General features: G+C 40.0%; 3 protein-coding genes across 4 annotated transcripts; 2 read left to right on the plus strand and 1 right to left on the minus strand.

The window, feature by feature from the left end:
- Nucleotides 1-7,103: 7,103 nt before the first annotated feature.
- Nucleotides 7,104-12,415, plus strand: LOC311088763 (uncharacterized protein). 2 transcript variants are annotated; one of them, XM_084123044.1, is made up of 5 exons: nt 7,104-7,177; nt 7,265-9,351; nt 10,937-11,083; nt 11,170-11,221; nt 12,061-12,415. In XM_084123044.1, the coding sequence occupies exons 2-4, from the start codon at nt 7,842-7,844 to the stop codon at nt 11,217-11,219; spliced, it is 1,707 nt and encodes a 568-aa protein (XP_083979170.1). In that variant the 5' UTR covers nt 7,104-7,177; nt 7,265-7,841; the 3' UTR covers nt 11,220-11,221; nt 12,061-12,415. The 2 variants fall into 2 exon arrangements, with proteins under 2 accessions (XP_083979170.1, XP_083979171.1); XM_084123045.1 differs by lacking the exon at nt 7,104-7,177 and having other exon boundaries at nt 7,181-9,351.
- A 36,549-nt stretch (nt 12,416-48,964) lies between these two features.
- On the plus strand, nt 48,965-55,155 carry LOC311088737 (uncharacterized protein). Its single transcript, XM_084123014.1, has 2 exons — nt 48,965-49,164; nt 53,623-55,155. Exon 2 carries the CDS (start codon nt 53,634-53,636, stop codon nt 54,660-54,662), a length of 1,029 nt encoding a protein of 342 aa, XP_083979140.1. The 5' UTR covers nt 48,965-49,164; nt 53,623-53,633; the 3' UTR covers nt 54,663-55,155.
- A 13,243-nt stretch (nt 55,156-68,398) lies between these two features.
- Nucleotides 68,399-71,482, minus strand: LOC311088764 (uncharacterized protein). The gene is made up of 2 exons (XM_084123046.1): nt 70,416-71,482; nt 68,399-69,686 (listed from the first exon to the last, which is right to left on the minus strand). Exons 1-2 carry the CDS (start codon nt 70,416-70,418, stop codon nt 68,871-68,873), a joined length of 819 nt encoding a protein of 272 aa, XP_083979172.1. The 5' UTR covers nt 70,419-71,482; the 3' UTR covers nt 68,399-68,870.
- Nucleotides 71,483-72,089: the final 607 nt, after the last annotated feature.

Raw genomic sequence — 72,089 nt, forward strand, 5'->3', positions numbered from 1 at the left:
TCTTCTAGAAATTAGTATGTGGAAAGCAACTGAATTGAGACAATTTTTACTTTACACTGGTCCTGTTGTCCTACTTAAAAATATACCCAATACAATGTATAGAAACTTTCTACTTTTGTCTGTATCAATAAGAATTCTTCTTAGCCCTGATTTGTGCACTGAAAACTGTGACTATGCTGAAGATATTTTGAAGATTTTTGTACAAGATTTTGGCATTATTTATGGCCTTGAATTTGTTGGATACAACATACATTCTTTGATACACATTGCCCAAGATGCACGGAACTTTGGTCCTTTGGATAGCGTTTCCTGTTTCCCATTCGAAACATATTTAGGTAAACTTAAAAAGATTGTACGGAGGCCTCAAAATCCTGTGCAGCAAATTGTCAGGCGCATCCATGAAAAGCAAAGAGTGACAAAACAGAAGAAAATAAAAATTTCCTCTCCTCTCAAACAGCTCCATTTCTCCGGACCAGTGGCTGTTGAACTTGGAACATGCCAGCAGTACAGGCAGTACAATGATGGACAGACATTCATTTCTTGCTGTAAAGGCGATAACTGTTTTTCCTTAGGGGGAAGAATTCTCATTGTGAGAAATATTTTGCTTTCTTCTTCTAAAACTGTCAAAGTTCTCTGCCACTTTTTTAAAAACTATGAATCTTTTTTCAGCTACCCAATTGACTCGGCATGCCTTGGAATTCACTTCGTTTCAAACCTATCCAAAGACTTGCATGTGGTGTCGGTTGAGGAATTAAAAAGAAAAATAGTGCTCTTGCCATATAAATCTGGGTTTGTGGCATTCCCACAGCTGCATTAGCCTCTTTTGCATTTTTCCAGCATGCTACCATTTGCGGTTGTGGATTTTTTGGATGGTGGAGGTGTGGCAATATTACCCTGCAAGTGGTTTACTGGACCAGAGGAAGATACATGTTACTGGCCACCAGGACGACTCAACATAAGCAAGGCAGTAAAAGATGAAATTCCTCCGAACCCTACTTGGCCCCAGTTCAAAGTGCGCGTCCTGGGAAAAGCAGGTAATGTGGCTTTTTTTAATGGTGACTAGTAATAATAATATGCATGTATCTAATAACATAAGTAAGGTGTGCTTCTGAAATAGTAGTTAATAATATTTATTGGTAAATGTCTATCACCTACAGAAAACTATGCCCACGCCACAGAAAAACTTTTAAAGGCCGAGGCGACCTCAGACTTACAGACGGAGTCAGATTCTGGAAGGCGGATGGGAAAAGGGAAGCGCAAAAGAAAGTAAGACTATATTTATTGCATACATAGATTTTAAAAGTAACAATTATTCTTGAAAAGTGTTCGTTCTTTTAAGCCGTTTAAGTACCACAAGACAAATAAAGAATGCCTTGTCAATGTGACACACACATGAACCGTGTGCACTAAAAGACTCCTGTCCATTTGTCAAATATTACTATAAGAGATGTCTTAAAGGGATAGTTCACCCAAAAATGAAAATTGTGCCATCATATACTCACCCTCATGTTGTTTCAAACCTGTATGAATTTCTTTCTTCTGCTGAACACAAAAGAAATCTATTTTGAAGAATGTCGGTAATCAGACAGTTGATGGACCCCATCGACTTCCATAGTATTGCTTTTCCCTACTATGGAAATCGATGGGGTCCATCAACTGTCTGATTACCGACATTCTTCAAAATATATTTCTTTTGTGTTCAGCAGAAGAAAGAAATTCATACAGGTTTGAAACAACATGAGGGTGAGTATATGATGGCACAATTTTCATTTTTGGGTGAACTATCCCTTTAAGTTAAATAACGTTAAATGACTGTAAAGAGTTGTGAGGAAATGAGATGTGTCAGATCTGCATCATGTGCGGCAGATCTTAAAGTGACAGCAGCCTAGTAATGAAGTTGCTGTGATGTCTGTCATTAATGTTAATATAAAAAACAAAGGTAACAGAAAATGTTAGCTTTAATAAGGATTAATCTAAATTTAATTGATAAATTATGCAGTTAAGACTGTAAAGTGTTTATTCTATTTATCTATATTTCCTATTAGACAGGAAGGCTAGGCTACAGGTAAATATGACATTTATTATAATGGGTTTTTATGTGAAGATTATTTTAAGTTGTTTTAAATTTAGTAGAAAGTAGAAATTGATATTTTACAATTACACTGTAATGTTGAATGTCCATAATTAATATTAATAATAATTATTCATTATCCTACCTTGCACATATACAGCTCTAATTTGAAATTGTGTGCATTTCTAGGCCAGTGTGTCTGTCAAGCTCTGATGAGGAACTCGGTGGTGATCATCCATCCAGTGTGCCTTTACCTCCACCAGTTCCAGAGAACCTCCAACCGCAGGCTCCCCACTCACTCATGACCCGTCCATTTATTCAACCACCTTCAATTCCTTTAATGACCGTTGCTTCAAAACGCCTCAGTAGAGTTCTGCAAGATGCCAGTTCTGCATTTAGAGATCAGCATTTACCTCCCCCAGTGCCAGAGAACCTCCAACCGGAGGATACCCACTTGGACAGGACCCGTGCACTTATTCAGCCCTCTCCACCTTCAACACCTTTAACAGCTGTTACACCAGACCGCCCCTGTAGAGTTCTGCAAGGTGCCAGTCCTGCATTTAGAGATGCCATGTTTGCACGTCTCCTAACCGTCCTGGAGGAAATAAAGGAGACGCAAAGGGTTCATGGGAGGATGATACAGTCACTCCTCACACAACGGGATGCAAGTGCAGTTACAGCACTTCCAGCAGATATTGTGTTCCCCCTGAGGACAGTCTCGGATGTTGCTGAAATGGAGCAAAAATTGGCAGACCCCACCTTCCACAAACAAGTGGTATGTTCTAATATGACCATTTAGCAAATTTACTGGGCTGATCGTTAATGTTTTTGCACATACAGTACTATACAAAAGTCTTAGGCCACCACAAGCTTAGTTGTTTTAGCAAAGTTTTAATTACCACCCAAATTTATTTTTCGGTTTCTTTATTAAGATGAAGAAAGTATAGGAAATATGTACAGAAAGTACAGGAAATATGTACACAAAATAATAACAAAAAGGCTTCTTCAGGCAAAAGTCAGTATTTTGTGTAATCTCTCTTTGCACTGAGCATCTCACACCTCTTTTGGGGGGACTGTCCTTAAGTTTTCTGAAGTAATCGTCTGGCATATTTATTTTACCTCGGCTGCTTACTGCACTTCCCAGAGTTCACCTTTAGATTTAGGCCATATTTAATTTTTCCTGTCTAGTTGACCCCATACTGCCTCTATAAATTCAGGTAAGCTGTTTTTCTCTTCAAATATGATTTCACCTTATTAGCAGTGTACTTGGAATCGTTATCATGCTGAAAAAATAAAAACATTCCCAATATGGCACTTTCCAGAAGGAATGGCATTATAAATTGAAACCTGTCTGTACTTTTCCTTATTCATGATCCCATCAATTGCTCAAGTGTAAGGGGAGGCCACACTAAATACTTACCACAATTAGCATATGGTCATTATACCATACAATAATGGTGGCATAAGACGTTTGCACAGTACTGTAGCTTTTTTGCTAATAACTCAAGTACAAGTATAAAACATCTGTTAGAGAGGCAACTGCATGTATTATGGGAGTGTTCCCTGGGAATTATGAAAAACAGAGTTGTATTTAGGGACTCGATATACTATGCAAATAGTAGATTACTACTTCCGATGATAATCGTAATTAATTCCCATTATGATAATCTTATTTTTCTTTAGGTTGGCGTGGTGGCAGAAATTGGAGGAAGAACATTGGATGAAGCCACCAGAAGAATGATGGCCTTCCTTTTAGACCACTCCCTATCAAGAGAGTACAATTTTTTTGGACGCCATGGAAAGCGAGAGTTTCGGGGGCTCAAACTGTTTGAGGTTGTATATGGTATGTTTACTCGCTGTTTAAACATATTAATGTGCAAACAAATGTTATTTTGTAGAGTTGAGTTCTTCATAAATCAATTTGATTGTATGCAAATAATTGTCCATACCTGGATAGAGAATACCCTTAATTATGACAATATGGACCAGGTATACTGCCAATTCAGTGATAAGTAACTGTTAATTAGTGGTGTAGCAATCACACAACTCATGGTTTATAATAAATAATAAAGGTAATCATTATTAAATACAAGTGAGGTACTACAAATAAAATAAGTAAAAATACACTAGTTACAAGCATAGGTAAATACAATTGGACAAAAGTTACAAATTTAAATTAAATTAACTAGTTTTCAGGTACAGAACCAGTTCCTTGTTTGTTTGTTTGTTTGTTTGTTTAATAAACTTTTGCAGCAAAAATGTTGTGTATGACAGAATATTATATCCGACCAATACCATTATTGTATTACCTGAAAATTAACATGGTGGAGATTTCTGCTTAGTTGCAAGGGCTCAAATAAGGAATTTAATCTCACTCTAATGCTCTTTATCTATTTTACAGGAAGCTTGAAAAAAAATGCCCTTACAAACCAGATTAATAGAAGAGATGCTGAAAAGGCAGTGTCAAAGTGGCTAATTGGTGCCAGGGACAGGGGAGGAAACCGTACAGCGAGGGCACGTGGTGGAGAGCAAGATGGGTAAAAGTCATTATCATTAAAACTGTAAAAAAGTGTTTAGCCTACTTATATTTGTGTAAACACAACATTGTGCTTTTGTCAAACTATAAACTCTTGTCAAACTGTAGGCTAACCTACAACTGTCACCCAACCAAAATCACACACACTGTTTAAAAGCAAAAAATATTTATCCAACCCTATTTAAACAGTATACTGTGGTCCCATCATTCATCATATTGCATTGGAATAAAGTTAAAGTTAATTCAAATTTTAAGGAAAACAAATATATTGATCTGAAATATAGCAAATAAATGTTAAAATCATTCAGAAACAATTACCAAACTCATCTTAAGTTCTTCTGAATAAAAGGTTGCAGTCTTTAATTATCAACTCTTGTTGTGGACTATATTGGAGAAGTATTTGTTCACCATTTGAGTGAGATGTTTTTAGGTGGCTAGTAAGCAAAGTGCTTCTATATATTTTATTGTTATTAGTATTAGTTCAAGAATAAAATAAAAATATCAGATTGATATCGGTATCGGCAAATAGCCAAAGACTAACCTGACGCATCTGTTTGAACTGTGAAAAGGAATTGCAAAAGTTGAAAAATGGTTGATTTATTTATTTTCTCTTTTCAAAGGGCCGTTGGGAGAGCGACAACAGAGGACTGAGATTCTGCACTTTTGTTTTTGTAATATAGAATTTTCTGACAGAGGACTGAAAAACTGCACTTTTGTTTTTGTTTGTGAAATATAGTTTTCTGACAGAGGACTGAAAAACTGCACTTTTGTTTTTGTTTGTGAAATATAGTTTTCTGACAGAGGTCTGAAAAACTGCACTTTTGTTTTGTTTGTGAAATATAAAGTTTGTCAAAAGCTTTTACTTTTGATACTTGTCTGTTAATACACATAATATGTTAATAAATATTCTATTAATAAAGTAAAGCATGAAGTAATGGTTTCTGTTCATTGATTACATATGTTTGTATTTAGGGGTTTACTGTAAAATAAGGTAACTCAAAAAGACAAATATGGTAGCACATATATATATACCCGTTGTGGCCCATAAGAGCCCTAGATATGACCTATCTGGGTCCCATCATCAACCCATGTGCGCAGACTCCTGTAGGCCCTAAATGGGTGCTACCTAGGTTACCCATGTGGGCCCGATATGGAGCCCATCATCAACCCATGTGCGCAGACTCCTGTAGGCCCTAAATGGGTGCTACCTAGGTTACCCATGTGGGCCCGATATGGAGCCCATCAAGAGCCCATCATCAACCCATGTGCGCAGACTCCTGTAGGCCCTAAATGGGTGCTACCTAGGTTACCCATGTGGGCCCGATATGGAGCCCATCAAGAGCCCATCATCAACCCATGTGCGCAGACTCCTGTAGGCCCTAAATGGGTGCTACCTAGGTTACCCATGTGGGCCCGATATGGAGCCCATCAAGAGCCCATCATCAACCCATGTGTGCAGACTCCTGTAGGCCCTAAATGGGTGCTACCTAGGTTACCCATGTGGGCCCGATATGGAGCCCATCAAGAGCCCATCATCAACCCATGTGCGCAGACTCCTGTAGGCCCTAAATGGGTGCTACCTAGGTTACCCATGTGGGCCCGATATGGAGCCCATCAAGAGCCCATCATCAACCCATGTGCGCAGACTCCTGTAGGCCCTAAATGGGTGCTACCTAGGTTACCCATGTGGGCCGGATATGGAGCCCATCAAGAGCCCATCATCAACCCATGTGCGCAGACTCCTGTAGGCCCTAAATGGGTGCTACCTAGGTTACCCATGTGGGCCCGATATGGAGCCCATCAAGAGCCCATCATCAACCCATGTGCGCAGACTCCTGTAGGCCCTAAATGGGTGCTACCTAGGTTACCCATGTGGGCCCGATATGGAGCCCATCAAGAGCCCATCATCAACCCATGTGCGCAGACTCCTGTAGGCCCTAAATGGGTGCTACCTAGGTTACCCATGTGGGCCCGATATGGAGCCCATCAAGAGCCCATCATCAACCCATGTGCGCAGACTCCTGTAGGCCCTAAATGGGTGCTACCTAGGTTACCCATGTGGGCCCGATATGGAGCCCATCAAGAGCCCATCATCAACCCATGTGTGCAGACTCCTGTAGGCCCTAAATGGGTGCTACCTAGGTTACCCATGTGGGCCCGATATGGAGCCCATCAAGAGCCCATCATCAACCCATGTGTGCAGACTCCTGTAGGCCCTAAATGGGTGCTACCTAGGTTACCCATATGGGCCCGATATGGAGCCCATCAAGAGCCCATCATCAACCTATCTGGGCTAACACATGTGGGGCCACCACGGAAACCACGGCCAAAATTAGCTGGGTTCCCAGTTGGGTAGCCCAGGTGGGCCCCGGATATCAGCCCATTTGCAGCCCGTTTGGGCCCCACATGGGTGTGTTGGCTGGGGAGTGTAATGTGTTGTGCTCTAACCACTTAAATAGACCTGCAGTGTTAACATTATTTTAATCAAATGTGTTCCAGTTTGTTCAGGGGTCTGGCATAAATCCTGCCTCAAGCAAATTAAAAGAGATGACTTTAACAGCACAGCACAGGTGAGTATCTACTAAGTGAGTGTTGAACTTGAACTGTCTATAAGATTCAATCAACATGTAAAATAATTTGCTTTCTCACCAATTCAGGCGCAACAGTCTCCTGAGGCTTCTGAGGATGAACTGCTGTCAGATCAGGACAAAATTCCACATCCAGAATTGGACCAAATATCATCTGATGATGCTGAGGACATGTCTGACAAGGAATACATACCTGATTCGGAGTCAGAATATGAAGATGAATATGATTCAGATGCCAGCATACCCTTAATGTCAAGTCAGGCAAGAGCTGCACATATTCAAGTAAAACCAGTAGTACCTGATGTTGGAACATCTTTTGGGTCAGACACAGGCACCCCAGTTGTGCCCAGTATATCAAAATGTTGGCCACCCCTTAAAAATAAGATGATTCCCAATGCTGCTGACACATCTAATTCAGCAAATTCTATCAAAGACTCATCAAAGGAAAAGTTAGAGAATGAAGCTGTGACTCATGAACAAGAATTACCACATCTGATTATGAGTAAAAAAAAATTACTGTTATGTTTGTGGTAAGCCACAAAGCAAAATTTCCCGCCACTTGAAAACACACAAGACACATACTGAAATTGTCCAAGCATTTTCCCTTCCTGAGGACTCAAAAGAGCGCAAGATATTATTAGAAAAAATGAGGAATAAGGGAAATTTTAAACATAACATTGCAGTTTTGCAAGATGGAACAGGATCACTGAAAGTGAAGAGAAAGCCAAAAGCTAAAGCACTGGCAGGAAAGTTTATCCACTGTATGTATTGTCAAGGGATGTACATACGTAAGGAGCTTTGGAGACATGTCCGCAGATGCCCCTTTAAGCCAGAAAACGAAGATTTAGGTGAGACACCTGGGAGAACCAAAGTACTGGGCTTGGCTGCAACTCTGGAGTCTACATTCTGTCAGCAGATCTCAAGTGGAGTGTGGAAGCTCATTAGTGTCATGAAACAAGATGAGGTGGCCTCAGTTGTGCGAAATGACTTCTCTATCATTCAGTTTGCCCAGTCACTCAACAAACATGGACAAGACCCTACAAAATATGAATACATTCGACAAAAGCTCCGTGAAGTGGGGCGTTTGTTGTTATGCCTGCGTACAGAATTCTCAGTACATAACCTAGAGGATGCTGTTAAACCTGCTAACTTCCAGAGAGTTGTGCAAGCAGTAAAGAAAGTTTCAGGTTTTGATGAACAAAAACACTCGTACCAGAAACCAAGCCTTGCGCTGAAACTGGGGCATACACTGAAGAAAATCGCGGACATTATTCATTGTAGGGCACTCATGGCAGAAGATGAAGAACTGATCAGGCACACTGACATATTCAAGAAGTTGTACACCTCCAGGTGGTCTGAGTTGGTGTCTCACAGTGCCCTGAACACACTGAGTGATGCCAAATACAATAAACCATCAACATTGCCCTTCACTGAAGATGTTCAGATCCTTCATCAGTACCTAGAGAAATCTGCAGAAAGTGCCTTCTGCAGCTTGAAGGAAGAGGCCACCACTCAGAACTATGCTCAACTTGCAAAACTCACACTTGCACAAATCATTGTCTTCAATCGAAGACGTGCTGGGGAAGTTTCAAAAATGCGCCTCAAAAGTTTTCATGAAAGGGACAACACAAAGCTCCATGAAGATGTTGCACTGGGGTTGTCGAAGACTGAACAGAAGCTTTGTAACTATTTCAGCCGAATTGAAATCATGGGGAAAAGGGGCAGAAAGGTTGCCGTTCTGCTTACACCAAGTGTGGTGGATGCTTTGTCACTACTTGCCAGTAGAAGAACTGAATGTGGCGTTTGTGCCACAAATGTCTTCCTGTTTGCAAGACCAACGTCAATGAGCCACTACAGAGGACAGGACTGTTTGCGTGTTCATGCAAGCCAGTGTGGAGCAAAGCACCCTGAGTACCTTAGGTCAACACAACTCAGGAAACATGTTGCCACGCTCTCACAAGTCCTTAATTTAAAACACAATGAACTTGATCAGGTTGCAGATTTCCTGGGTCACGACATTCGTGTTCACCGCGACTTCTACAGATTACCAGTTCCCACAACACAACTCGCTAAGATTTCCAAACTCCTTTTGTCAATGGAGAAAGGAAACCTTTCCAGCATGCAGGGGAAGTCACTGGATGAGATTGAAATTGAAGGTTTGTACAGAAATTAGCCCTTGTAGATATTATCTGAGTTTTTGTTTTTTCCTTTGAATGTTAATTTATAAACATCTAGACTTGGCGTAGTCAGCATCCCTTTCCAAGAAAAAAAATCACCTTTCATGTCCAAATATGAGTCGAGGACTACTATTCAGAAATATAAACTTAAGTCTACAGTATGGCTGGATAGTAATTCAAAATTGCTTGTGTAGGTGCAGTCGAATTATGTTAAATATTAACCTAAAATCATATTGTGTAATAATTTATCTTATGTGCTCATGGACCACATTAAACATAAACGGGTATAATGGCTCAAAACTACTCAAGTAAAAATAGTTACTTTGCAAAAAGTGGCAAGTACAAAACCAAGTACTATCTTTTCCCTAGGTCTTTTTATTTGATGTGGCTATTTCAACCACAGATTTTTATGTCCAGCTATTTATGAGTTTTACCAGAGCTGTAAACTATTTGAGTAAATGTAATTAGTAACTATACTTGAGTATCTTTTTGGCTACTTTGTAGTTGTATTGAGTATCAAAGATATTAGCTACTTTTACTCTACTTGACTACATTTTTGAAGAAGTAAATGTACTTTTTACTCCAATACTCATTTGTGACAAGTAATGCAATTACAAATTACATTTTGCATGGCACCTAACTTGCAGCAGTTTGTTTCTGCTATAAAGAAGTGATATTTCCATCTAAGTGGCATTTACTGAACTATATCTTGTGCATTTTGCCCTTACTCACCCAAACCTTTCAACAAGTCTACTTTACGTGAATGCCAGTGCATTTAGTAGGTGCTAAATCGCAGACGTTTGATTTAGGAGATGAGGTCATGACTGCAGCCAGTGATGAGTCCAAAACCAGCACATCCAGTGCAAGTAGACTTTATTTAATTTTACTTAACATTATTTTATTTATCCACTATATTGACAAGGCCTTTTTGAAGGATATTGGTTTACGTGTGGCCTTTTTGTGCACTTGAGCTTAGCTGAGACTTGAGAGTTTGTAGACACTTAAATGGATGGTTCACCCAAAAATGAAAATTCTGTCATTTACTCACCCTCAAGTTGTTCCAAACTTGTCTTTGTTCTGCTGTACTAGTCAATGGCTGGCAAGATCTGCTTGGTTACAAAAATATATAAAATGTCTATATTTGTGTACAGCAGAACAAAGAAATGTATACAGGTTTGGAACAACTTGAGGTTGACTACATGAAGACAGAATTTTCATTTTTGGGTGAACAATCCCTTTAACAGGCTGTTGTGTTGACTCTGATTTATTGCACTATTGAGGTGTTCAGTTTTATTTAGATTTTAGAAAATAAACATGACTTCTCATTTTACAAATCAACTGTTTCTTATTTTCACCTGCATGTCTCAGGTGTCAAGGACTAGTGCATCTTTGAGCCTAGATTTAGTAGAAGTAAAATACTGTTAAAATCACTTTTACTCGAGTCGTATTGGTGACTTGTAACTTGTATTAGAGTAATTTATGCTGCAAGGTATCTGTCTTTTTACTCAAGTATGGTTTTCAGGTACTCTTTACACCTCTGAGTTTTACTAATGCCATTTTCCAGATGAGATTGCGTTAAGTGATGCTGAAGACAGTGGGAGTGAATCTGATGACAGCAACACAGATCTCACCGCATCAGAGCTTGGAACTGTGGAGCCTATGGTTTTTGACTCTACAACCACAGAGCAAGACCATGACATGGGAGACTTTGGTATGTTAACTCAATTCATAGTCACTGCTGATAAAATGTATTTTTTCCTGTGACAAAAGTAACTTGTTAAATTATGTTTTCAACAGGATCAGTGTCATTTGTGTTGTCCACAGTAAGTGAGTGTACCTCCCTCTGAAGGTAAGATTCAGATTCAAGAGGTTTATTGTCTATGCACAGAAGAAACAGTGGTTTATACCCTACAATGAAATTCTTACTTTGCCCAACTCCCTTAAAGGGATACTTCACCGTTTTTTCAGTTTTTTTACTTCAACTGTTATTCCCTTAACTAAGACGAGTTGATGCATACCTCTCTCGTCTCAGTGCGTGCACTCAATCGCTCTGGTGCGTGGCGACACTTTGAAAGCACTTAGCTTAGCCCAGTTCATTCATTAGGGACCAAACAGAGATGAAGCTAGCAGCGACCAAACACCTCCACGTTTTCCCTATTTAAATACAGTTACATGAGTAGTTACACGACCAAGTATGGTGGTATCAAGGTATTGTTACATACGGTTTCAATATCAAGACTAAACTTTCAGACCAAGTTCCAACACTATTTAGCTAACCTTATGAAATCAGATTTAAACTGAGAATCAGACCTTAAACCCCATAGTCTTTGTTTCATTTAAAATACGGTGTGTTGAAGTACAATGCCAAAATTACTTAAGACATGTTGCTAATTGTAGTTTTACTTACTGCAATTAATTCAAATATCAAAAGGTTTGGCCACATAAATAGATGAACAGCAAAGACATTCTAATAATACACTCCATATTATCCGCACTCTAATGTGGGCTAGTAAAGTTGGTGAAATCACATCGAGTGAGCAACCAACTGATACCCAAAGTGAATTAAGAAAAGTAAACTGCAATTTCTTGTCTACTGTGGCATTAACTGAACTCATGTTTTGATGGCTTCAACTGGACAACACATTTTGTTTGTTATTTATATTCTTTTTTTGTTTGCCTATCTTCCAGGGAATTATGCTGATGAGGAACATGGATCCAGAAGAGTGGCAAAGAAAGTGTGGTCTAAGGCTGAGGTCGCCGCAGTAATGCGACACTTCAAAGGTCATATAAGCAGGGGAAAACTGGCCACCAAAACTGAATGCAGTCACTGCAAACTGGTGGAAGACCCCGTGTTGGCACAAAGAACAGTGCAAAATATAAGGGACTTTGTTCGAAATAGAGGAATAGCTGCAAAGAGGCAGTCAGAAAAAGAAAAGATTTAAATACACTGACAATTGTGGTGGTGTTTCTATGTTTGTGTTAAAGGAACACGCCAACTTTTTGGGACATTAGCTTATTCCCCGTATCCCCCAGAGTTAGATAAGTCCACACACACCCTTCGCATCTCTGTGCGTGCCGTAACTCTGTCTGACGCACACACCGCTAGCCTAGCTTAGCACAAAGACTGGAGGTAAACGGCTCCAGCTAGCATACTGCTCCCAATAAGTGACAAAATAACGCATTCTCCTATTTACATGTTGTGATTTGTATAGTCACAGCGTGTACGAATAACAAGGTCACATGACACACGGCCATCTTCTAACCGTATACATGCTATATTCTCAGAAGGCGAAGCACTGCTACTGGCAGAGTGATTTGCTTGCAGCACCTGAGAAGCCCCGTGGTGAGGGGCAGAGAGTTCACTCAGAGGGTTGCGCTAATCACTCCAGCCAGCAGTGCTTCGTCTTCTATATAGTAAATTCTATGAGAATATAGTTCCCTGTATGTAAACGGTTAGAAGATGGCTGTGTATCATGTGACCTTGTTATTTGTACACACTGTGACTATACAAATCACATGTAAATAGGAAAATGTTGGCGTTATTTTGTCACTTATTGGGAGCAGTATGCTAGCTGTAGCCGTTTACCTCCAGTCTTTGTGCTAAGCTAGGCTAGCGGTGGGTGCGTCAGACAGAGTTACGGCACGCACGGAGATGAGAAGGGTGTGTATGGACTTATCTAACTCTGGGGGATACGGGGAATAAGTTAAAGTCCCAAAAGTCCAAAGTTCCTTTAATGTTTTAAAAAGTGTGGCTCTTGTTTTAAGTTGTCTGCCTGTTATAGTTTGTATTGATGTTCAGTACGAAAACAGAAGTTCGAATGACAAAGAGGCCATCACAAAAGCAAACTGTAAAACAGCTTTTATTTTTTTTACATTTTATTTATTTTTGTTATGAGCAACCATGGGTCTTTTGAAGTTGGGTAAGAATAACTTATTTGACCTTTTTTGCTCAATTCTCATTGTCATGGCACTGGTGTTGTGTGACAATCTATTGTTTAGCTCTTACAGGCTGTTATCTGGCTGTTAGTCAGTGTCACCAACTAACACTGGTGATGTTAGAGTTGTGCAATAAAATAATAATTCAAGTCCCAGTAATGCTTGGTGGTGTCAGGTTAATGTGTATTTATGTTAATGAGCATTTATGTTAATGAGCAAGTATTTAAGTGACGTCATTGTCCCTTTAAAGTCCCAATAATGTTTGTTTTGGTCCTTATAAGTCACATATTTTTCAAAATGAGAACTGTCTTTATAAACCACAATAGTTTTAGGGTGGTGTGTATCAAGCTCTGAAGGGTGTATCTGAAGTCTAAAGTGTCCTGAATTTTTTTCAAATTTTTTTGAGTGTTTTAATCGAACTCCCATAGCTCTAGGACCTCAGGAAAGGGTAGTCCATCTAAACCACCACCGGGCCTGTTTGGAGAAAAAGTCTGGCTAATCCACATAAACCAGTATATGAGAGAGAGAGAGAGAGAGAGAGAGAGAGAGAGAGAGAGAGAGAGAGAGATTGATTGATTGATTGATTCAAGGCCAAATCTTGCAAATTGCTTTCCAAACTTCTGTCTTAATCTCCTTGTGCCGTTTTGTCACTGGTACGGGCTCAGGGATGAGGCCTATTATATCCATGGATTGGTACCAGATGACATCATCTCTCAGTGGCCAATAAAAGCGATTGATCCCAATACCGGTCATTGTTTTCACTTGAGCACCACTGTATAACTCAACATCCTGAATAATACCTGGGTACACATCTCCATCATACACCACTGCACACCACTGACCGATAAGACCCTCATGCAAGTCCAAAATTGGTTGCAGAACTTGATCTTGGGATGTGACAGGAAGTGTACTGGTTGTGGGGGTAGCTTCATCCCATGGCTGAAACCTGACCGTTTCTGGTGTGAAACAGTTGCAATCGTTGGGTGCAGAGCAAAAACAACTTAGAATCCTCCATGACATCTGACTTGGAGAATGAGAGGTGATCTGCAAGGAGATTAAAAAAAGTCTGTCAGAGCATTCAATTAGTCATAACTTGTGTTAAGAAACAACAGCAAGACCATAAAATGTATAAAGAAACAACAGCGAGACCATACCTGATGAATTTTCATCGTGCCACGAATTGTCTGTAATTCAGATGGAACGTGAACATCCATTGCCTCAACGGCATCTGGCTCAATATAGAACAGCTCTGTGGCAGACTTTTGCTGCTTAAGCTCCTCAAGCAGTACTCATGCATCTGGAATGTCCTTTCCTCTTGCAATAAGATCATCAGCTCTTCTCTTCACCGCCGCTCCAATCCCATCAGCTGGGCCTTTGCCGTGGCCAGCCTCTAAGAAATTCCAGGTCACACTTTTCCAACCCATTTGGTAAGGAACATTGGTGAGGAGGAAAAAGTTTTTTTTTGAGCGGTATTGAGTCGTTGGTCCGTCACTGACCACATGAAATGTGGTTGCAGTGGGATGTTGTTCTCTCAAGTAAGTTAGAACTTGGGTTAGATGTGCCCATATTGCTGAGGGATCGTGGCGAAAAGAAGAGCTGATTGAGCATAATGACTTTACATCCTTCCAGGTGTAGGCCACCCCAGTATGGAGTGAGACCTGGTGATGCGAATCACCAAAATGTACCGCCTGGACTTCACTGTTGTACTTGCACTGGAAGTTCTCTGCAAAATCAATATGCAGAATGACCTCGTCCTCTCTCAAGTTTTCCTTTAGGCCACGGAGAGCTGCATACTGATGCCTGATGTTATACATATGCTTTCCAAGTTTTTGTTTTAGATCTGTTGAAAAGTCTTCTAGTAAAGTATGCAGTGTACCCTCTATTTTCTCCTTAACAGTGAGATGAACTGTGATTTTCTCTTTAGTTCCATCTTTCTTTTTCTTCTCTCTCTCCTCAGCTTTTGCCTTCCATGTGTGCCAAAATGTCTGTGCTCCAGGGTCAAAGGGCGAGATCTGCAATTCTTTGTCCACACAGTTGGGACATTCTCTGTACATACACTCCTTAGTGTATGGTGAACAGCACAGAGAGACAACCAAATCTTCAATTTTACTGCTGTTGATCACTTTGTGCTGCAGCAGTTTGTCTGCCATTAACTGCATATTGGCATGCGTCTTGCATATGCATGTGTCTCTGTCCTTAATTGTGGGCTTTATAATCCAAAAAGGACGTTTCTTGCAGAACACACTGTAAGAAATCTGTATGTCAGGATACTCCTTCTTAAATTTCTCATGAAGTATTTCCATGGGTTCGTTAAGGAATCTCTTCTGTTTTTTCAGTTTTTTCTGTGTCACAGTCTCCTTTTTACCAGTTGTTGTTCTGCTGTTTTCATCTCTTTCCAAGAATTGCTTAATTTTCTCTTCTGTGTCTGTGGTGATGCTGTTTTTTTGCTTCTTCCTTGTGTATTTAAGTGCTGCTGACCTCTTTTCATTATTTCTCATTCTCTTGGCTGAGAAGCCAAATTCTGTTCTAGCCATTTTCAGAAGGCGATACTTCTTGAGGATCTTTCCTGCCATTATCTTCAAAATAAGTTGTTTTTCTCTCTCGGAGGACAGATTTTCATATCTGTCTCTCAGCTCAGCAAGAAGAGCATTATGGAAAACCAAAGTTCTTCTTAGAGTGTGTGGTGGTGTTACCATCTGCTTTTTTGACTTGGCATTTGGGGAGTCAGCCTGCTTCACTTTCTTCATTAATCGGTCATACCGTTTGCGGTACATCTCGGCCTTCTGCAGAGCCTTCCCAAGCATAGCTGTGCTTTTATACAATGCTGCATAAACTTTTGAACGGTTTCTTAGAACCTTTTTCCTTCCCCTTTGTTTTTGACTTAAACTTTGGGCAGAGGCTGATGGTGAGGGTGGTGTGAGAGGTGGATCAACATCATGTTCTGGCTGGACAGAATCTGGAGAGTTTGGCGGTGTAGTGGTAGAAAGGTAGGCCTGTACCTCAAGACCTTTGTTCATCTTCTCCCGATAATTTTTTTGATTGGTTCTCCATTGTCTCCTTCTTTTGCGTTGTTCGCGCTTTGACAAATCTGCAATTGGCTTTACAACCCCTCTTTCTTTTTTCTTTATGTATCTCTCCCTGTCTCTCTTCAGTCGCTCTTCATATTTGACAGGGTCCTCTTTTAGTCTGTCCCTATAGGACTGAGACCTTTCTCTAGTTGACTTCCATGGCATCTTAAAAATAGATTAAATGGCATTTCAACAAATATATATTTGAATAAATACATTAGTGTTGTACATTTCAATAAATAAAATATTCATATGTAGCCACTCAATCTATGAATTGCACCTTGTAAGCATAAATGTAATTTCCACCTCACCTTTGTCATTTCCACCCAAGAAGGTAATGTGGTGGAAATGACCGTGGTGGAAATGACAATCCTACAGTATTTTGTAAAAAAATCCAAGCTAGTATTACAGATTAGCTATGAATTGGTAGCTAGCATTGCATGCATGCAAAATACATATATTTGTGTTAAAAAATAAATTTATTTACAAACTCATTTATTGTTACGCCATGTTTGGAAATTACATACAATAAAAATATTTTCATTTCAAGCAATATTTACCTTGAGTTTTCTTCTCCAAGTTGTAGAAGAAATTTTAAATGTCCTCCATGTCAGACATGTACTGTGATGTCATTGTTCATCTCCATAGAAACTACCCAAACAATCTTTCAAAAAAACTTTTTAAAGGGACATTACTGCGTTGTGGTGGAAATGACGGCAATACTGTGGGACAACTACATTTTGTATATAAAATCACATTAATAGTTGTCTGACCTTAAATACCTCAATTATGTTTTGATTCTTTTACTGAAACTTTATTCAGTCATAATAAAAAAAAAAGGATAAATAATTTTTTACACTTCTTTTTCATTATTGAAGATCAAAAGTCTGGGTGTGGGACAAGCACAAAACAGCAATATTTGCATGTATAATGATGTTTAAAAGGTGAAAAAATCATCGTAGACTACCGGTAAAAAGTTCCTAAAGTACTTTCATTGTAAATTTAACTATGAAAGTGTGAATTTTTCAAAATTATATTTTTTTAATAAAATATGATCAAAGGACATGAAAGTGCCCGTAGTCTAAGAATTGCCCATAAATCTCATATGCAGTCTGACAGCCACAGGTCGACGGTAAAAGGCAGACAGCAATTAACTATGTGTAGTAACGTTCCCTCATCAGCTCGACATCCGCTGTTGAAGCTCACTTTGCGTTTTTTAACGCGTTAACGCATGAGATTATTTTTGTCCAGTTTAACGCGTTAAAATATTTAACGCAAACGCAGCATTCGTTAATTTTTGTCATCCCTTGGGTAGCGTTACATTATATGATCCCGCTCTTATTCATGTAAATGCTTTTAAAGGCGCTGCCTGCGAATGCCCTGTCTATGTAACACACACACACACACACAGAGAGAGAGAAAGACGCGCGCCAGATCGTGCGCACAGACTGCGCACCAGAAAACGGTCCTCTTTCGCGCAACGATCAATAACACACAATTTTGCCAAAATGTCTGTTTTGTGAGTATCCTCATAAAATAAGAGCAGTCTTAAATTAGTGAAATAAAGTCTTTAATGAACGCAAAGAGTTGTGAGAGAATGAGGCGCGTGTTAGATCCGTGTTTCTGTCAGCAGCTGCTCTTAAAGGGACAACAGCCAATAAAGCCTTTCTGTCAGTAAAGTTAATCACAGAACAAAGGCACCAGAGAAAATTACTCACTGCTATTGACTAAAGAACTCTTGTAGCTTTAATAAGCATTAGTCTATATTTAATCTATAATTTATGCTGTGCAGACTGTTTGATAATGTATGTTAGACAGGAAGGCCAAAGGTAAATATGACATTTATTATAGGTTTATGTGAGGATTGTTTGTTAAGTTCACTTAAATTAAAAGTTGTCATATTTTTTTGAAGCCTAATGTTAAAAACTTGATAGCTTTTAATTACACTGTAATGTTGGATGGCTATAATTAATGTTTAAAATTAGGGGGGAGAAATCATTTTTATCCAGATATCAATAGCTGTATTAGTATCAGTGAGACTGGCCTTTATGTTGTCTCTACATTCATTTGTAGATTAACTGTGAAATGATTACATTATAAAATATATAAACCTAAACAAATGTAAGTGTTTTAATTGCGTAAAAAACGTGTGATTAATCAAGTTTATATATATATATATATATATATATATATATATATACAATATATATATACAATATATATACATACATACATACATACATAATATCCGTGGTTAGTCATGGGTCGTGTATGGCATTAAAAATAAAAAAATGGCATTAAAAAGGCATTAAATTTAAATTGAAGATCCCTGCAGAAACCCTGTCAGCTGTTCGGCCGAGCATTCAATGTTGTTACGCTGCAAGCTGATCAGTTGGTTCGTTGCTGCCGCGCTCTATCACTCGCACACCATAAAGAGCAAATTGTTTTTTAATGTTTCAATTTTGTGATTAAAATGACATAATTTGGAAGCGGATAATTTCTTCACAAACAGCTCATTATGACTCAATGTTAATGCTGCACCTACACTCGATAGTGTGAATAAGATCAGCGCAACGCAGACCACTGCATTTACAGCGTGAAACATATGATCTGTCTACGGCCAGGGCTCAGCGGAAGACAGAGAATGCCGGTCCAGCGCTGATTGAGGAATTAAATTCGAAAATAAAAGACAGTTTGACATCTTTTTTTCTCGCATCTGTGAATTTATTTTTTAATCATTTGTTCTGAGATGAAGCGAATATATTTGTGCGGGAATTTCTCACACTATAAAAGCTAACCTTGCGGGAATGGTTTAAATTATGTGCAATCCCCACATTCCCGCACCGAAATTCAAGCCCTGAAATGGCAGCGGGATGTGTAACTCTAGCATATGGCGCATATGTCATATAAAGTTAGGCAAGGCCAAACAGCGTTATCCATGTTGTTGCGATTGCATCGCTAGAGTAAGCTAATAGTGAAACTGATAGCGTTCTTCATTTAATTACAATATGAGGACTGACGGTAGGCTATAAAAATCAGCGTTTCTGTGTAGGTGATGACAACCATCTTGACAGCAGCAATCAAAGCATCGCTGATTACGGTTGACCTTAATTTGAGATAGTAAATTTGTTCCTAATCAAAGGGAACACTCAACCACAGAACAGCTGGGTGAGTTTTGTATTGGCTTATTGGATACAGTAAATGAAGACTGTCAACTTCTTTTCAATACTATTTCATCACCCAAAACACTCCCACTCTCTGCTGTATATTCATAACCAATTATTTCAAAACCAACAACCAAGCCACATAAACAATGCCATTGGCACTAGTCTACATTGCAGACATGTCTCTTAATGCACATAACTTTTCACCTTTTTGCACAATCTTGAAAAAAGTACTATTGTTGAAATTCTCAGATCAAGCAAACTTCAACGCACCCTTATCCACTACCTGCTAACGTTAGTGAACCGCACCCGAGCAAGCACACTTTGCAGTTCCTCCGGAAATACATTTTTCTAGTTTACCTCAGTGAATGCAGCCAGCTTAGCTAGTTTGTGAAGTAAAGTGATTTTATTTTAGGTAGTTGTAAAATAGTGCAATATAATTGTAAATATATAATATAATAATAAAAAATAAAATATGAATGTAGTCCTATATATATTTATGTTATATCATAATCTGCGCGACTCCGTCGTTGACTTTCTTTGATGACATTTGCAGGGCGTTTCAAATGAGCGGTTATTGTCAGTGAAGTCCACTTCAACTGATATACCGTGCTCAGGGGGAGTAGGGGAGCAGTGAACACTGCGTATGGACCCTGTCGAATGGAACGCACATTAGATGTGTAAAAACAAGTGGAAAGCGCGAGCGCGCCGCTGTCTCCTTTCCACAAGCGCTTGTTCTCCTGTGGCGTCTGTCGTTGCTATGCAACCATGAACTGCGCTCTCCATGATGACAAGAGCTGTGTCTGAAATCGCTCCCTATCCACTATATAGTGCACTATTTAGGGTGTCGGCCATTTTGTAGTGGTGTCCGAATTCTGAGTGAACGACATAATTCCCTACATTCTTCACTACTTTTACCCACAATCCTCTCTGAATTCGAGTGTACATACGATGTACACTTGCTGAGACACTATTTCCCACAATCCAACACAATAAGGCGATAGAGCGCGAATGAAAAATAAACAAAAATGTCACCATGGCAACGGTGCACACGAGTTAGAAAACAATCATTTATAAGACCAGACGCCTGGTTATTTATTTATATATACCGTTATATCTATATTTGAATAAACAAATGTGTTGTGTAGTGTTTTGTTCTCTTTTATTTTCACATATAAATGTAAAAAGTAAATAAATATGACAAGCAAGTGTTTTTATTATCTTTTTTTTTAATCAAATAACGCAATAAACGTGAAAAATACATACATACAATTGTTACATACAATTCATACAGCCAAAAAAAGGAAATATTAAAGATGGGTAATGTTTATGACAAATTGTCTGAGCTCTCTGGCGCGTGATAATTATGTCAGCGTCCGAATTCTTTGCTGATGTAGTGCACTCAACTGCCATTCACTATACGGGATTAGTGAATGAGTGAACGAGTGAGCGGTTTCAGACACAGCTAAAGAAGTATCAGCAAAAGATTAATAGATTTCTAGCCCTTGCACTAGCTTTACTACTAGATATATTTATGGAGATGGAAAATAATAAGGCGCCCTGTACAGCTATGATCAGCTGTTCGGCCGAGCATTCAATGTTGTTACGCTGCAAGCTGATGGTTTGTTGCTGCCGCGCTCTATCACTCGCACACCATAAAGAGCAAATTGTTTTTTAATGTTTCAATTTTGTGATTAAAATGACATAATTTGGAAGCGGATCATTTCTTCACAAACAGCTCATTTTGACTCAATGTTAGAATGCTGCACCTACACTCGATAGTGTGAATAAGATCAGCGCAACCCAGACCACTGCATTGACAGCGTGAAACATATGATCTGTCTACGGCCAGGGCTCAGCGGAAGACAGAAAATGCCGGTCCAGCGTTGATTGAGGAATTAAATTCGAAAATAAAAGACAGTTTGACATATTTTTTCTCGCATTCTCGCATTTTTTCTCGCATCTCGCATCTATCCACTACCTGCTAACGTTAGTGCACTGCACCCGAGCAAGCACACTTTGCAGTTCCTCCGGAAATGCATTTTACTAGTTATTATTATTATTATTATTATTATTCCCGGGAGAAAAATTTTGGCCAGCTCCTGCGCCTAGGCCCTTTGAGACAGAGACACCGTTGTAGTACCGGTGTAAATTGCTCGCGAAGATGACATCACGAGTCCATGTCGTTCGTCCGCCATAGTGGATTGAACAGAAAGCGAAACTACAGTTTCACAGGTCACAAATTTGGTCCGAACTTCACGAAACTGGACGTACATGATCCTTGGACCAAGCCTCACAAAAGTTACTAGAAGGATTTTTGATTTTCGGAAGCGTTTGCCCGTCACAGCCAAACGAAATCGGCGGCGTAGTCGCCAAAACAGGAAGTAGTTCATATTTCAGGAACGCTGTCACGTATCGAAACCAAACTTTGTACATTAACTCGAGACTCCAATGTGAGGATGTACAAGATCTGAATTTTTTACTTTTTTTTATTTTAGGCTAATTGACAAACCCATTTACTTATGCAAAAGAGTTTCACCTCACACTTTTAATGTTAATGCATTTAGACGGTAGGTGGCACTGTTGTATTACATTTCACAGAGCTGCCAAGTCAGTGAATAGACTGCATTCGTTTTTACTAGGTTTGTCTTAATAAATGCAGGGCCTGAATTTCGTTTTTTAAACTGGGAGGGAATTCCACCGCTTACATGGGTCACATGGGGGGATCTAAAGATTATTAGCCTATGCATCATACATTCGGTCTTCTTCGCTAACCGAACAATTCATTGTCTGTGGCTGTGTTTGTGCGCGCGGGAAATATGCTGCGCATAACAATAGAAAACAAGGAGAAACGTGCAGTCACATGCTCAAACAATCAACAACGTCTCTCTAGATGTGTAAAAACAAGTGGCGAGCGCGCCGCTCTCTCCTTTCCACAAGCACTTGCTGTCCCGTGGCGTCTGTCGTTGCTATGTAACCATGAACTCCGATCTCCATGATGACAAGGAAGTATCAGCAAAAGATTTAATTGATTTCTAGCCCTTGCATTAGCTTTACTGCTAGATATATTTATGGAGATGAAAAATAATAAGGCGCCCTGTACAGCTATGATCAGCCAGGGTTTCCGCGGGGCATTAAAAAGCATTAAAAGTCATTAAATGGATTTTGCGATAATTAAGGCCTTAAATGGCATTAAAAAGCATTAAATTGTAATCCTACAGGCATTAAAAAAAAATTATGGTTTTGAAGAAAATGTTATATTATCAATTTATTTGAATAGTCTTCATGATTAATAATTTTTATTTGCTGTCGTCGCAAAATATGTACGTTAGTGTGATTAAATGTCCTGTCTATGTAACACACACACACAGAGAGAGAAAGACGCGCACCAGATCGTGCGCACAGACTGCGCACCAGAAAACGGTCCTCTTTCACGCAATGAACAAAAACACACAATTTTGCCAAAATGTCTGTTTTGTGAGTATCCTCATAAAATAAGAGCAGTCTTAAATTAGTGAAATAAAGTCTTTAATGAACGCAAAGAGTTGTGAGAGAATGAGGCGCGTGTTAGATCCGTGTTTCTGTCAGCAGCTGCTCTTAAAGGGACAGCAGCCAATAAAGCTTTCTGTCAGTAAAGTTAATCACAGAACAAAGGCACCAGAAAAAATTACTCACTGCTATTGACTAAAGAACTCTTGTAGCTTTAACCCTCTGGGGTCTGAGGGGTTTTCTGGGTCCTGGAGGTGTTCTGACATGCTCTGACATTTGTGCTTATTTCTGTTACTTGTGACATTTTCATGGCTAAAGTCTGATTACACTGTATTCAGCACAAACTCTGCTACAATAATATATCAGCAGCAAGTATATAAAAGTTTGTAGTTTTGAGATAATGACATTTATGCGTGGTTTGTGAAAAAAATAAATAAAAATTGTCACTGAAATAAGCTCATGAAACCCATACTGATTATTTCTTCATAAGACTTTTGAAAATTGTATGACGTAGCCTAGAATATTTGCTTCAAAACTATGTGAAAATCATCCTGACTGCTCATTCAGAGAAGACAATATATTGATTTAAAATTTGTACGACGTGTTTTGTGTGATAAAGCTTTATGCAAGAGGCGTGGACATCTCATTAATATGTAAGCTTTTCACACCTGAGAAAGACAAAGACACTCCCTAATGGCCCTATTAGGAGCCATCAGGCCCTGTCATTCTGAGCAACCTTGCACAAAGAATGAGGAGATTTAAAAAAAGAATGGCTTTTTGATTGTTTTTAATTTATTTACAACACAACATAATCCAAAGATACACAAATGACAAAAAAACACATTATTTAACACACTGAACTAAAGACAGAGACTTGAACTGTCACACACCTTTGTGCCATTCCTGAAACATAGTACATACCTTTCATTTCCATGGTGTTTGATTTTTCACTTTAGCATGTTCATGTATGGAGACTTATGTGAATGTTGAAGTCAGCAGGACTTATCAGTGGCATCTTGTTCCTCTAAAAACAACAACAACAACAAAACAGCTGTGAACATGCTGATATCAAGAGAAATTATGCTGCACAATTTGGGGAATACATTTTAGATTTTTCAGGTTAAAATAGCTTTTTAAAATGTACAGAATACACACACACACACAAACACACACACACACACACACACACACACACACACACACACACATATATATATATATATATATATATATATATATATATATATACTAGCCTACTTTTACCATGCTGTGTTTTATTATAGAATATAAAAACATCCTCGTGTCGAACATGTATACAAGCACTGAAAGGTTGCCTACCATTCTAGTTCACATTTCATGTTTCTGTCTATATATACATGTACATATATGACATTAGGCTTTGTTCATGTTTTTACTCCAAACTCATTTCATAACATACATTTTAATCTGGCACGACCAGTTTAACATGTCTTACCTTAAAAATCGTCTCATCTTCAAATTGCGTTCTTCTGAGGTAAATCCGAGGTAAATTCAAGGTAAACAGCACAGCACAGCCCAGCTTACAGTCTTCCAAACTCGATGAAAAGCAAAGGAGTAAGTTACGAAGTCTCTGCTTCTTTGTTTTGAGGTAATGAGGGCGTTTACAGGTCTGCGTTTCTCCGCATGGATCATTTGCATGTCAATCGCTCGTGCGTGCGTGGGCGTGTTCAAATTAAATTTAACTGAGATGTACGTTAATGTACGTTTGAGAAACTGTACATGCCGCTGCTTTCGTATGGATTACTTAAAAATAGAATATTTGTTTTTTATATAATTTACATACTTTAAAAATAGAGATTCCAAGCGTTGTATAGACATGCGTTTCAAGTCTGTGTGACAAACATTCGCTGAGTTACAGGTCATTTTCTGTCGCGTTTCAGAATGAGTTTCTCATTGAGAGAGACAGCAGAACGCGCATCATGTTTATTTTCTTTGTTTTACGAAAAACACAACATTTTGTTTTTATTATGAGTGTACACAAATAAAAGAAGACATTTAACAGTTTTGAATGATGTACAACACAAGTATGTAAAATCAAAATCAACAGAGTATTTTGCACTGATATAAAAAAACGAGCAGATCACGCCGGCATGATTGCCGACCTCAGGGGGTTAATAAGCATTAGTCTATATTTAATCTATAATTTATGCTGTGCAGACTGTTTGATAATGTATGTTAGACAGGAAGGCCAAAGGTAAATATGACATTTATTATAGGTTTATGTGAGGATTGTTTGTTAAGTTCACTTAAATTAAAAGTTGTCATATTTTTTTTTGAAGCCTAATGTTAAAAACTTGATAGCTTTTAATTACACTGTAATGTTGGATGGCTATAATTAATGTTTAAAATTAGGGGGGAGAAATCATTTTTATCCAGATATCAATAGCTGTATTAGTATCAGTGAGACTGGCCTTTATGTTGTCTCTACATTCATTTGTAGATTAACTGTGAAATGATTACATTATAAAATATATAAACCTAAACAAATGTAAGTGTTTTAATTGCGGAAAAAACGTGTGATTAATCAAGTTAATATATATAACTCAACCACAGAACAGCTGGGTGAGTTTTGTATTGGCTTATTGGATACAGTAAATGAAGACTGTCAACTTCTTTTCAATAGGCTTCTATTTCATCACCCAAAACACTCCCACTCTCTGCTGTATATTCATAACCAATTATTTCAAAACCAACAACCAAGCCACATAAACAATGCCATTGGCACTAGTCTACATTGCAGACATGTCTCTTAATGCACATAACTTTTCACCTTTTTGCACAATCTTGAAAAAAGTACTATTGTTGAAATTCTCACATCAAGCAAACTTCAACGCACCCTTATCCACTACCTGCTAACGTTAGTGAACCGCACCCGAGCAAGCACACTTTGCAGTTCCTCCGGAAATGCATTTTTCTAGTTACACACTAAAATACTATAATTTACCATATGCTTACCAGGTAAATACTTAGTAGTTAGTTTGTAGTTTCTCTGCATTTACATACTTGTTACCTGTGGTAATTACCAATAACCAACTATAACTTACCATATATTTACCAGGTAAATACCTAGTAATTAGGGGACTGTAAAAGGAAGGGTTACCCATAACATACCATTTACATTTACATTTATTCATTTAGCTGACGCTTTTATCCAAAGCGACTTACAATTGCTATATATGTCAGAGGTCGCACGCCTCTGGAGCAACTAGGGGTTAAGTGTCTTGTTCAGGGACACATTGGTGTCTCACAGTGGATTCGAACCCGGGTCTCTCACACCAAAGGCATGTGTCTTATCCATTGCGCCACCACCACCATAAACACGGAAGAACCAGTACCAGTTTTGGAAATCTTGTTTTGAATTTATTGCACCAGTGGGTTAGACTATGTTGTAGTGTGTGTGATTTTGAGGGCTTGTGTGCCCTGTCTAAGGGCAAAGTTTGGTTTTAGAGTGAGTGGTTTTGAGTGTAGAGCTTCATTTTGACCTGAAAATAGGATGTTTGGGGAATTGGGTGAGACATTATGGATTTGTGTTTATAGTTTTGAGAATACGAGGCATAGTTTCAAGAAATGTGTTTAAGCAATCGAGAAAAACTGTAAGAGCTTAATTTCTAAAACAAGTTTTCAGTTTAATGAAAAGCAGTAAGTAACAGTGTCCTTTCTGCACTGGCCTTTTTTTCCCCAGCAGGTGGAGTTTACTGTAATGGAAATTACACATCACCTGTGTATACTCCAATAACTGGAAAAGGTTTTCACAGGAACAGGAACTGAATATTACATCCAAATATTATTGTTGTGTAATCAGCATATTGTTGTGTAATCAGTATATTGTTGTGTAATCAGTATATTGTTGTGTAATCAGCATATTGTTGGGTAACTTCACGTACTGGAACAGTATTTCACATTTTTTCACAGGAACTGAATATTACAAAACAACTACTGAGAAAGAACGATTTACAAAACAACTACTGAGAAAGGGTGCTACAACAAAAGCTACTGTACGCTTTACAGATCTGAGCACAGCTGACTTTTTCTCCGGTACTTTTGGCGTAGGATATTTATTTCCGTCAAGGTCAGGCTGTGATGTTAAATGTATTCCCAGGAATGACCGATGCCCTTTCCGCTTTTAAAGTTTTATTAAATAAGTCAGATATGGCGGCATTGTGAGCACCTCACTTCATCTGCAAACCAGAGTACGAGCAGCAAAAACCGGTTGGTCACAGACACAACTCACATTCTCTTGCGCGTAACTGTAGTTTTTAAGTGTGCTGTTGGTATTTATTATGGATTTGTGATTTCTTCTCTGCCAGTGTGAACTTTTTAAACATATTATTTAGACTTCAAAATGAATCACAATTCAATAGCCTATAGTACACTGCATATATTTAAAAATGTAAAAAAATGGTCTAAAACACATTTTAACACTTTCTGAAATAAATGCTCAAATAATGAAGTGAATTTCATTACAGGGCCTGGGGGGCTCTGGGGTTTAATGCTGCGGGTTCAGAAAACCCATCAAAAATGTTTATTTATGATTGAATATTTGTCTCATAGCATATGCAAGGCCTCTTAAACAAGGCTCTTGGACTATGAGGGCTGATGGAGCAATGGAGTATGCAGTGTTTCCCACAAATAGACTAATTAGTGGCGGTGCGCCACAGAATCAACACCGGCTGCCACATATTGCGTTTCGTTCTAATTTTTTTTTTTTTACACTATTTAAAACACGCAATTTCCTTTCCCTGCTCTCCCTCCGTCTCTCTGTCACTCACGCATCTCTCTCACGCACAGCTATCGAAAGCCAAATGGTTCAGAATTCGCGTGCTTTTGACCGCCGTATCAATATTAAAAGGCCGTCTTCATAAGTTAACATCAAGGTGTGTGTCCACTGGCACGGAGAATCAATTCATTCCGTTTTCAATTCATTCCTATGGAAGTCGAGCTTCACGCTCGCGCAGTGCATTGTGGGATTGACAGCGGACCGGAGAAAGCGTTGAGAGCGTCAAAAGGTTGGGCAGTTCTGGACTTTATGCAAATATCAAGCGAAAAACGCGGTCGGCAGCCAATTGCTGTGAGGTTCGGGATGTGACGTATGTCTTGAGAGTTTAAAAATATGCAGATTGTGCCGGTGTTATTGCTGGATTTAGTGCGTAAATCGTTTTGTTTACAAATTAGAGGCTTTCAATTGTTATGTTAAATATTTTATTTTGGATGTGTTCATTGTGATTATTTAAAGGATATCTTTGCTTGGTGCATTTGGAAACGAATCTTGTCTATTTTTAAAATTAACCGCGTGCATCTCTGATGATTATACTGTCCGTGTGTTGAAAAAACATAGATTAAACACACTCGCAACAGACACACCCCAAAGTTGCTGGATGTACTGAGAGTGTCCAGGTAGGATTTAAGTTCCTTACAAAAAAACAAAAAAAAGTAGGGCTTAGCTGTCTAATTATTCTGTTCCGACTAGAACAATCGACTTTTTCCAATCGTTGTATCAAAAGGATGAGCTACTGACAAAGAAATCTGGGATCTAGCTGAATCTCTGAGAAGAGTTATTGCTCCATAAGGGATGGCATCCATTACAATAGCAAACTCTCGTGGAGTGACAGGTATATTGTACTTGTCCAAAAACTCTGAATATGAATACAGGTATCCATCAGTATTGATTAATTGAGAAACCAAAATAAAATTACTTTTAACCCAGTTTGGGAAATACAATGACTTATTTTTATAGATAATATCACAATTATTACAAATAAAGTACCGGTGAGGACTAAAATTGTGTTTATAAATTAGGTGCCAGGCCAAAAGCGCTTGTTTATTAAAATTTTACAATTTAAGGGGCAATTTGGTGATGTTGCAGTTACATAACAATAGGAAAGGGAGACCCCCCACCTTAGAGAAAACAAGACTAGGAAGAGTATTCCAGAATGAATCAGGGTTAGTTAAGTACTGTTTTAACCAATTTATCTTGAAAGTATTATTTAAAGAAGTAAAATCTAGAAAGTTTAGACCACCACATTCATAATTATTTATAACCACAGACTTTTTAACGTAATGCATCTTATGCTTCCACAGAAAAATCAAATAGCATTCTATCAATATCTGCACATGCAGCTTTATCCAAATATAAAGAGAGAGCAGGGTAAGTCATTCTTGAGATACCCTCAGCTTTAGCAATAAGAGTTCGTCCTCTCAGAGATAAATCTCTCTATAGCCTGGCAAGCCAGACCTACATCAAGATGTTAGGTCTGGAAACTCACCATAGACGCGGTTTAATCCGAGGGGCGGGATAAACGGCTGTCTTTCAAATTCCCTCTGCACGCAATAGGACAGCGCTTCAACCAACCAGGGGTGCGTTTCCCGAAAGCATCGTTGGACAACTATGGTCGCAAGTTCATCGCAATGTCCATTGAACTCTATTGGTAACGAGGGAACTTGCGACCATAGTTGGCTAACGATGCTTTTGGGAAACGCACCCCAGAGCGTTTTCCCAACAGCGGAGCTGACGTTAGTTGATAGATTCAACTTTTGCCATATCTGGCCGGCAAAACGACGAACACATCTTCCTTTTTTTAAGAATGACTTAAGTGCCGTTCTTTGCTCTTTTCTCAAAGAAAAACTTAACTCCAAGTCCTCCAGAGTCGCGGCCAAAGCCGATTCGAAAGACCGTTGTTCTCCATCAGCAGCTGCCATTCTTTGTTTTCAAGTGGCAGCCGTCGCAACTCTGTCGTCATATGTTAAGCCCGCCCCCGCCTACTCTATACACGACGTGATTGGCCTGACCCAATTTAGGTTTTTGCAGCTAGAAGGTCTATTGAGAGTTGCTAGACCCCCCTGGCTGCGAAATAAATTTTGCTGCCGCTAGGGTGCGTCTAGATTTCTAGGCTAAAATCTCTCTGTAACCATGAATTGAATTTCCTTTTAGCTTTCCCAACAACTGGGTCAAAGTTCAGTCTGCATCTGACTTTATCATCCTTACATATGGATATACCCAGACAGGTCACCTGTGACTTAACTGGAATACCGTAAAGAGAGAGAGAAGGACAGGTTTTAACAGCTAACAGTTCACATTTATTAAGATTTAAGTTTAAACCGGAAGCTTTAGAGAAAAATTTAATGTGTTGGATTGCAATCGGAATCTGTAATTCATCTTTTATAAACAGGGTAGTGTCATCAGCTAGCTGACTAATAAGTATATGTTTGTTGGCAATAGAAATACCTGGCAGATGAGTACTCAGAAGAAAGGAGGAAAGAAGTTGTGCAGCCACAAGAAATAAATAAGGGGATACAGGGCAGCCCTGACGACCTCCTCTTGACAATTGAAATCTAGGCGAGGTACCCGATTTAAGGTTGATGGAACAGTTGGCGTTATTATAAAGAGTTCTTATAAACTTGCAGAATGGATCACCAAACCCAAGCTTTTGGAGAGCTAGAAAAATAATCTCGTGTTCAAGAGAGTCAAAAGCTTTGTAAAAATCTACAAAAAGAATAAGACTGTCATCGTCAACTAATTCACCATAGTCTAATAAATCTAGAACAAGTCGGATATTGTTTGCTATATGTCTTTTTGGCATAAATCCTGATTAAGTCTCATCAATAACTGAACTCAGAACACACAAGTATTTTGGCCAAAGCCCAAGTTAATATTTTATAATCGTTATTAAGAAGACAAATAGGCCGCCAATTATCTATCAATGTTGTATCTTTTTTAGGTTTAGGTATCAGAGTTAAAAGCCCTTGAGTTAAGCTAGAAGGCAAAGTTTCTGACTGAATACTCTCCAAAAACATCTTTAGCAGGAACGGTGCCAATTCTTCAGCAAAGCTCTTATAAAACTCGGCCGTTAGGCCATCGGTTACAGGAGATTTGTTATTTTTAAGGCCCTCAATTACTTCAGTGATAGTTATAGTTTTATCACAGGCAGAGGTTGGCACAAATACATCAAAAACTATTTTGTTACAAACTACAAATACTGGCTCATGAAATGTAACAAAATAAAATACAAAATACTGATGTGAAAAATGTATTTAAATAAAATACAAGTAATTAGTATTTTGAAAATACAAAAATACTCCCACAATAATCCACTTTTTTTGGGAAATAGGTTCATTTTACAATTCCCCCAGAGTTAAACAGTTGAGTTTTACCGTTTTCGAATCCATTCAGCCGATCTCCGGGTCTGGCGGTGCCACTTTTAGCATAGCTTAGCATAGATCATGAACCAGACAAGACCATTAGCATCTCTCTCAAAAAAATGACCAGAGTTTTGATATTTTTCCTATTTAAAACTTGACTCTTCTGTAGTTACATCGTAAGACAGACGAAAAATGAAAAGTTGTGATTTTCTAGGCTGATATGGCTAGGAACTATACTCTCATGCCTGCGTAATAATCAAGAAACTTTGCTGCCGTACCATGAGTCCAGCAGGCGTAATGATATGACGCAGCGCCTGAAAAAAGGTTAGTCTAATAGGTTAGACAAACTTAGTCCCGGTCACGTTGGCTGTTATACCGAGCTGGGGACTATTTTCAGGCGCTGCGTCATATCATTACGCCTGCTGGACTCATGGTATGGCAGCAAAGTTTCTTGATTATTACGCAAGAATAAGAGTATAGTTCCTAGCCATATCAGCCTAGAAAATCGCAACTTTACATTTTCTGTCGGTCTTAGTACACGATGTAACTACAGTAGAGTCAAGTTTTAAATAGGAAAAATATCAAAACTCTTTGGTCATTTTTTTTGAGAGAGATGCTAATGGTCCTGTCCGATTCAATGATCTATGCTAAGCTATGCTAAAAGTGGTATCGCCAGACCTGGAGATCGGCTGAATGGATTCGAAAACGGTAAAACTCAGCTGTTTAACTCTGGGGGAGTTGTAAAATGAACATATTTCCAAAAAAACTGGAGTATCTCTTTAAGAGGAGCAGCGCCACTTCTTCTCCTGTGTTCAAAACTCATTCACTTCTTGGAGGGAGCCCGGTCTACAGGGTGTCGAGTGATTTTCGTGCATCTAACCTGGACATTGCCATTGGCAACATCAGACCGAAAATATGGCAAAATCATTTACTATGGTGATAAGCATATGGTGATTTTTCTTAAGTATTTAAGTATTTGAAATACTCTAAATACACTCCCTCAAAATATTTTGTTACAAACTACATTTTATTTTTTCCACTCCTGCAAAATACAAATTACAAAATACACTAAAGTAATTAAATACGTATTTAAAATACATTTAATTGAAATACTGCCCATGTCTGATCACAGGCGAGCTGCTCATCTTTAGATATTGATTTAACCTCCTTTAATGACTGAAAGAAAAGGGAGACTGAGTCCTTACAGTAATTAGATTTATATAGTTTTGAATAAAAGTTACTACAAAAAGAGGCAATATCCTTAGAATTATCTGTCAAAATGCCATTCATTTGCAGCGAACTAATGGAAAGATTCCTAGAGTTGTGTTTTTCCATTCTAAAAAATAAGCAGAGCTCTGTTCACCTTGTTCTAGCCATTTCCTCCTTGAACGAACATAAGAGCCTTCATCTTTGTATATATAAATATTGTCTAATTTTGGAGCTCTGCAAGTTCTGTTAGATCAGTTTCCGATAAGCTTCCCTGAATTTTGCTCTGAAGTGTTATGATCTTTGATATGACCTTCTCCTCTTCATTCCTTCTCTGTTTTGCCAAATTGCTGCTAAAATGTCTAATACACATTCCTACTTCATATTTTAACAAATCCTAATTTAAGCTAAAAAAAAATTCTGAAGAAGCTTTCACCCAGTAATATCGAATCGGAAAAGAAATAATTTTTTTCAATTCATCATGCTTAAGTAGAGATGAATTCATTTTCCAATAAGAGGCTCTAGAATTTATATTTGAGTGTCCTGTGGATAGAGGAGTAGAAAGAGGAATAGTGTGGTGATCCGTTAAAGGAGAACTCCGGTCAATTTTAACATTGAGCTCATTTTTTTGTCAATTTGTAGTGCTGTCAATACAGAGAACAACGACAAAAATCGGTGTTGCCTACACCGTGTTCGTGAAAGAAATGGATAAAAATGATGTTATTTAAGGCAGCGCAAATACCTGTATTTACATACCTATGTTTAGTTACCTATGATCACGCGCGTGAACTCGGCAATCGACTACTTTGGACTTCAACCGAAAACAGGATGTAAATACAGGTATTTGCGCTGGCTGAAATAACATCATTTTTATCCATTTCTTTCACATCTACTGCAGTCAGATTCACCGTGTTCACTCTGAAGGAATCACTCACATTGGCTGTGCACTTGTAATGAGACATCAAGGATGTTAAGAGGCTAAAAGCAGGTTTAAAACTTGCCCCATTGAAGTCAACAGGGTGCAAATTTTAAAAAGAGGATAACACGATGTAGGCAACACCGATTTTTGTCATTGTTCTCTGTATTGACAGCACACCAAATTTACAAAAAAATGAGCTCAATGTTAAAATTGAGAATGTCTTGAGCAATTCTTGTTACCCCATGTATAAGATTTAGTATTTGGAAACTTCTCCCTCCAAATATCAACTAAATCCAACTTCTCCATGAACATTTTCAGTTATAAATTAGGAGAAGTAGACTGCCTAGGAGGAAATCTATCAAGATTGTTATCAGGAGTGATATTAAAATCGCCACCAATACAAATTACAGCATCAGGAAATGTATTAAGTAAGGGATAATGTATAGCGAGGCGGTTGTTATAGCGAATAACAACCCCGACAGGCTGAACTGGACCCGGATGCGAAGCTGAGCTTGAATCAGCCTGAAGGGGTTGTAATCGCTATAACAACCGCCTCGCTATACATTATCCCGCATAATAAAATTGTGTCTCCTATATTTTGAATATCAGAGAAAGCAGAAAGATAGATGTGGGTGATTTTGCATAAAAGTAACTTTAAGGAATGATATTTATGCCGTTATTAAAGTTTGTCAGCAGAGCTCGGCGAAAGTTAAGTTAGCAGGACGCCATCTTGGACTCCTCCCCCCTCATCGTGTTGATCGTCACGTACCTTGCCGTGACCAATTACGTATGATATCGTACGCATGGATAAATATGGAAGGTGAACAGGGCCAACTCTCTTTAAACGAAACGTGTGAAAACGGCAATTTTTACGTGTTTCTTTTGTATGTGTAGACACGCACATTCTGGTCATATTATGGCGTCAGTTTTCGTCACGTTACTTTACTACGTGTAAAGATGCACAGTTTTACCATGTTAAGACGACCAATTTGAACGTGTTTCTCAATTAGTCCAGTCATTTTATGAAAAAAGCAAACTCAACTGATTTTGTATCCTCAATATGTCCTGAGTAAGGAAAAAAAAGCCCAGAAGAATCCCATTAGGGGAAAGTTTAGAAAAAGCCCCAAATATAGTCTATTCATACGCCTATTCATTATTTTTCTCACGTGAATAGGGTAACATTTTTAACCTTTAGATATCACCATGAAAATTACTGAGTTGATTACTTACATCAAGACAAACAAAAAATGTATTACAAGTTTTTTGAAAATGTTTATTAACATGAACATAGGTGCATAATCGAATTACGTATGTGCTAATTTGCATAAATACCACAACAGATCTAATCATTGGGTATAGCCATTAATACATGTTATATTGTAAATTTCAATATTATAAATTATAATTTATTTATATGGCTTATTAAATGTTTGTTTTAAGTTATTGGCCTATCATTTTCAAAAAGTATATTACTTACACAGATATTTATAACTGAACACACACACACACACACACACACACATTTATTCACTTTCACATTGTCATGGTGAACAAAAGACAGAAGCAAATATGCAGGTAACTCAGTTTATTCTTATACATGTAAGTGAAAGTCCGGTGATGAGTGAGTAGCTGGTGACACAGGGACTGGATGGTCAGCGAGATGTCCGTGGTGAAGTGCTGAAACCGTGAAACCCAGGTGAAGACGAAATCCGAAGAACGAGGAACAGGAACTGGAACACGAAACAGGAACGTCGACAAAACTGGGATAACACACGGGAGACATCAACCAACGATCTGACAATGAGAGAAAAGTGCGGTGAGGTTTTATAGGTGTTAGAATGAGCTGCAGCTGGAGTGTTGAATGAGATCAGCTGGATCGCTGATCATCCGGAATGAGTGCCACGCCCACTCACACACACACACACACACACACACAGAACAACAGTTACACGAGACAAGGAAACAATGAATTTATGAACCGTGACAGTACCCCCCCCCCTAGGAACGCCTCCTGGCGTCCCTAGGCTCCCTTACCTGTCGATTGTAATCATCAATAAGGGAGTGATCCAGAATGTCTCTGGCAGGTACCCAACTTCTCGCCTCCAGACCGTAACCTTCCCAGTCCACCAAGTACTGGACTCCGCGTCCCCTCCGCCTCATGTCCAGAATACGATTTACCGAATAGGTTGGTTCCCCGTCTACGAGACGCAGCGGTGGGGGAACCGGGGCTGGCGGATTAATACGGGAATAAAACACGGGTTTAATTTTGGATACATGAAACACGGGATGAATCCTCCTGTACACTGGAGGGAGGTTGAGGCGGACTGCCACCGGACTAATGATCTTGGTGACAGTGAACGGGCCGATAAATTTAGGAGCAAGTTTATTAGAAACGGAGCGGAGCGGAATGTTCTTGGTAGAAAGCCACACTTTTTGACCAACGCCGTATACGGGAGGCCTAGACCGGTGGCGATCGGCTTTGGCCTTGGTGCGCGCTCCCACCTGGAGTAGAGTCTCGCGGGCTCTAGTCCAGGTGCGACGACACCTCTGGACAAATGCGTGGGCAGAGGGAACCGCGACTTCGGACTCCAGACTAGGAAACATTGGTGGCTGGTAACCTACACTACACTCAAACGGAGATAGGCCCGTAGATGACACTGGCAACGTATTGTGTGCGTACTCCACCATAGACAATTGCTGACTCCACGAGGAAGGATTCTTGGAAACCAGACATCGCAACGTTCTCTCCAGATCTTGGTTGGCTCTCTCAGTTTGCCCATTGCTCTGGGGATGAAACCCTGAGGACAGACTTACAGTCGCCCCTAATAATCTACAAAACTCTCGCCAAAATTTGGACACAAATTGAGGTCCTCTGTCGGAAACCACGTCTGTCGGGAGGCCATGTAAGCGAAAGACGTGATTAACGACGGTCAACGCTGTCTCCTTGGCTGTGGGTAATTTGGGCAAGGGAATAAAATGGGCCGCCTTCGAGAACCGGTCCACCACGGTCAAAACTACCGTGTTACCCCGAGAGGGTGGGAGGGCGGTGATAAAATCTAGCGAAATATGGGACCAGGGTCTCGAAGGGACAGGCAGCGGTTGGAGTAACCCATCTGGGGAACGATTGGAAGTCTTACCAGTGGCGCAAACTGAGCAAGCCAAAACAAAACTGTGAACATCACGAGCCATGAGTGGCCACCAGAATCGTTGCTTGACCAAAAACTTGGTACGATAAACTCCTGGATGACAAGCCACATTGGAACAATGCCCCCACTGAATAACGTCGGACCGTAATCCCTCCGGTACAAATAAGCGGTTCGGTGGGCAACCGGCCGGGGGCATTACCCCTTCTAAGGCTCTCTTGACCTTCGATTCGACCTCCCATACGAGTGTGGAGACAAATAGATTCTCGGGTAAAATGCACTCGGGAGTAGACGGGCGTTCGGAACGATCAAAAATTTGCGATAAAGAATCGGGTTTGATGTTTTTGGAACCCGGGCGGTACGAGAGTGTAAAATCAAAACGTCCGAAAAAAAGTGCCCACCGAGCCTGCCTGGAGTTCAATCTTTTGGCAGTCTTAATGTATTCCAAATTCTTATGGTCTGTCCAGACGATAAAAGGTACCCCCGACCCTTCTAACCAGTGACGCCATTCTTCCAATGCTAACTTGACCGCCAACAATTCTCTGTTACCAATGTCATAATTGCATTCGGCAGGAGACAAACGATGGGACAAAAACGCGCATGGGTGCATTCTATCGTCTGAGGGAGAACGCTGAGAGATCACTGCACCTACCCCCACCTCTGACGCATCAACCTCCACCACGAACTGACGTGATGGATCAGGGGTAATCAAGATGGGAGCCGAAACAAAGCGACTCTTGAGTTTGGCAAACGCAGCCTTAGCTGCGTCTGACCACCTGAACGTAGTTCTGGGGGAGGTCAAGGCAGTCAGAGGCGAGGCTAGTTGGCTGAAGTTGCGAATGAACCGCCGGTAGAAATTGGCGAACCCCAGAAACCGCTGTAGGGCCTTACGGGAATCTGGAGTTGGCCATTCCACCACAGCCTTAACCTTCTCCGGATCCATCCGAATTCCCTCAGCCGACACAATGTACCCTAGAAAAGAAACAGACTGTGCATGAAAATCGCATTTCTCCGCCTTGACAAAAAGCCCATTCTCTAACAACCTCTGAAGCACTCGTCGGACGTGCTGCACGTGTTCCTGGAGAGAAGATGAAAAAATCAATATGTCATCCAGGTAGACATATAGAAACTGGTCGACCATATCTCGCAGCACGTCATTGACGAGTGCTTGGAAGACTGCTGGGGAGTTGGACAGCCCGAAGAGCATGACCAAGTATTCAAAGTGCCCCCTGGGGGTGTTAAAAGCAGTCTTCCACTCATCCCCCTTCCTGATGCGGACCAAATGATAAGCATTACGTAAGTCCAATTTAGTGAAGACGGACGCTCCCTGCAACCTCTCGAAGGCTGAAGACATCAACGGCAAAGGATAGGTATTCTTTACCGTGATGCTGTTCAGCCCTCGGTAATCAATGCAAGGTCGCAGAGAACCATCCTTCTTCCCCACAAAAAAGAACCCCGCCCCCGCTGGAGAAGAGGAAGGACGGATGAACCCCGTTGCTAGAGAATCAGAAATATATTTCTCCATGGCCCCCCTCTCTGGAACAGAAAGCGAATATAACTTGCCCTTAGGCGGAGATTTACCTGGCAGTAAGTCTATTGCACAGTCATAGGGACGGTGCGGAGGAAGAGAAGCAGCCCGAGACTTACTGAACACTTCCTTCAGGTCCAGGTACTCCGTGGGCACGTTAGATAAATCCCCTGCCTCCTCCTGAAACACAGAGACAGAAACAGACGGACAGGCAGAGACAAGACAGGACTCATGACACTTAGTACTCCATTCAAACACCGTGCACTGCTGCCAGTCTATTTTGGGGTTGTGTTCGATGAGCCAGGGATGTCCTAGGACTATGGGTGCGAGAGGGGAGTCCAGTATGTAAAATGACAGGGTCTCAGTGTGGTTGCCAGATGTGATGAGCGTGACGGGTCCGGTGGTGAGTGAAATGTTAGGTAGATCTTGGCCATTGAGTGCGCGGACTTCAATCTTGCGGGTGAGTGGTAAGAGAGGAATTTGAAATCTGTGTGCAAACGTGTAGTCCATAAAATTACCCTCGGCCCCGGAATCCACCAGTGCTTGTCCGTCGTGCTCGTGAGCTGACCATCTCAGTCTTACTGGGAGGAGCGTCGATGTTGATGAGGTCTTCTCGGCGGAGATCCCACCCGACAGTCGCCTCAGAATTACTGCCGGGCCTGCCCCTTTAACTGGACAGCCGAAAGCGAAGTGTCCTGATGCCCCGCAGTACAGGCAGAGTCCTTGGGATCTCCGCCTTTCCTTCTCCTCCCGAGTAAGCTGAGCCCGCCCAACCTGCATGGGCTCGTGATCGTAGACGGGGCTGACCGCATCCCCACCGCTGGACCGTTGAACCCCGGCTCTTTCCGCCATTCGACCAGGCAACCTCCGTCGTTCAACACGGGATAAACGAGCATCTACTCGAAGTGCCAGTTCAATAAGTCCATTAAGGGATGTGGGCAGGTCCAGGGGGTAGATTTCCCTCTGGATGCGGTCAGCCAGCCCATGCAGGAACATGTCCCACTGCGCCTCCTCGTTCCAATGACACTCTACCGCCAGGGTTCTGAACTCAATCGAATAGTCAGAGACTGACCTCTCTCCTTGCTTGAGCTCTGCTAGGATGCGGGCCGCCTCTCTCCCGGTGCTGGCGCGGTCGAAGACCCTCTTCATTTCGGCGGAGAGTGTCTGGAACGAGGTGCAGCATGGATCTTGATTCTCCCACACCGCCGTTCCCCAGAGTGCTGCCTTCCCAGTCAAGAGCGTGAGAGCGAAAGCCACCTTGGCCGATTCGCTGGAGAATGTTCTTGGCTGCAGGGAGAAATGCATCGAACAGCGAGTCAAAAACGCTCTGCAAAAACTAGGCTCACCTGCATAGGTCTCAGGTACGGGAAGGCGTGGCTCAGACTGGAAAGCATTCTCCGGTGGTGTGGGGGGAACGGACGGTGTGGGTGGCGCAGTGGGATTTCGCAGGAGTAGTAATTGCTGGGTGAGCTCGGACACCTGTGTCACCAGCGCTTGAACTGCTCGAGCTGTGTCGTTGATATTCCTCTCCTGATGATCCATACGTTGTATACTGGTGTTGACAAAAGTCTCGAATGAAGATGGTTTACCTGCTGCTTCCATAGCATGGTCAGATCGTTCTGTCATGGTGAACAAAAGACAAAAGCAAATATGCAGGTAACTCAGTTTATTCTTATACATGTAAGTGAAAGTCCGGTGATGAGTGAGTAGCTGGTGACACAGGGACTGGATGGTCAGCGAGATGTCCGTGGTGAAGTGCTGAAACCGTGAAACCCAGGTGAAGACGAAATCCGAAGAACGAGGAACAGGAACTGGAACACGAAACAGGAACGTCGACAAAACTGGGATAACACACGGGAGACATCAACCAACGATCTGACAATGAGAGAAAAGTGCGGTGAGGTTTTATAGGTGTTAGAATGAGCTGCAGCTGGAGTGTTGAATGAGATCAGCTGGATCGCTGATCATCCGGAATGAGTGCCACGCCCACTCACACACACACACACACACACACACACACACAGAACAACAGTTACACGAGACCAGAAGGAAACAATGAATTTATGAACCGTGACACACATAATAATGTTTTTGTAATTTGGTGTTCAACCCAAAACCTTTTTTTTTTTTTTTTTTTTTTTTTCAGAGCTGTTGTGTAAACAAATTAAAATGAAAGTCAAATAAGACAGCAGGTTAAACTATGTCCTCAGAACAAGAGTAAAGTGTCTGTTTTATCAGTAAAAGCCAATAGCCAACTGGATAGAAACAAACTTCTTAAAATTAATTTTCACTTTGTGAATCACAAGTGGTGATAAATGTTGTTAAAGTCTAAAAACTGTAACTATTTTAAACATACAGAGAAAGTCCACTAGGTGGCTAAATTGCAAATTGATGCTTCCCATCTTTACCAGTAGAAATGGTTAGATCTAAAAAGTGAATAGCCGTTTTGGAATGTTCCATGCACAATTTTATATTCCTATCATTATTATTCAAGTGATCATAAAATTGTAACAGTTCATCATAAGAACCACCCCAAATCAGAAGAATATCATCAATGTACCTCCCCCACCATTTTATCTTGTCACTGTATCTGTTTAAATAGACAAAATCCCTCTCCCACAAACCTAAAAAAAGGTTAGCATAGTTAGGGGCAAAGCATGCACCCATCGCAGTGCCCCGAACCTGAATATATAGTAGGTCTTGGAAAAGGAAAACGATTAATCTTTGATTATTTTTAAGTGTCCATTCGGTGAGCTGAATGATGAATTCAGAGGGAGGCAAAGAGTCTGTGGGTCTATTCATCAGAAAATGTTGTAAAGCTTTTAGTCCATCATTATGAGCAATATTTGTGTAAAGAGATTCCACATCCAATGTGACTAGGAAACAGTTGTCTGGAACTCTCATGTCGCTTAAGACCTTCAACACATGAGTAGTATCCTGTGTATAGGAGAGAAGTTGTTGAGCCAAAGGCTTGATGTGAAAGTCTATAAATTGCGGAGCTGGCTCTGTGAGAGAACCATTGGACGATATGATGGGCCAGCCTGGAGGAGATTCGAGAGACTTGTGGATCTTTGGGAGCATATAGAAGGTGGGTATTCTAGGATGTTGACGTAGGAGGAAATCATGCTCCTGTTTTGAAATCCACCCAGTATCCTTCGCTGTGAGCAACATATCTTTTAATTTATCTCGTGTTGTCTGTTGGATTGGACAGCAGCCGTTGATAGTAGTCTTGATTGTTAAGTTGTCGTGAGGCTTCTTCAACATATTTGTCTCTGTCCATTATTACAACTGCTCCCCCTTCATCTGCAGATTTTATGATTATAGACTCATTCTTTGCCAAATGATCTATTGCCAGTTTTTGGGATTTAGTCAAGTTCTCCCTATTTCTTTGATTTGATGATAATTCAATGTCAAAATCCACCTTTTTTTTTCAGGGGTAAGAGATGTTTTGGATAGGTTAATTACTGTCTGCTCGTTCCGGTCCCTGAGAATCCGTGGTTGTTGTCTCAGTTGTTGTCTTTGTCCTTGACCATTTTCTGCCTCTCCTTGTTTTCTTCTTTTTATGTTGGGTTTTATATGTTTGGGTCTTTCGTCCAAAAAATCAGACGTGGTAGAAGCAGCTGGTGAAGACATATTGGAGATAGAGGTGGATTCTTCATCACTGGTAGTGAAATTGAAGGACACAGATCTCTGTCTTTGTCTGTCTCTGTGATTAGGTCTAGTCCACTTGTAAACTCTGTCATCTTGTCACGTTAACTAAAAAAAAACTAAGGGAGAGGACTCAAGTGCAGAAAGAATGATTTATTAAATGAAAGAAACATAAAATGAAACAAAAACCCACAAGGGGGAAAACATGATATCCAACAAAACAACAACTTCAAAAACAACACATACCGGGGTTTCACAGGAAAGCGGGAGACGTAAACAAGACAACGATCCGACACAGACTGCAAACACAAAGGAACTTATAAAAGGGACAAATCAGGCAGGTGATGAGGGAACAACAGGTGGGACAAATGAAACCAATAATGAGATAACAAGGAGGGTGGGGTCAAAACAGAGACAGGAACACAAACACCACATGTGCTACACGAGACAGGACAGGCATGTGACACATCTTTATAGTCGTTTTCATCTCTCTTAAATTTCTTGATCTTTTGTTGTCTGACCCAATCTGTAAGTTTCTCGAGGTCCTGTTTCAATTTATTTTTATTATGTCATCATTACTCATACCAGAGATTTGTACTTTTATCTCATTGAGTTTTTCTTGTACCACTTCCTTTTCTTTCTTACTATGTTCAATGATTAGCAGGATCAGATCTAATGAACATTTATTCAAAATGGCTTCCCATTTTGATCTGAGACCAGTATCTTCTGTGCCAAAAGAGGGAATTCTTTTTATTCTAAGGCCTCTTACCTTATTCTAAGGCCTATTAGCCTCACGCCAGTAATCAGACAGATTAACAATACTCCAATGAAGCTTAATCTCTTTTTCTGCCATTCTTTTTAGTTCAAAATATTTTTTACTCACATCTGGCTCAGCTCCTGGAGAATTTGTTGTGTCATCGAGTAAAGACTGAGTTACAATGATGCTGTTGGCTTGCTCATTCGAGTATGAGAATGCTGCGTTGTATCTTCCATTCTCCATCTTGAGCTAATAATACGACTCCACAATGCCCACTGGATATGAGCAGAGCGACTCCAGAAAAGCATGCCCTCGTGCTTGATTTATATATAATAATTTCTAATAATTTCTCGAGTTGCTTGTCTGATCTGTCTCAGCTGCTGCCTGAACCCAAACAAACAGATGAACTAGAAGAACTAACTAGCACTATGAGCACCATTCTCTCTAGAACATTGGATGTTGTTGCACCCGTTAGATTAAAAAAGGTCACAGAGAAAATTAAAGCACCATGGTACAATAATACTACGCATGTTCTAAAGAGAGAAACCCGTAATTTAGAGCGTAAATGGAAACAAACTAATTTAGAGGTCTTTAGAATCGCGTGGAAAGACAGTATGTCACGTTATAAAAAGGCCCTAAAAGCGGCCAGGGCTGAGCATCTCCGCAAACTAATAGAAAACAACCAAAACAATCCTAGGTTTTTATTTAACACCGTGGCTAGACTAACAAATAAACAGACGTCACCCGAACAAAATATCCCGTTACAGTTTAGTAGTAATGATTTCATGAACTTCTTCACTGAGAAAATAGAAAACATCAGAACCACAATTGTAAACGTTCAATCCTCAATTGCACCTTATAATTCAGCCTCAATTTTCCCCCCGCAAGAACAATTACAGTGCTTTACAACTATAGAACAAAAAGAGTTAAATAAACTTATCACTTCATCTAAAACAACAACATGTTTATTAGATCCTATACCAACTAAACTACTGAAGGAAGTGTTACCTGTAGTGGAAGAGCCTCTCCTCAATATTATTAACTCATCTTTATCTTTAGGTCATGTTCCGAGAACATTTAAACTGGCAGTGATAAAACCTCTCATTAAGAAACCACAATTAGACCCGCATAATCTAGCAAATTATAGACCCATTTCAAATCTACCTTTTATGTCTAAAATACTAGAAAAAGTTGTGTCCACTCAACTGGGCTCTTTCTTGCAAGAAAATGATATCTATGAAAAATTTCAGTCAGGATTCAGGCCGCATCATAGCACTGAAACTGCGCTCGTTAAAATCACAAATGATTTACTCTTAGCTTCTGACCAAGGCTGCATCTCAATACTAGTTTTACTTGATCTAAGTGCTGCGTTCGATACTATAGATCACACAATACTCTTAGATCGACTACAAAATTATACTGGTGTTCAAGGACAAGCATTAAGCTGGTTTAGATCATACTTATCAGACCGCTACCATTTTGTCTATTTAAATGGAGAAAAATCGATCATAATTCCAGTAAACTATGGAGTGCCGCAGGGATCTGTGTTGGGCCCTCTGTTATTCTCAATATATATGCTGCCACTTGGAAATATTATAAGGAAACATGGAATTAGTTTCCATTGTTATGCTGATGACACTCAAATATATATTTCATCACGGCCGGATGAAAACGCTAAATTATCCAAATTGACAGAGTGTGTTAAAGATATAAAAGATTGGATGACGCGTAATTTTCTATTATTAAATCCAGACAAGACAGAGGTAATACTTATCGGTTCAAAAAACCGCCCACAGAACCTCTCACAATACAACTTTGACATCGTAGGATGTCCTGTTACTTTATCCTCTACAGTAAAAGACCTGGGTGTTATACTCGATTGTAACCTGTCTTTTGAAAATCATATTTCGTATGTTACAAAAACAGCCTTTTTCCACCTTAGAAACATTGCTAAGTTACGTAATATGCTATCAGTTTCTGATGCAGAAAAGTTAGTTCATGCATTCATGACCTCGAGACTAGATTACTGTAATGCTTTATTAGCCGGTTGTCCTGCATCCTCAATAAACAAGCTACAGTTAGTCCAAAATGCAGCCGCTAGAGTTCTTACTAGATCAAGAAAATATGATCATATAACACCGATTTTATCATCACTACATTGGCTACCTATAAAGTTCCGTATTAATTACAAGGTATTGCTACTGACTTATAAAGCCCTAAACGGCTTAGCTCCAGTCTATTTAATGGATCTTCTATCACCCTATAATCCATCGCGCTCTTTAAGATCAATAAATTCAAGGCTTTTGGTCATACCTAGGATATCCAGATCAACCAAAGGAGGGAGAGCATTTTCACATTTGGCTCCAAAACTCTGGAATAGCCTTCCTGATACTGTTCGTTGCTCGGACTCACTCTCCCAGTTTAAAACTAGATTAAAGACGCATCTTTTCAGCCAGGCATTCATATAATATTGTTAATCTCACAGTTTCAAACTACAATCCGGCCTCTAGTTCATAAATGCCAGAGGAGAACTGGCCCCCGACTGAGCCTGGGTTCTCCCAAGGTTTTTTTTTTTTTCTCCATTAGGTCACCTGATGGAGTTTTAGGACACCATTAGGCCGCTTGATGGAGTTTTTTTTTCGGTTCCTTGCCACTGTTGCCTTTGGCTTGCTCAGTTGGGGATATTTTGGGGATATTTAATTTTATTCTATCAATCAATAAATTCCACTAGAAACAAACTTTGTTGTATTATTTTATTTTAATACTGTGAAGCTGCTTTGATACAATCTGTATTGTGAAAAGCGCTATACAAATATACTTGATTTGATTTGATTTGATTATTAGAAAGACAAAAAAATGTCCAGGGTGGAGTTTTTATATTTATAACATGATAGAGTTATGCAACATCACACGACCAAGAGCACTGAATACCATCACGATTGAAAATGTGACACTGATTTCATATTACAGTTCAATAAACAAGTTATTAATATTAAGTCAGTTGAATTTTAGACACGTTGGCACATATGTGACCAGTCACGGAAAGTAGGGACACAAGTCGGTTCTGGGGCATTTTGAGTTATTCACATATTCTGAAAGTGTCGTATTCAAGCTTTCCAACGATGTGTAACACATGGAAATCTGATAATATTTGGAGAAGTTGTGGCCATTTGAAGGTAGGCACTCAAAAACTGAAATGGTAGAAATCTGCTTCAAAAGATTGGCAAGTTCTCACCTCTCTCTCCTGCTGGGAGTGACAATAGAGGCTCATTTACATCTCATTTAGATAAGTCATACCCCCGTAAAGCTCCCCCGTCTCCCCCTCCCCCCTGAATGTACCAATTCTACAAATTCTCTAAATAAAACATCTCCAGTTAACTGGCAGAGCATTCATTTCGTTCGTTTTTTAAATAAGATACTAGCGCTGTAATGTGTTTTTTTTTAATCAAGTGATCAAAGTGCTCGTTGCCGCGGCGATCAGTGGCGCAGATACAGTGTTTACTCGTGTGGCTCGCGCACACACTGCATTGTCTTCACTCGACGCGCGCTTCTATCCGTTGCTTTGCGGATACGCTCTATTCGTTCTGTTGAAATAACAAAATAATTCAAACGTTTGCGTGTCCCTGCCTGATATACAACCACTGATGAACATAATCGTTTTGATGAGAGAAAAAAAACTATACGAAAAAAAAAAAAAACCTATACAAGGGCGGATTCGAACTCTTAACCTCTGAAACAGCTGGCGAACGCTCTACCACTGTACCATTCATACACACGTTAATTATATAGTCGGATCTACATTAGATCTGTATTAGGCTACATCTCATTAAACAATAAATTAAACCCCATGTAAGCTACTATTTAAATCGATTGCTGGACATCATTATGTTATTGGCGTCCATCTATATTGAATTTTGAAATCAGATAGAGCCGGCCAGAGCGCTGCATAAGTAGCCACGCCGGCTTTTTCAGTATGGAAATACACACCGACAATGACACGCCCCTACTGCGTGCTAGAATCTCCGAAAAACAAGCCGATTTCAACATCAAAATGTACGCTTTTAAATATACCAATACTGCTATCTCAAACATGGAGAGGCTTCTTCGTGATCTCAACTAACAGATTCTGCAAAAAAACGGAAATCACCAATTTTGAAAAAAAACGCTTCTTTCTCATTTTGCTCGAAAGTTGTGCTGCCGACTTGTGTCCCTGGTTTCCGTGACGGGTCACATATTGGCATTTTTTTGTTCTATTTCAGCAGCGAAAATAGTTACACAGCCCATCTCAAAGGAAAACTCAACCTTGTTTCATTACCGAGTGATTCAGTTTTTGAACGAATCAGTTGAGTCAAAGATTCAATGAATTCCTATTCATTTGCAACTGCCTCATCCCTGAATGAATCAGCCGTTTGAATGAATCGTTTGAATAAATGACTCAATTATTCACTCATTAAGACGGTCGGCTGCCGCCTCCAACCGGTGGTTTATAAATATTATTTCTATACAAATAATATTTCTTATTTGTATACTCAAAAAATATATAAAAGGTGTAACAAAACCCGGTGAGCAGACAACACACAAGAGAAAACCTGACGATGAAACCAAAAAGGAAGAAGAGACAAAAAAAAACAAAAGACTTTTCAACGAAAAGTGGAAGTCAGGTCGAGAATGGCTGGTATATGATCCAGCCAACAAAATCATGTATTGCTCCGATTGTAGGGCGTACGGCAGTGAAAAGGTAAAGGGGGGATCTTTTGTGGTTGAGACAAGCAATTTTAAAGTCGAAACCGTAAAGGACCATGAAGTGTCCATTGGTCATATCGGAAGCATTTCGACTGAACGGGTGAAGGCAGCTGGTTCGCTACAAGACAGTGTGGCGGTGAAATCTCTGGTCCTCATGAAGTCGGCCGATGGGGATGCTGTTTCGCAACGTACACGCTATAGGAAAGAAAGGTCGGCCCTTCACGGACTACGTGTGGATGTGCGAGTAAGTATTGTTGTGCATGTTAATTAATTTGTTAGAAAGCTAGGTTAGTCATGATGACTCATAACGTTATTCAATTTGTGTTTTAGGGTCGATGAGTAAAAAGGTCTGAAAGTTGGAAGTACATATAGGAACTCAAACAGAGCTAAGGAGTTCATGTTTTACATTGCTGAGGCTGAAAGAATAAAACTCAGAGAAGCTCTAGCCACCTCAAAGTTCCTGTCAGTAATGAGTGACAGTTCGACAGACAGTGCAGTCATGGAAGAGGAGCTGGTGTATGTCAGGTGGGCAACAGCAGGGAAGATGGAGGTGCGTTTTGTTGGTATCCAATTGGTGGACAAACCAGATGCTAGCCACATCGCTGAGGCCATATCCTCAATAATGGAGACCGTGTCAGGGAGCGAAGATGAGACAGGACAGTGGCTACAAAAACTGGTAGCGTGTGGGACAGACGGCGCTGCTGTCATGACAGGGGTCAAGAAAGGTGTAGTTAGCCAGCTGCGTGGAGACAGAGTGGAGATTCTGGGCATACACTGCATGTCTCATCGGCTGGAGTTGGCCTACTCCGATGTCGTGTCCCATAACAAGCTGGCAAGGAAAGTTAATGACCTGCTGAGTGGCCTGTATACATTCTATCACAAGAGTTGTGTGAACAGGGCAAACTTAAGGGGGAGCTTCGAGGAGATTGGCATGAGGCATCTGATGCCGACAAGGATAGGAGGAACCCGGTGGGTTTCACATTTCCTGCGAGCCCTTGAAAACTTTTTGAAAGGCTACAAGGGACTCGTGAACCACCTAGAGCAGGTATAGTAGGCTAGTACAGGTAGGAAACAGACAGTTATGGTGTCAATATTTCCCAAATGTAGAAATATGTCAGGGCCTGGAAACAGAGAGAGAGGCCCGGTCGCGCGCGTGTTTCCTGGTTCCTTGGTCTCTGTTATGGTTTTGTTTGTTTATTTTCTTATTAAACTACTTTGCATTTGGATCTAGCTCTCCCTTTGTTTCTTGAGTTCACCCAGTGTTACAATATAACTGATGTCTCATTTTAGTTTTGGATATTCATTTAAATTTTGGTTCAAAATAGTATATTTTAAACCGATAGATGAAGTTGAACTAACAATATAATTTCAAAGCCTTTTAATATATAAAGACTAGGGCTGGGAATCGATAAAAAAAAAACTAATTAATCATACAATTTGCTGTGATTAATCGCAATTAATCGCATTTCCCCCCAAGCTTGTAATTATCAATATTTAAACGTAGAATCACCTAATTAAACAACAACAAAGGAAGTATATTTTAAATAATATTTTAATGACATCTTGTGAACTGTAAACAGACTCTCCTCAGAACCACAGAGTAGCCTAGTTGTTCCCATCAAATAAAATGCCTGCAGCAACATTATAAACAAAGTGTAAGTTGAATATTAAAACCATCAAGGTCATCAAAAAGTCTAGATTAGTTTACAACTTAAGCCAATTGGCCAAAATATATAATTTCTATTTATGTACCAACAATGTAAAAAAAAAAAAAAAAAAAAAAAATTGTTAAAGTACCACACAAACAGAGAAACCTGGAACAGGGCCAAACACCTTTTCACATCAGTGAAGTTGCCAATTGCACTGACTGCTGGTAACTCCTGTTTCTAACTGGTCCGTGTGTCCGTGGGTGTTTTTCCAGCCTTTATATAAGACAGAAATCTGTCAGAGACATCATCTCTCAGACTCGATCGAGGAGAAGCTGCTCTTCTGACTCCGGCTACAGTCCAACAACAGGTTAGTATGTTTCTAATACTGAGCACTTCTGGACTCATAGTTCATTTGAACACCTGTTTTCTGTAGCCAATGTTATTTTGTATTACAGACCTTATAAATATGATAACTAGTAATTAACCAAATACATAGAAATCGGATATTCAAGTCAGAAGAAGATAGTGAATATAAAATACAGAGGATAGGAGAAAGTAACCATGAATAACTGCAGTGTTAATAAAATATTGGATTAAAAAACACTTGCTTGTATGTTTGTAAAACATGTCAGAAATGTTCTATAAAGTTCCTTAGTAGACTATAAGATATGATGTGTTTGGGGTTTGCTTTACATCCAGTCATTAAACTTCAGTTAACTATCTTGTAAAACACATCAGAAAGTTCTTTATAATTTTCCCTAAAGAGAGAGAGAGAGTGATTACAAATATCTTGGCTATACAAGAATTTTATTTCTTTATTTCTTCATTACCAATGAAAAGATGTTGATAGAATTAGAATACATTACATATCAAACAAAAATAGGGAAATTATGATAATATTACTAAATATTACTTAATTTACCAAACAAAACAGAGAATCAAGTAGGTAATTATGAGGAATTCATGTTTAGTTATGTTGATGTTATAAATTGTATGTATGTATTCATTAAAGTGTTAGCTATCATGAAATCAGTAACACTTTACAATAACAACCTAATGGAAGCCTATTTAATTCTTAATAAAGAATGCTAAAACACAAATGCTGCCGACTAACATCGGTTAGCAAGTCCTGATCAATGTTTTAATTTCATTTAGTTAAGTAATAATAGTTTAGTAATATCAGTATTGTGATTATGAATTCGTTTAACTACAGTGTTTCACTTGAATTGATCTGCTACCAGCTCTCAACCGCTCTCAATGAGCCGTGGCACGGCGGCAGATTACGCAGTAGAGAGAAGACATCGTTGAAGACATCAACTAGCTAGTCACGACTGTTTCCCGAAACTGTATTGTCGCAAAGTGGTCGTTCAACCACGTTGGTTTATGACGTCACGCACGTGGTGGAGTAATAACTACTTCTAATGAATCTGTTTGAGATGGAATTAACGCTAGATGTTTTGCTATAAATTACAGACATGACATCTGAGGACTATTTCTCATTTTCCTCAGTTATTTTGCTTTATTTCCAGATTCAATCATAGACTCGTTCTTCACACGCGCACTCTTCAAAAAATACGCTTTAAATCTCCTGACAAACTAAAAGACGTAAATGACATTTGTATGTATTCTAAATAAAAGACACAGATTGTACTGAATGTCAGCTTGCTTATTTTGCTCAAGATCAGGATTTATTGAGTCCACATATCATGCAAACTAGAAACTCTGCTTCTAACCACAGGTCGAGAGCTGTCGCTCACACACACAACTCTGCGATGCTGTTTGCGAATGTTCGTTAGAACGATGGTTTCGGGAAACACCGACTCGTTGAACTATGCTGATAACAATGGAACTTGCGAACATAGTTGGCTAACGATGCTTTTGGGAAACGCACCCCAGGTCCAGGGCAGACTAATGGCAGCACATACAATCATCCATCAACTGGTAGTTAAAGGATCGGGTGAAGGGTAACAGCAAAAAAATAAAGTCAAGAAATAAAGACATTCAACATACATTCTCAAGAAAGTTCCAAAGAGGGGACCAAATACGCCAGAAATCATTAGACCTCCGGCGTAAGTCACAAGTTAGTTTTTCTAAGGGAAGGAAAATAGCAAATAGCAATTTGATTCATCCACATATTAACAGAAGGGACAGACCGATTGCCACGCCTCATCACTGAAATCTTTTTCAAAGCCTTTCTCCCAAATCAGTTTCAGAGGGTCAAAGGAGGAAGGGTCGACTTTAGATAACATAGTATAAAAAAAACAGAAATCTTCCTTTTGAGGGAAATTGAAGAATGCAATTGTTTTTCTATATCAGAAAGATCAAAGCGTATTCGATCGTCCTTTAGAAGTGATTCCAGAAAATGTCGTAGTTGCAAAAATGGTTTTTAAATCATTATTGTGTAAATTAAATTGCTGTTTTAACAACAGAAATGATTTCAGATTGCCCTTATCTAATAACTGGTCAAGCTCCAAAATTCCCCTCAATCTCCATGATCGAAGGCCAATGTTCTGAATAGCAGTAGGTCAGGGTTGAATGAAATAGGAAATTTTAAAGATAAAATATATGGAATATTCAGATACTTCAAAACATCTTTCCAGGAGAGTGTTTGATACCATATAAAAATTGGACACTGATTCAATTTTATGTACACTGTAAATAAATGGTAAAGTACATCAAGTACATCAAGACTCAATTCCTACCCACCGTGAATCCATTCTATTTAGAAACCAATTTATCATATTTTTGATCTGGGCAGACCAAAAATACTGTATAACTGGAAGTTAGGGAGTGAGAGCCCTCCTAGTTCCCTGGGTTTCAGTAAAGTAGAAAATTTAAGTCTATGCTTTTTTTTTTTTATTCCAGATGAATTTTGATATGATAGAATTTAACTTTTTAAAGAAAGCAACAGTCAAATAGCAGGGCAAACTTTGAAATAGAAAATTCAACCTGGGAAGAATGTTCATCCTTATTACATTAATCTTGCCCAGAAATGAAATGGGGAGATTTGGCACAGACTAAATTTTAACTGGTAAGATGAATCTGAGCTTAGTAACTGGCCTACAGTATATTAGCCTGCATTTGATGACCATTACAATAGTCATTTTACAGTTATTGCTATCATAAAATACACTTAAGCCTACTTGTAGGTTTAAAATTCTAAATAAGGCACATCTTATGTGCAACAACAAATATTTTAGCTATATATATATATATTGTATTTTATTATGTATTTCAATTCAAACACATTTAACACAATTATACAAATTGACAAATATACAAATTTACTTGATTTTTTTCCCTTTCTTTTTCCCCATTTGTGATAATACCCACCAACACATAAAAAACATAATTAGAACAATAACCAATAAGTACATAGTTAGACATTTTTACATATGAAAAAGGAAAACAATTAAACAAAATTAGATATTAATATTAATAAAGAATTAAAAATTCATCTTTTTTTTATCCTACTCTCTTATAATGACACATTCCTAATAAGTAATTTAAGAATTATTATTTAAATATCAAATAATAATATTATTAAATAAGTAAATAAATAAAATAATTAATTACTATATTAAGGGAGGGGGGTTATATACAAAAAGGTAATGTAGATGTATTCCTTTATTTTATAAAATATTCTTTGATTTTAGAGTTGCCCATATCTTTTCAAAATGTATACTTTTGCTCTTAATTTCATGTTATCCTCTCCATAGTGAACTTTTGAAACTAAATCTAACCAATCATTTAAATTCTTGCTTTCACCAAAAAAAAAAAAAGCTTTAAGAGCTGTAATTCTCAGTATTCTATAATACTTTATTAATCTATTAAATACTTTATTCATTTTTAATCTTTATTAAGTAGCATAGGTCCTATAAACTATATTTTGTATCTTTATTATATTTAGTTTCTTAAAATATTCTTCCCTGAATTATGTTACTTAAATTTTTTTATTATTATTATTTTACAAGTATAAAATGTAATGAGCTATAAGTTTGCCACAACTTATCCAACAGTATTATAGTTCATATGATATATTTCTGGTTTTAAAAATATTGCATTTTCATTTTTCAAGCAAAATATATATTTTAGTCAGAATTATTGCGCTCCTATTTGGCACACATGCGCACAACAGCGCTCTTTCAACGTGAAGTTTAGCAGTAAAACGGAAATATTTGCACCACTTTCCCACATTTACAGATGGACAATATACTGTACCTGTGAAATTTAAGTTTTGCACTGAGGAAAAAAACATATCTCAAACGCATAAAACAGCACAAATTAGCTGCTCTTTGCTGTGGTGGATCGATTTGATCCATGATCGACCTCTAGGGCTGCTTAAGAAACACGTGCAAACACAATTATCCAGACTAGATAAACCTGGATCAAATTAGTTGGATTGCGTGAACTTCAATTACCTTTTATGAAACCGCTTTAGCCCCAACTTATTTGTTAGGTTCATTCAAGTCGGGTTTTGGAGTTAAATCCCCACTTTTCTTAGCGTCTTTTATAAAACAGCCCTCAGGAAACACAGAAAAACAAACTCAAAATCCAAATAAAACAAAGGCCAAACAGGACAGGTCATTTTCTGAAAAAATTACTTTTTCTTAAATCTGCAAGGTTCAAGAGGTGCATTTTGACATAAAAAGTGCTTCTTCTGCTAGATGATTAAACACACTGAAATAAAAATCTTATGTTAGCTTTCATTTTTCCTCCCTCATATATAAAGCTGTTATGATAATCAGTGAGCTCAATCTATAGAAGGACTAAAATAACAGCATTCATTTGGTGATATGAATGTTTGGTTTATTCTGTGTTGCAGGTTCAGGCACGATGAAAGGCATTATTCCCAAGAGCAAAGCAAAAGGCACTGACATCTGTGGAGTGGGGAAATACTATTATATAATCCGCTCTGATCTCGGCTGCTACATGCAGATACGTGATTTAAATAAAGGTTCAGACATCTCTATTTTCAGTCTGCACCCTTCTTGCCAAAATGGAGACCATTACTTTGGTAGTAGAGATGGCTACATTTACATCATCAAGGGCAATTCCTACCGCAGAGTCAAGAACCTGACGACAGACAGCGATGCTGAAGTTCACAGCCTTCATCCCAACTGCCGAGGGGGAGACCACTACGTCGCAACCACTGAATATTTTTACATCATCTTCCAAGAAAGGGGCACTTATCGAAGAACAGCAAACATGCATCAAGACTCGGATGGTGTAGAATACAACCTGCATCCCAACTGCAGAAACGGCCTCTATTACTGGGGCAACTGCAACAACAGCTTCTTCCTCAAGCCAGCCTCAGATTGGGGAGTTGAGTTCGGCGGTATCGACTTCAGAAATGATCAGCACACTGCTGTCTTGTCTGTTCATCCTGATGTTGTTAACTTCCTTCCTGGTGGACTGTCTGTAACTAAAGGCCCATCCTTTGGCATTTGGGAGAATATTAAAACTATAACTAATGACAGCAATACACCAGTGACATGGAAAAAGAAAATCAATAAAAAGGTTGGATACACCAAGGAGAAGATGTCTGAGATCACACACAACTGGAACATATCCGCGTCAGTCACAGCTGAAACTGGAGGGCTTGCAAAGCTAATTGCGAAGGTTCAGTTCTCCTTTTCTGCAGAATATGGAGGTTCACATGTCAGCACTGAAAGCGAAAGCTGGAACGAAGCGACTGAAGAGGAAGAAACACTCACATTTCAGCTGAAGCCAAACGAGTCTGTATATCTGTGGCAGTACAAACTGGGTATCGGTCAAGAACCAGTGTTGTTCTGCCGTGATTTAAAGATTGCTAGTGATCCAAACCCTCCGACTGAAGTCCCGCTGCCACCCGCTCAATCATGAAAACATATCAGGATGATTTAACTCCAAGAATAACCAAGAGCTTCAGTTAAATACCTTAATTATAACTTCTCAAGCAATTATTTAAAGACCTGCATGCTTTGCTTAAAATTAAGCTAAAATTGTTTTTATATAGATAAGAGATTTTTCAGTTACAGATGATGTAACCGCAAATTACAACACTATCCATTATGGTATTGTTGAAACTTTATGATTAAAATAAACCGACAGAATCCTACTTTAAATCTCATGAAAACACATGCAACCCAACTACAGATCTTTCAGTATGGTGGCTAAATCAGGCTTTGGGAAATTTTATTAGAAAAAAATGGGTTTATATTACTGTAGATGTAGTCATATATGTTGTCATAGTGTAATCGAAGTCTACTGAAGTGAATGAATAGCAGTTTTGTTTTTTGATTTTTACATATTTTTCACATGTTTTATGGCATATACCATTTGGATTTTGGTTTTAATAAAGCTGGATACTGCTTTTAAAGTGATGTTTTTATTGCCATTATTTTTCTTAACCAAAAAATCATTGTTGTGGGGTATCTCCACTCCCAGATTGCACACACACACATCCGTCTGTTTGATGTGTGATAGTTTTTAGGAATATGCAGAAGATGCTGGAAAACCAAAGAGTTGCAGGTCCTGCAGGATTTTTCTGAAGAATGTTGGTCAGTATAACACATTTCTGTAAAATCAGTTATTTTGTCTTGTAAACACGTAAACATCTGTTAAGTGAAGTAGCTTAGTTGAGGTAGCATTAAATAATAATTAAAAAACAACATGCAATTTTCATGATCCCTCTTATTTAGTTTTAAATCTTTACATTTTCAGATTCTGTAAGATGTATGTACAGTAACCTTATGTTTACACACAACTGTGTGTGTGTTCTTCTGTAGTGTTGGGTGTATATCTGGTAATGTTGATCTTCTTGTAAGTCATGTTTTTTTTTTTTAATACTTTTATTTTTAATTTTTGATTTACAGGATGAACAATTAATGCAAAAACAATATTAACAGAAGGGAGGAGAAGGAATTAAGCATAAATACATCGCAGATGTATGCTACATAGCATAGACAGCTTTAAACCTATACATATCCACGCATATTCTTAAATATCAATCATCATATACCTGCATACCTAAAATGACATGTATGCGCTAACCCCCCCTAAAAAAAAAAAAAAAAAAAAAAAAAAAAAAAAAAAAAACACTGACCAACAAAGCCAAACTGGTGAGGTTAATCATTCTAATAGCCATTAATGTTTACTTAGTTGAGGATGTCTTTACATTCTTTATATATCAACCACTTTTCCCAGTCCCTTTTAAAAGCACCTTTCTTCATCTTTAAAATATATGTAAGTTCTTCCATAACCATGATTTCTTCAATAATTTCAAGTAACCATTACAATACCATTACCATACACTTCAAAGTAGTATCTTTGAGCCAATTCCTAGTTATAGTTTTTTTGCAAGCCGCAAGAAGGATCTTACATAAATATTGATCACTTTTAGGGATTATGCCTTTAATATTTCCCATAAGTAGAAACATAGAGGTTCTGGGTATTTTAAATCCAAACACTTCCGACATAACTACCTGCACATCATCCCAAAAAGACTGAATTTTCTCACAGCTCCAAAAAATATGTGTGTGATCTGCTTCTAACTGTCCACACTGCCTCCAGCAAGCTTGCTGTTCAGAGACTTGTTTGTTTCTGATCTTAGGTGTTATAAAGAAGCGGATAAGGCACTTCCAGCAAAACTCCCTCCATATTTGTGAACTGGTAGTAGTTTGGTGTATTGACCACAAGTCATACCAATCCGTTTCTGGTATTTCAATCTTTAGTTCTTTATCCCATTTCAATTTTATATATAATGTAGAGGAGGGGCCACTACACATCAACACTTCATACAAAAAAGAAATTATTCTGGGTAGTGTATGCTCATAGGCGTCCATCATCATTTTAGTAAGGGGATGGATATCATTTACTCTAACTTTCCTTTTTTTGTTGTAGTAATCCCTTAACTGGAAGTATCTAAATAAGTCCTGATTTCTTATTCCTAAGTTTTCCTTTAAGTCCTGGAAACTTCTAATTTCACCCTCTGCAATTACACAGCACAATGCTGTTATTCCCCTATCCCTCCACTGTTGAAATATTGGGTCATCCCTTCCTGACTTAAATTCCTCATCATGAGTAATCCACCTAAGTATTCCAATTTCTTTCTCCAATTTGAATTGTTTAACAATAGAATGCCATATATTCAATGAGAATGTTGTTATTGGGTCCAGTTTATCTTTAATATATCCATGGATTTTACTCTCCCCTATAAGTGACTGAACTTGAAGATCTTGTATATGTGTTTCTATGTCTTTCCACTTGGCTATGTAACTAGAAGTACACCAATATAAGATGGGACGCAACTGTGCTGCACAGTAATAATTTTTAAGACTTGGAAGAGCCATGCCACCTTTCTCTTTAGGTAATTGGAGTGTTGAATAGCGCACTCTGGGTCTTTTACCCCCCCATATATACCTGGATATTATTTTGTCCCATTCAAAAAATTGCTTTGGTGGGATTTCCACTGGGAGGGATTGAAACAAATACAGCATGCGCGGTAAGACATTCATTTTTATTCCTTTTATCCTATCACTGAAGCTCATGGGATACGTGGACCACCTCTCAATGTCGCTCTTTATATTATTAGTAATTAGATCGTAATTGGCCCTATACAATTTTGTTAAGTCTTTAGTTATATTAATACCTAGGTATTTTATGCATTTTGCGTCCCAATTAATGTCATAGTTTTGTTTGAGTTGCGTGTTTGGTTTACAATTAAGCATAAGAATTTGGGTTTTTGTTACATTTAATTTATATCCAGCATATTCATTAAATTTTTCTAATACTTGCATAAGATTTGTGAAATGTTTTTTGGGTTCAGCTAAATAAATCATAACATCATCTGCAAAAAGGCAAATTTTATGTTCCATGCCATTAATTTCAACCCCTGGAATCAATAAGTGCTGTCTGATTAATTGAGCCAGTGGCTCTATATAGATGGCAAATAGAGAGGGACTAAGACAGCAACCCTGTCTAGTTCCTCTTTCCAGGAGGAATCTCTCTGATAGAGACCCATTTACTCTTACTCTAGCTGTCGGGTTTTGATATAATGATTTGATACACTGGACAGATTTGTCATTAAACCCCAACTTTTCTAATGCTAAGTAAAGAAATTCCCAGTTGACCCTGTCGAAGGCCTTCTCTGCATCAAGACTGATTAGACCTACAGGTAATTTATTTCGATGAGCCCTATCTATTATATGGAGAGTTCTTCTTATATTGTCGTATGTTTGTCGACCTTTAACAAAACCTGTTTGGTCTTCATCTATCAAGTCTGATAAGAACAATTGTATTCTGGATGCCAAGATAGAACTAAAAATTTTATAGTCTGTATTAAGAAGTGATATGGGTCTATAGTTTTGACAATGTTCCCTGTCTTTTTTCTCCTTGGGGATAACAGAAATGATAGCCTCTTTCCATGATGGAGGAGTTTTCCCTTCTTTTACGACCCAATTGAACGTGTCCCTTAGTAATGGCATCAGCTCTTTGTAGTAAGTTCTATACCACTCTGAAGGGAAACCATCGCTCCCTGGTGATTTGCCTGATTTTAATTTGCCCATGACCTGTTGTAATTCCTCAGTGGTTATTTCTGCAGTTAGACTTTTATTTTGTACTTCACCAATAGAGGGCATATCTAATGTATTAAGGAATTCTTGTGTTTTTGTTCTATTCATACCAGAGGTCTGTTTGTATAATTCTTCATAGTACTTCTTAAATATATTTCTAATATCTGTTGGTTCGCATTTAATTTGATTCGTTTTGGGGTCTCGTACTTTGGAGATTAGATTATCAGTTTGTTGCTTTCGCATTCGTCTTGCCAATAATTTAAGTGCTCTTGGTCCTGATTCATAGTAAGTTTGTTTCACAAATCTAGCCTTTTTCTCCACTTCTGACTGCAACAAACTGTTAATTTCCTTTCTCAATTCTCCCATTTGAGCCATCACCTCATTATTTGCATTATGTTTATGTTTAAGCTCCAATTGTTTTAATTCTGAAATAAGTTTCTCATAATGAGCTATCCTTTCTTTTTTTAAAGTGCTTGTAATAGCTATTAATTTTCCTCGGATCACTGCTTTTAGTGCATCCCATAGTATAGAGGGGTCCACTTCTCCATTGTTATTTTCCTCTAAGTATCTTTTTATTTCTATTCGAATTTGATCAACTACTGATTTATTATTTAATATTCCTAGATTTAATCTCCACAGCGTGTTCCTTTTTTCCTCTCCCAGAGAGATCTTCACATAAATAGCACTATGGTCCGATACATCAGCTACCCCAATACAACAATTCTGTATCCGGTGTCTGTTTTCCTCTTGTAAGAGAAAATAGTCTATTCTGGAATACACAGAATGCGTGGCAGAGTAGTGACTATAATCCTTCTCTAATGGGTGTAATTCCCTCCAGACATCAATTAGGCCCATTTCTGTACATATGTGATTCATGAATTTTGTTATATGTTTTTTGTTTTTTTTATGGCTTGTAGTATCCAGGTCATGGTTAAGCACTATGTTTAGGTCCCCTCCACATATACTAACCCCCTCCATCTCCTCCGCCACGATATCAAATAATATTTTGAAATATTGTTTATTGCTTTCCGGTGGGGCATAAACATTTATCAAGGTTACCATGTTATTATTAATTGTTCCTTTAACAATAACATATCTCCCTTCTTTATCCTTTACTTCTTTGTGACACTCAAAGTTAACACCTTTTGGAATTAAGATAATGACCCCCCTCTTACGATGGTTTGGACATGAACTATAAAATATATTTTTAAAACCAAATTTTTTCAGTTTTTCATGTTCCTCATTCGATAAATGTGTTTCTTGCAGAAAATAAATATGCTTCTTTTCCTTTTTCAATTTGGCTATAACTTTAGCTCTTTTGGCTGGGTTCCCTAATCCATTAACATTCAAAGACATTATCTCAATGTCTCTCTCCTGCATTCAACTATCTCTACAACAATCATTGTATAATGATAACCCCACTGGCAAACATTTGAACAAGTATAAACTACTAAACAACTTTTACATAAACCAAAACATATTAGATTAACAGAAAGGATATCAACTGACCTCCAGATGGGAACGTTAACCCAGAACTTAGGGTTTTGAGTCACTGTCTCCATAGAGAGGGAAAGCCTCAGCTGAACTGAGGGCCCCCTTCTAGATATGAGATGCAGTCTGTAAAATGTTTTTGCTCCCATACTAGATATATTTTCTTCATTGTCCGTGTCTTCCCCAAGTCAGTGCACAAACGCCTCTCACTGTATTATTGAATTGTTCTAAATTACGGTCATCGCGCAACATTGTTTCCCCTTTACCCCTTATGTATTAGTCCCTTGTTCACGTCGTCATATAACTTTAGATGGTTTCTTACAAATTCACCGGGTTCGTCCGCCGAAAATCCTCCAGCCGTTTCCGTGCTCTTCTGCTTGCCTCCGCTCTCCGCTCTCTGCCGGCCTGCTGCCATGCTGAACTTTTCCGTGCCTCGAGTCGTTCCAGTAACGTTATGGGGCCGGCTGCATCTTCGGAATCTGCCACTTTATATCCTCTATCACGCAGGTCTTTCTCCACTTCTCCCGCTTCGTTGTATGTTTTTACTCCATTATCCCAGTGCACTCTCATCTTTGTAAATGGAGTCTGAAATCGAATCCCCGCTTCTTTCAAAATTTTCTTGGCTTTAACATACGACTTGCGTTGCTGCACAACAGCCGAGGTGTAATCATGGTCGAAGAAAATCCTCCGCTCTCCAAGTGTGATTATTTTCTTTTCCCAGGCTCTTCTCAGGACTTTCTCCTTCGTATTGTACTGTAGAAAATTCACCACGATGGCCCTCGGTGGTTGATCTGTTTTAGGTTTCGGCGCCAGAGCCCTGTGCGCCCGTTGAATTTGACAGTCGGTTTCAATGTCCAGTTTACTCCGGATAATTTCTTCGACGAACTGAGTAACAGACCCCTTCTCTGTCTCTTCTGGCACTCCGAAAATCCGCAGGTTATTTCTTCTGGACCGCGACTCGAGGTCCGTCAATTTTTCCGTCATCTTTTTGTGTTCTTGCATGAAATCGTGTAGTAGACCATCAGTCTCGGTGCTCCAGCACTCCATTTCTTCAACACGCGACAAGGTGGCCTCAGCTTTTGCATTTTGTTCCTTTATTTCTTGTGTTGTTGCCACGATTTTTTTATTTATGTCCTCTTTAAACTCCTCTAGCTCGCGTTTCATCTGGGTTTTGAGTTCATCTTTAAATGTCCCGAGCTCCGCTTTCAGCTCGCTACGAAATTCCTGTATCTGCTTACTTATAGCGTTTAAACCCGCGCGCAGAGCGTCTGAAGTTTCTCGGTCGCCATTTTCTTCTTTTTCTTGCATGCTGTCTGTCTCTGTTCGTTTGGGGTCTTTACCTTGTTTTTCGAGGTTTCTTTTAGCTTTAGATTTGTTACCTCCGCTCATCTCTCAGCACACGAAAATTCTCAACAAATATATATCGAGTTTAGCGGAGTTTTGAAACTGACTTAAGGGAGCTCACAGCTTAACTTGCCATCGTGCTTCACTGCCCAACCGGAAGTCCCTTGTAAGTCATGTTTTAATTTCTTTTAAAAGCGCTATGTAAATAAAGGTGACTTGACTTGAAAACCTTCTTCTATTGGGCCGCCCCTTACAGTGCTGTTTGTCTCGTTCTCTTGAAGTTAACTCACTACGGATTCAGAGATACAGATTAACTCACCCGATTCAGATGACGATCATTCGATTTCATTTCCACCCCATCAAGAATTATCTCACATCTCACCACGAGCATTCTTGTCCAAAACCATCTCAAGAAAACTCTCCAACTCTGACTCGTTCCCAGGCTCCCTCTTCTCCCTCTTCAAGACCATGAACCGAGATTACCATATTCATAGTAAACGCGGAAACCGGTTTCATCGTTCACGGGGCCGGTCTACCAGATCCGAGGACAACATCAGGAACTGGACCGTGGCTCGCCTTCAACACACTCTTAAAAGCAAAGGCATCCACTCCAATCGATCAGATAACAAAACAAGATTATTCCAACTGTGTGCAGCATTCACCAAAACTTCTGTCAAACAAACTCCGAGCCTTCAGTGCTTCTGGCAACAGCAACCATTTTATTTCCACCGGCACTCGCTTAATCTCATCTTTATATAAGAATTCATCATTCTTCTCTTCTTCCATCCATCCCTCCATTAATTTATCCCTCCCTCCATCCATTCATCCCTCCATCCATCCATTCATCTCTCCCTCCCTCCATCTATCCCGCCATCCATCCATTCATCTCTCCATCCATCCATCCATTCATCTCTCCCCCCCTCCAGAAAATCAATGGAAAGAGAAGTGTAGTGTGACCGCCGCTTAACTCTCCAGTCCAGATACCTCATCCAGCCAACCTGGACTCCTTCAACCTCCATTTCTATTTAACGGTATATCCTTTTCCCCCTTACTCCCTCCCCCACCTCAACCCTCCCTCCCCAATAACCTACATCCTGACATCTAGCAACAACCCATAAACAGCTGCGCCACCAACTCTGCCAGCTTCAGCTACCCATCAAGTTCTCCAGTCTCAGCAGCTACGCTAGCAAATTTTAGCAGATAATTTATAGATCTAGCCCAGCTCATCCAGTCATCTGATCTTTCTCAAATAATTTCATCATTCTGTTCAATCTGCTCAAAACCTCACTCACACACATCATTTCATCCCAACCTCCATTCCTCTGCCCTTACGAGACCCTCCATCACTCCACCTGCCCTTACGAGCCCCTCCATCCCTCCACCTGCCCTTACGAGACCCCTCCATCACTCCACCTGCCCTTACGAGACCCTCCATCACTCCACCTGCTCTTACGAGTCCCTCCATCACTCCACCTGCCCTTACGAGACCCTCCATCACTCCACCTGCCCTTACGAGTCCCTCCATCACTCCACCTGCCCTTACGAGACCCTCCATCACTCCACCTGCCCTTACGAGTCCCTCCATCACTCCACCTGCCCTTCATCACTCCACCTGCCCTTACGAGTCCCTCCATCACTCCACCTGCCCTTCATCACTCCACCTGCCCTTACGAGACCCTCCATCACTCCACCTGCCCTTACGAGTCCCTCCATCACTCCACCTGCCCTTCATCACTCCACCTGTCCTTATGAGACCCTCCATCACTCCTCTTGCCCTTACGAGACCCTCCATCACTCCACCTGCCCTTCATCACTCCACCTGCCCTTACGAGACCCTCCATCACTCCACCTGCCCTTACGAGACCCTCCATCACTCCACCTGCCCTTCATCACTCCACCTGTCCTTATGAGACCCTCCATCACTCCTCTTGCCCTTACGAGACCCTCCATCACTCCACCTGCCCTTATGAGTATCCAAACATTTTCATCCACAAGCAAAACTGGCTTACTGCTTTATGTTTTCCTCTTTTTCTTGTTGAATTTAACTCTCGTTTCATCCCTCAGGCCTAGGCCTATAAATAACAAAAAATGCATTTTTTAAATGTATTATAATGAATTATTTAAGAAAATATATATTAAGATATTCAACCTTGTAAGTTCTTTTTTCCTGTGTATAAAATCTCATATTATGTATGCAAACCCATGATATAGATATACCTCATGATTTATATATATACCTCATAACATCAGTAACTCGACAGCCCTACCTAGAACGGTTTTCCTCAGCGTTTGTAATGTCTGCACAAAGGAGACGTTGGGCAGCTGTGTGAAGATTCGCCTTTGGAGAAAACTGTTGATTTTATACTCGAAAAATTAATAGTAGTATCATTAAGTATCATTAATATTAAAAATTAATATTACCCCAAAACATACAATAATAACAACGATAAATGCTGACCAATACTTAAATATATTACTTTTTACTGAAAATGATAATTCAATAAAACAAACAAAATGTAATGTATGTCATATGACATAGCTATGCATGAATACACTCTAGATGTGTATATTGTGAACATATCTACATTTTCATTCAAACAATTAATTAAAGCATTAATTAATTAAATAATTATATTTTATTTACTGACAACAATGAGAAATATTAATAAATTAGTAAAAGAATGAATGAAAGTCACCATCACACAATAAACAAATGCATATACAAGTCAACACATGAAACAAAGCTTTATTCAAACTACAATCATGTATGTAGGCTAAAGGCGCTGAACCCCACATCCTTCTGCCGTCTCAACACAGCGGTTCCTGTTCGCTTTATTCTGATGAATCAGCTGACCGCCAGAGGTGAGCCGTTCCTTCGTGCCTGAGGTTTTTGCGTGATGTGTTGTGCTTCACAATCTGAGGCAATAAGGGCAGGTGGAGTGATGGAGGGTCTCGTAAGGGCAGGTGGAGTGATGGAGGGTCTCGTAAGGGCAGGTAGAGGGATGGAGGGTCTCGTAAGGGCAGGTGGAGTGGTGGAGGGGCTCGTAAGGGCAGGTGGAGTGATGGAGGGGCTCGTAAGGGCAGGTGGAGGGATGGAGGGTCTCGTAAGGGCTGGTGGAGGGTCTCGCAAGGGCAGGTGGAGTGATGGAGGGTCTCGCAAGGGCAGGTGGAGGGATGGAGGGTCTCGCAAGGGCAGGTGGAGGGATGGAGGGTCTCGTAAGGGCAGGTGGAGTGATGGAGGGTCTCGTAAGGGCAGGTGGAGGGATGGAGGGTCTCGCAAGGGCAGGTGGAGTGATGGAGGGACTCTTAAGGGCAGGTTGAGTGATGGAGGGTCTCGTAAGGGCAGGTGGAGTGATGGAGGGCAGGTGGAGTGATGGAGGGCAGGTGGAGTGATGGAGGGTCTCGTAAGGGCAGGTGGAGTGATGGAGGGTCTCGTAAGGGCAGGTGGAGGGATGGAGGGTCTCGTAAGGGCAGGTGGAGTGATGGAGGGTCTCGTAAGGGCAGGTGGAGGGATGGAGGGTCTCGCAAGGGCAGGTGGAGTGATGGAGGGTCTCATAAGGGCAGGTGGAGTGATGGAGGGTCTCGTAAGGGCAGGTGGAGTGATGGAGTGATGGAGGGTCTCGCAAGGGCAGGTGGAGTGATGGAGGGTCTCGTAAGGGCAGGTGGAGTGATGGAGGGTCTCGTAAGGGCAGGTGGAGGGATGGAGGGTCTCGTAAGGGCAGGTGGAGGGATGGAGGGTCTCGCAAGGGCAGGTGGAGTGATGGAGGGTCTCGCAATGGCAGGTTGAGTGATGGAGGGTCTCGCAAGGGCAGGTGGAGGGATGGAGGGTCTCGTAAGGGCAGGTGGAGGGATGGAGGGTCTCGTAAGGGCAGGTGGAGGGATGGAGGGTCTCGCAAGGGCAGGTGGAGTGATGGAGGGTCTCGCAAGGGCAGGTGGAGTGATGGAGGGTCTCGTAAGGGCAGGTGGAGGGATGGAGGGTCTCGCAAGGGCAGGTGGAGTGATGGAGGGACTCTTAAGGGCAGGTTGAGTGATGGAGGGTCTCATAAGGGCAGGTGGAGTGATGGAGGGCAGGTGGAGGGATGGAGGGTCTCGTAAGGGCTGGTGGAGTGATGGAGGGTCTCGCAAGGGCAGGTGGAGTGATGGAGGGTCTCGTAAGGGCAGGTGGAGGGATGGAGGGTCTCGTAAGGGCAGGTGGAGGGATGGAGGGTCTCGCAAGGGCAGGTGGAGTGATGGAGGGTCTCGTAAGGGCAGGTGGAGGGATGGAGGGTCTCGTAAGGGCAGGTGGAGGGATGGAGGGTCTCGTAAGGGCAGGTGGAGTGATGGAGGGTCTCGTAAGGGCAGGTGGAGGGATGGAGGGTCTCGTAAGGGCAGGTGGAGTGATGGAGGGTCTCGTAAGGGCAGGTGGAGTGGTGGAGGGTCTCGTAAGGGCAGGTGGAGTGATGGAGGGGCTCGTAAGGGCAGGTGGAGGGATGGAGGGTCTCGTAAGGGCTGGTGGAGTGATGGAGGGTCTCGCAAGGGCAGGTGGAGTGATGGAGGGTCTCGTAAGGGCAGGTGGAGGGATGGAGGGTCTCGCAAGGGCAGGTGGAGTGATGGAGGGTCTCATAAGGGCAGGTGGAGTGATGGAGGGTCTCGTAAGGGCAGGTGGAGGGATGGAGGGTCTCGCAAGGGCAGGTGGAGTGATGGAGGGACTCTTAAGGGCAGGTTGAGTGATGGAGGGTCTCGTAAGGGCAGGTGGAGTGATGGAGGGTCCCGTAAGGGCAGGTGGAGTGATGGAGGGTCTCGTAAGGGCAAGAGGAGTGATGGAGGGTCTCATAAGGACAGGTGGAGTGATGAAGGGCAGGTGGAGTGATGGAGGGTCTCGTAAGGGCAGGTGGAGTGATGGAGGGTCTCGTAAGGGCAGGTGGAGTGATGGAGGGACTCGTAATGGCAAGTGGAGTGATGGAGGGTCTCGTAAGGGCAGGTGGAGTGATGGAGGGTCTCGTAAGGGCAGGTGGAGTGATGGAGGGACTCGTAAGGGCAGGTGGAGTGATGGAGGGTCTCGTAAGGGCAGGTGGAGTGATGGAGGGACTCGTAAGGGCAGGTGGAGTGATGGAGGGTCTCGTAAGGGCAGGTGGAGTGATGGAGGGACTCGTAATGGCAAGTGGAGTGATGGAGGGTCTCGTAAGGGCAGGTGGAGTGATGGAGGGTCTCGTAAGGGCAGGTGGAGTGATGGAGGGACTCGTAAGGGCAGGTGGAGTGATGGAGGGTCTCGTAAGGGCAGGTGGAGTGATGGAGGGACTCGTAAGGGCAGGTGGAGTGATGGAGGGTCTCGTAAGGGCAGGTGGAGTGATGGAGGGTCTCGTAAGGGCAGGTGGAGTGATGGAGGGACTCGTAAGAGCAGGTGGAGTGATGGAGGGTCTCGTAAGGGCAGGTGGAGTGATGGAGGGGTCTCGTAAGGGCAGGTGGAGGGATGGAGGGGCTCGTAAGGGCAGGTGGAGTGATGGAGGGTCTCGTAAGGGCAGAGGAATGGAGGTTGGGATGAAATGATGTGTGTGAGTGAGGTTTTGAGCAGATTGAACAGAATGATGAAATTATTTGAGAAAGATCAGATGACTGGATGAGCTGGGCTAGATCTATAAATTATCTGCTAAAATTTGCTAGCGTAGCTGCTGAGACTGGAGAACTTGATGGGTAGCTGAAGCTGGCAGAGTTGGTGGCGCAGCTGTTTATGGGTTGTTGCTAGATGTCAGGATGTAGGTTATTGGGGAGGGAGGGTTGAGGTGGGGGAGGGAGTAAGGGGGAAAAGGATATACCGTTAAATAGAAATGGAGGTTGAAGGAGTCCAGGTTGGCTGGATGAGGTATCTGGACTGGAGAGTTAAGCGGCGGTCACACTACACTTCTCTTTCCATTGATTTTCTGGAGGGGGGGAGAGATGAATGGATGGATGGATGGAGAGATGAATGGATGGATGGCGGGATAGATGGAGGGAGGGAGAGATGAATGGAGGGGGGGAGAGATGAATGGATGGATGGATGGATGGAGAGATGAATGGATGGATGGCGGGATAGATGGAGGGAGGGAGAGATGAATGGATGGATGGAGGGATGAATGGATGGAGGGAGGGATAAATTAATGGAGGGATGGATGGAAGAAGAGAAGAATGATGAATTCTTATATAAAGATGAGATTGAGCGAGTGCCGGTGGAAATAAAATGGTTGCTGTTGCCAGAAGCACTGAAGGCTCGGAGTTTGTTTGACAGAAGTTTTGGTGAATGCTGCACACAGTTGGAATAATCTTGTTTTGTTATCTGATCGATTGGAGTGGATGCCTTTGCTTTTAAGAGTGTGTTGAAGGCGAGCCACGGTCCAGTTCCTGATGTTGTCCTCGGATCTGGTAGACCGGCCCCGTGAACGATGAAACCGGTTTCCGCGTTTACTATGAATATGGTAATCTCGGTTCATGGTCTTGAAGAGGGAGAAGAGGGAGCCTGGGAACGAGTCAGAGTTGGAGAGTTTTCTTGAGATGGTTTTGGACAAGAATGCTCGTGGTGAGATGTGAGATAATTCTTGATGGGGTGGAAATGAAATCGAATGATCGTCATCTGAATCGGGTGAGTTAATCTGTATCTCTGAATCCGTAGTGAGTTAACTTCAAGAGAACGAGACAAACAGCACTGTAAGGGGCGGCCCAATAGAAGAAGGTTTTCAAGTCAAGTCACCTTTATTTACATAGCGCTTTTAAAAGAAATTAAAACATGACTTACAAGAAGATCAACATTACCAGATATACACCCAACACTACAGAAGAACACACACACAGTTGTGTGTAAACATAAGGTTACTGTACATACATCTTACAGAATCTGAAAATGTAAAGATTTAAAACTAAATAAGAGTGATCATGAAATTTGCATGTTGTTTTTTAATTATTATTTAATGCTACCTCAACTAAGCTACTTCACTTAACAGATGTTTACGTGTTTACAAGACAAAATAACTGATTTTACAGAAATGTGTTATACTGACCAACATTCTTCAGAAAAATCCTGCAGGACCTGCAACTCTTTGGTTTTCCAGCATCTTCTGCATATTCCTAAAAACTATCACACATCAAACAGACGTATGTGTGTGTGTGCAATCTGGGAGTGGAGATACCCCACAACAATGATTTTTTGGTTAAGAAAAATAATGGCAATAAAAACATCACTTTAAAAGCAGTATCCAGCTTTATTAAAACCAAAATCCAAATGGTATATGCCATAAAACATGTGAAAAATATGTAAAAATCAAAAAACAAAACTGCTATTCATTCACTTCAGTAGACTTCGATTACACTATGACAACATATATGACTACATCTACAGTAATATAAACCCATTTTTTTCTAATAAAATTTCCCAAAGCCTGTTTTAGCCACCATACTGAAAGATCTGTAGTTGGGTTGCATGTGTTTTCATGAGATTTAAAGTAGGATTCTGTCGGTTTATTTTAATCATAAAGTTTCAACAATACCATAATGGATAGTGTTGTAATTTGCGGTTACATCATCTGTAACTGAAAAATCTCTTATCTATATAAAAACAATTTTAGCTTAATTTTAAGCAAAGCATGCAGGTCTTTAAATAATTGCTTGAGAAGTTATAATTAAGGTATTTAACTGAAGCTCTTGGTTATTCTTGGAGTTAAATCATCCTGATATGTTTTCATGATTGAGCGGGTGGCAGCGGGACTTCAGTCGGAGGGTTTGGATCACTAGCAATCTTTAAATCACGGCAGAACAACACTGGTTCTTGACCGATACCCAGTTTGTACTGCCACAGATATACAGACTCGTTTGGCTTCAGCTGAAATGTGAGTGTTTCTTCCTCTTCAGTCGCTTCGTTCCAGCTTTCGCTTTCAGTGCTGACATGTGAACCTCCATATTCTGCAGAAAAGGAGAACTGAACCTTCGCAATTAGCTTTGCAAGCCCTCCAGTTTCAGCTGTGACTGACGCGGATATGTTCCAGTTGTGTGTGATCTCAGACATCTTCTCCTTGGTGTATCCAACCTTTTTATTGATTTTCTTTTTCCATGTCACTGGTGTATTGCTGTCATTAGTTATAGTTTTAATATTCTCCCAAATGCCAAAGGATGGGCCTTTAGTTACTGCCAGCCCACCAGGAAGGAAGTTAAGAACATCAGGATGAACAGACAAGACAGCAGTGTGCTGATAATTTCTGAAGTCGATACCGCCGAACTCAACTCCCCAATCTGAGGCTGGCTTGAGGAAGTAGAAGTCGTTTGAGTTGCCCCAGTAATAGAGGCCGTTTCTGCAGTTGGGATGCAGGTTGTATTCTACACCATCCGAGTCTTGATGCATGTTTGCTGTTCTTCGATAAGTGCCCCTTTCTTGGAAGATGATGTAAAAATATTCAGTGGTTGCGACGTAGTGGTCTCCCCCTCGGCAGTTGGGATGAAGGCTGTGAACTTCAGCATCGATGTCTTTCTCCAGGTTCTTGACTCTGCGGTAGGAATTGCCCTTGATGATGTAAATGTAGCAGAGAGAATAGAGGGCACCTTCCATAAAAAAACTGACAGGTTTATTGCTTTATGGCCCTCTAAGCCCCGCCCCCTTTTGACCGTGGGAATTTCCCACGCTGTACGTACACCGTGGGAAAATCGGACTAGTGTCACGCCTCCTTATGTCCTTACGCCTCCAAAATTTCCCACGCTCAGTAGTTTTAAACAGTGTATATTAAAACTTTTTAAGAAATGTACAATAAAAACATAGTCAGAGATGAGATCAGTGTTTTTATTAAAGAAGACAGATGTACATTCATCACTTTTAAAACATTAAAACAACTTTTTTTCATTTACCAAAAATATCATTTTTCTCTAAAAGAGTTATTAAAAAATGAGTTAGTGTTATTTCAAGATGTTAAAACATTAAAACAACTTTTTTCATTTACAAAAAGATCATTTTTCTCTAAAAAGAGTTATTAAAAAATGAGTTAGTGTTATTTAAAGATGTTAAAACATTAAAACAACTTTTTTTCATTTACCAAAAATATCATTTTTCTCTAAAAGAGTTATTAAAAAATGAGTTAGTGTTATTTAAAGATGTTAAAACATTAAAACAACTTTTTTCATTTACAAAAAGATCATTTTTTAAAATGTTGACTTGTAAGCATTTAACTTTCACACAGTATTTTGTAAAACTTTGACATAAAACACAAACATTGTTAAAAAGCCTTGGTTTTTTACATACCATTCGTTAAAGGACTCAGAGTTTAAAAGATATATAAGTGTTTCCTTATGCTGGAGCAGAGTGGAGAACGTCCACTCACTCCGGTGGTCAGTCAGGACTGAGAGTGTGTGAAGGTTACAGAGAGACACAGGCAGACTCCGCCCCTAGCCCCTCCCACAACAGACGTCACCGTGGGAAAGCCCAGCAGCTCCTTTTCACTTCCCAAATAGAAAAAGCGACCGGTCAGTTCATTGTCCGAACTTAAGACTAGTGAATCAGTGTGCAGGGAGGCAAAGAGACACACCCGGGATACAAAAGTTGAAGGGTCAATTTCGATTTAAGGACATCCCTAAAATGACATCACTCACGGGAATCCCCCTCCCACAGTCACATGAGCTGTTTAAAAAGGAGCGCAAACATGACACGAGATACTTGTTGTTTTATTCAAGTAGAACACTATGGCTACATCACACCCCAAAACTCCTGAAACATTGATGAAGCTATGGAGGATTCGACCTTAGCGCCGCGAAAAAAAACACATAGTTACCAGGACCCGTTTAACGCGATGTCTCCACGAGCCGGCGGAGCGCAAATGAAATAGGCTACTTTTCACTTGTCTGGAGGACGTGCGTGTCCATATGACTTTGACAAAAAACAATCGTGAAGTCAGATTGGTTAATGGATAACGACGAGCGATTCACAACGAATACAACAGAGGATCCGGATTGGATTTTATTTTATACAGGAGTATGGAGAGATTTAAAAGATGATGGAAGTGAACCGGTTTTCATAGCAGAGTGGGCTGGATCAACCACGGGTACAAGAAACCGACTTCTCGCGGATTATTTCAATAAACACCTAGAGGATTACGTTTACATACTTTGCAGTGATTTTGGAATGGATGTACCCGAATGTTCGTGACCTATTTCTGAGGATGAGCATTTAAAATAGCCTACTACGATTTAAAATTCATGTTTCAATGGAAGGTTTACCTGTGTTTTTCTAAAATCACGTAGCTTTTTTTAAATGGAGCGACGCATTTGGATCTGCTGATGGATACGCACCAATAGGATTACCGGCTGCAACGAATGGATACCCACAGAAAAGCATCGATTGGCTGAATAAATTGTGATTATTTAATCCTTTCTATGTAAAGTATTTTGAATTGCCAGTGTATAAAATGTGCTATATTAATAAACATGCTATGCCTTGCTTCGCCTATGTCACAGGAGAAATTATATTTAATTCACAACTCTATGCTCAGTCTCATACAGGCTAGAACTGGCTCACACAAACACCCACCCCACCCCACTCCACTTTTGGACTGAGCCCTCCAACGTGGGAAAATTCCCACGGTCCACATTTAAAGGTGTACTTTTCACAATCATATACAAAAAAAAAAGACATTAAAACAATGTTTATCATTAAAATACAAAGGGTGGTAAACACACATTTGTAAAATAATCTATAAATTTAAAATACACATGTCGTTAGCGTTCATACATTTTTAATTAAAGAAAAGTTTTGTTTTCCATATATATGTAAAACTTTTTAAAAACACTGTATAAAGTTAAAATGCAATGGTTTAGTATTCGTACATTTTACAACGTTATCTGAAAATAGTTAGAATGTGGTCCTTCACATACAGATTTAAAAAAAGTTCAAAACAACGTCAACTAAAATACAATATGCTAC

Source organism: Abramis brama, assembly GCF_963993115.1.
Source record: "Abramis brama genome assembly, chromosome: 8".
Lineage (NCBI taxonomy): Eukaryota > Metazoa > Chordata > Actinopteri > Cypriniformes > Leuciscidae > Abramis > Abramis brama.

Coding starts and splice junctions, on each gene's coding strand:
- LOC311088763 (XM_084123044.1), top strand. CDS start 7,842: ATGAGGAATAAGGGAAATTTTAAACATAACATTGCAGTTTTGCAAGAT. Junction 9,352..10,936: donor GGATGAGATTGAAATTGAAG/GTTTGTACAGAA, acceptor GCCATTTTCCAG/ATGAGATTGCGTTAAGTGAT. Junction 11,084..11,169: donor CCATGACATGGGAGACTTTG/GTATGTTAACTC, acceptor TGTTTTCAACAG/GATCAGTGTCATTTGTGTTG.
- LOC311088737 (XM_084123014.1), top strand. CDS start 53,634: ATGAAAGGCATTATTCCCAAGAGCAAAGCAAAAGGCACTGACATCTGT.